The sequence below is a fragment of the Muscardinus avellanarius genome, assembly GCF_963383645.1.
Source record: "Muscardinus avellanarius genome assembly, chromosome: 18".
In the NCBI taxonomy this organism is placed as follows: Eukaryota; Metazoa; Chordata; class Mammalia; order Rodentia; family Gliridae; genus Muscardinus; species Muscardinus avellanarius.
The window spans coordinates 52,254,185-52,315,132 of NC_137804.1; the positions used below are offsets into that span (position 1 = coordinate 52,254,185).

The following is a 60,948-nucleotide window of genomic DNA, read 5'->3' on the forward strand; positions in this document are numbered from 1 at the left end:
CCCCATCAACCGCACGGCGCTGATTGGAACATCATCAAAGCCCCGCCCCATATACCGGCACGGCGCTGATTGGAACGTCACCCATGAAAGTCCCGCCTCCGACTCCTCCACCGCCACAGCCCTGACTTGGACGAGTCCTCGGCCACAGCCACGACCCCGAGACCGCACCCGCCACAACCCCGCCTCCAACGTGTCGAACGCCAGAGCCGCCTCTGATTGGTCCCCGCAAGCCCCGCCCACACAGCAGGTGCCACCCCCGTCTCTGACAGCAGCCACCACATCATCCAGCAGAGTCGCCCCAGGTCGTCTCCACAGCCTCGGCGCCCGCACATCACCCGCCAAGGTTCTCCTTAAAAGCCGTCCGAGCCCAGGTGCCACCCCGTGCCTCAGCCCGCCCTGACACGTCATCCACGGCAGCCCGACCCTGCGTCTTCAGCACAGCCCGCCTCCTCCATGCCGACCGCCACAGCCCGCCCAGAGCCTCCCTGACACGTCCTCAGCCACGGCCCCGCCTCTCTACATCTTCAGACAAGCCCTGCCTTGCACGTCATCAGCCAGGGCCAGGTCTCTAAAGTGTCATCAACCACAGCCCGACCTCATACGTCATCCACCGCGCCCCGCTGACACTTCCTCACCACAGCCCGCCTCTGTGCATCATCTGCCAGCGACCCACACTGCACGTCATCGGCCACAGCCGACCTCATACGTCATCAACCACAGCCCCGACTGCATTCATCTACCACAGACACCCCCTACAATGTCATCCGCCATAGCTCCGCCTCCTACGTCATCCGCCACAGCCCCGATTGCATTCATCTACCACAGACACCCCTTACAATGTCATCCACCATAGCTCCGCCTCCTACGTCATCGACCACAGCCCCGCCTCTCTACGTCATCCACCTCCGCCGGCCCTGACTCTTCCTGCACCACAGCCGCCTCCAAAGCCTCATCCCCCAGGCTCCACCGCGGATACCTCACCTGCTGCATCCTCGCTCCCCACACGTCGTCCGCCTCAGCTGCTCCTGGGAGTCATCCTCCGTCAGCCGCCACAGCTCCGCTTCTCAGCGTCATCCCCAGACGTTACCCCTCCACACTCCAGACAGACCACACGCTTCCTTCCCTGAATCCCTTTGTCCTCTCCGGACTGCATCGTGCCGTAAGGAACTTCATTAAATGCAGTGCTGTAGGACCCAGTAGATATTTCCCTTCTCTCCTTCTTTGATTCACAATTGGAAGTAAAGCGCTTCAGAAAAAGTTCCCTTGTACTACTTCCCATAGTACTTTGCGGTACACAGAAGAACCACCAAAACGTATTGCTGATGAACGATTGAGAACTCATAGGACAAACGTTCTTGCTTTCCTATTTAACTTCTGCTCCCAGATGACTCTTCCTTGAAACAACCTCTATGTCCTCAGACCTGGCCCCTCACCTGGGTCGGCTTGCGAAGGGTCATATTATTATTATTATTATTATTATTATTATTATTATTATTATTATTATTATTGCATAATAAGGGGGTTTATTCCTTGATCCCAGCCCACACAGAGGCCTGAGCATCTCTAAGACAGCTGGCATGAGGGGCTGCAGCACCAAGGCCTGCCCCTTTCTGAGCTGTCTTCTCTTCCTCCTGCCCCATTGCAGGTCTTGGGGCTCTACCTGCAGGTGCTGATGACCTGGTGGTCACCTTCAGCAGACTGCACTACTGTGCCTTCAAGGCCCTCTACAACATCATAAACGTGGCCCTGAGTACTGTGCTGCCCCACTTCAATGTCCTCTTTGACAGAGTGAGTAAGGTAACCACTCCCAGCTGCACACAGCCTGGCATACCCACTCACACTATCTTCTGGCTGCTTGGGACATCCAGCCCAGATTCAAGTTGAGCAGAGAAGCCTGTGGTTGTGAAGAACACATGTGCCAAGACCGCCTGCTGCCTCGGCATCTATGTGTTGAGACCCCACTCCACACAGTTAATTGGCAACAAGCCCCGAGAAGGAGGTGTCGTCTCTGGCCAAAGTACTCCCCACTTTTAGATACTCTTCATGACTATTATTCCTTTTAACTCTCTACACGAATTGCTCCAGTGATGTGAGATCAGGACTATGAAACTGAGTCCGTGGAAATAAACTCTCTAATAATTTGTCTAAACGTCCTTGGCTCTGCTCAACAATAATGAGAAACTGGCCAGAATTCAGGTACTGTGATAAGCACCCCAGCTGCAGCAATCACAAATGGCCTCCGACCTTCATCACTATCCATTAACTCCGGCAAAGTAGCTCAGTTCAAAGTAATCGTTTACCCTTGAAATCCTGCCTAGAGACAGAGAAATGCCTTGTGTGTGACCTTAAAGCAATTTAGTTGATATACAACTTAGCTGCCCAATTACAATAGACCCAAAGAAAAAGACTGTTGACTTTTACCTCAGTGTGAGCATTCCTGGAGATAGACTGGCCGCATAGTTAGAAATGAATATGACAAAATAAAGGACAGACGTTCTAAATATATATGTATGAAGGAAAGGAAATACCGTAAGAGTAAGAAAAGCATTTTTGCATGAAGAAGAGCTTATCATAAGAAAGTCCCAACTGAGAAAGAAAGGAATTAGAAAGTTAGAAGCAGGCTGCAGAGAGTTTGTGACAGGAAAGTGGATTATTAAAGATGAGTAGGCTTTTAATAGGCTTGTTGTCTAAAGAAGAGTGCTCAGCAGTTAAGGAAATACATCTGACAATTAGAACTAAGAACCTTGTGGTGTTATTTGTGGTATTTTGTCTGCCAAACTGTGTTGTGAGTATGCTTAAGCTTTCAGATTTAGAAGATAAGATGCCAACACCTGAAGAAACTCTATCACATCCACCTGAATCACCACATCTCCCCACACTTGCTATATGAACTGAGCCCAAAAGATGGAAAATTCCCGAAAAAAAAAAGAAGATTCCCCGAGAAGCTCCCAAGCTTTGACTATGCCTGTTTGTTCTGGGAGACTGCCACCTGGAACTGCTTATCTGCAAGACCTTGGAGAGGAACAGGAGTTGGTCTTTCGAAGGCCAACAGCCAGCTGAAAGACACCCACCCCCCTTTTTCTCTTAACTTTACTGGGGAAGGGTATAAATTTCTTGGGGTTTTCGTAATAAAGCGTCATTGGCTCAAGAAGCCTTTGTCCATTTCAGGTTCTTTTCCAAAGCGTCGTACCTAAAAACTTAAGGAATTCATAGAGGGGAAAGAACCGCTGCAGATAAGATTCTGCAGAACTCCACCTGCCTTTTGCCCCATCTTTCTAAGGATTTGACCGGGAGCGGACAATAACGACCCGACTGAGTTTAGTCTGCGACACACATGCTATGTATTGAGTCTCATAATTGTTTAATGGGTTTATATATATTTTTTCAGTTCACTATTTCACTTTAATTGTTCTTTACAAAAAGAAGCTCTCCCCATACTTTGCTCAGCTTCACTGAAGACGGTGGCCATTAGGATTTGAGCCGTGCTCAGCCTTGGCTGTGCTTTGCGCTCGAGTCCTTGGATTCCATTAGATTGTGGCCACTGTCTCTGTGCTTCTCTAATATTTCTGTCCTCATAGTTGGCTGCTGACCCAGACCCAGGGTGAAAAGTGGGTCTGAGCACATAGACTGCCTTGTGAAGGTATTTGTACCTTGTCTTCGCTTTTGTTTCCAGTATCTATCTTTTCTCTGTAGAACTAAGAAAGTCTAGGGGTGGGGGGTTTCTTCCTAATTAAAAAAGCAAGTTTACACACAGTAAAATTGACTACCTAGCAAATAGTTCGATGACATGTGTGGAATCAAATAAACTTTATCACTGTAATAAAATTATAAGTTTCCACATGAAAATGCACAATGGTATTAGTGACAAGAATATGAAAAAAATATTCCAAATATTTTACAACTATTAAAAAGAACCCAAAATCAAAATAGAAATATCATTAAAATGTTCTCTTTTTGTTATTCAAACTCTATCCACATTAACCCCAATTATTGGCATCAGTACAAAGATTTTTGGATTTTAAAAATAGTTGCAATGACATATGCATACCTATGTTCATAGCAGCACAATTCGCAATAGCCAAAATATGGAACCAACCCAGATCTCCATCAACAGATGAATGTATTGCAAAACTCTGGGAAATACACACAATGGAATTCTACTCAGCCATAAAGAAGAACAAAATAATATCATTTGCAAGAAGGTGGAAAGTCCTGGAGAACATTATGTTTAGTAAGATTAGCCAAGCACAGAAGGAGAAGGTACATATGTCCCCTCTAATATGCCCAAACTAGGGAAAGTAGAGGATACCAGTGGTACTCCAGGTAATGGAGGGGAAATACCAGCAAATCTTGAATGGAAAGATAGGGGAGGAGGAAGACTGACCTTGATTAATGAGGGTCTACGTTGAATATGTGTAAAATTATGAATATGGCATGGTTACCCTGGACAATCATTGGTGGGAGGGGGGAAGGGAAAACAGGGGTGGGGGGAGGGGGCACCAAGTATAGTTTAAATATACCATTTATGTTCAATAAAAATTTAAAAAAATAAATAAAATAAACAGTGAAATGAAAAAAAATAGTTGCAATGAATAAAGGGGTATGGATTGAACCCAGCCTTCTGACCAGGAAGCACAACAGCGACTGAACACCTAGAGGAACAGACTGCGCTATTGCCCTTTCAGAGGCCCTTGCTGAGTGCTTGGCTTGTCTTGAGTGGAAACCCAGAGGAAGAGAGCAGGAACCAGAATTCACGACAATGCAGGCAGTAGAATCAAAGACCACTGAGAATATCATAATACAATTCACCCAGAAAGAGTGGGCCTTTCTAGACACAACACAGAAACAGCTGTACAGAGAGGTGATGAGGGGAAATATCAACCATACTTGTAATATTGAAACCTGAAGACACACTCAGAGAAGGAAAAGCCTCTGTAATCTGGGTGGAAGACTCCAAAGTCATTCTTACTCCGCTGTGGACATGCATCAATACACAGGGAGAGCCATATTCATGTGTGATTTTTGGAACTCACTGAAGCAATGTTTGTGCATAGCTGCTATAACATAACTCACCATGTGACATAATCAGTTTAGAGGCCTTCAACCACAACTCTAAGGTGTAATCACAGTAGAGAACTTGGGGGAAAAAGAACTGGTAAGAAGAGCCAGGTTACAGGGAGGGTTCTGAATGAACCCTCTGTGATTTCCTACTTCCTAACTTCCTGAATCATATTTCAAATTACTTCTTGAAAAACTAAGGACTCCTTCATAAAGAGTCACCAAAAACATGTAATTCCAGAGAATTAATTAGGAGTTAAGTATTCTTTTAGCTCTGCATATATTGTTATAGTATAAAGATGATCAATATCATGCTAATGTGTTAGCTCGGTGGTAGAGCACTTGCCTAGCATGTGGGAGGCTCTGGTTTCAAACCCTGGTACCACCAGAAAAACCACAGAAAAGAAAAACAAAATCCAGACCTCCCCCCAAAAAAGAAAGGTGGTCCTGTATTGTTCATTGGAACTGAGCACAAATAAATAAATATGGAGGAATGGAGCCAAGATGTCAGGAACCAAAGGCCTATGTGCAACCAACTTAGACTCATGGGTGGATGGACCAGGGAATAAATATGAAGAACAAACCTTCTCATGACTTCGAGGAATTAAAGGCCATAGACGGTGAATTAACTAAGTCAAGAGAAACAAGACAAAAAACGGGTACTTTCTTCATTGGCTAATGTCTGTGCATAGAGGCTTCAAACGTATCTTGAGCCCTGTGTTCACCAACAAAACTGGCTTCCCTCTGGGGACTTCTCCCCTGTGTGGGAGCTTTAGTTCTGCTTCCCTTGAGTGGATCAAATGGATTTTGGGGAGAAGCAGTGTGCACATCCCAGGGTACCCGCAGGCAGTGCCAGCATGCCCTCCTGGACTCCAGAGTCTGTTAAGACTCCTAGGGATGACCTGTCTCTCTATTTGCTTGCACTTTTACAATAAAATTTCTACTTTTCAGTTTTAAAAAAAGATAGAGGAGTATGTTTGATAAAGTAACAGTAAAACTAACATTGGATAGAACTGGCAACATGTGAAATTAAATATTAAAATTGCATTAAGTTGTTTACACTGTTCTTTTTATAAAACATTAGAAACAGTATTGCACATCATAACAAAGAATAGAGTTTAGTCATGCTTCCAAAGCTGTGTTATATTCAACTTTTTTAGTATGTTAGAGGAGGGGCTCTGTACAGTCAGATGCACCACGGATAAAATATCTAGTGTTTTCCTTAAACAAATACATAAAGTGTTTCCTTCCATACAAAAGGTGTAGATTTTAAAGTATTTTGTTCTCCATAGTCATATTTTGGATAGTAATATGAACACTTAGGAAACATAAGGGAAGGAGTTTGAAAGTAAAAAAAATAACAGTCTACAAGGTGATAGCCCAGCATGAAGGGCTAGTGTCCACCGGTCCAGGGAGGGCTGGTGTCCACAGGATCAGGGTCCATGGGGACTGGCACGATGGTGCAGGTGAGGAGTCCAGTGTGGGATCAATTATGACTTTATAGTGAGGGCATGATAAAGCTCTCTGCAGTTGCTTCCTTGTGCTTAAAATGCAAGCAAAAAAAATATATATATATGGTGGAATGTGGAGGTGGAGGAGACTGTGGAGGAAGGCAAGGGTATGGGAATATTAGGAGAGTTGTTAGTGGAAGGGACTAGAGGAGGGGTGTGGGCGGAAAGGTGAGGAGATCAATACACATGGGGGTTGAGGGTTCACTAGTGCAGGGGACCAGCTTGAAGGGTGAGGTTGGAAGACAGGCATGGGAGGAGGTAGAGGGATGGGCAGGATCTGGGGTGCAGCTGCATTGCCTGCCAAGGCAGGGGTGGGAACAATCATGGAAATGTGCAGAGAGCCAGGGGCGGAGGCGGGGAGTCTGCACTGTGGGCCACAGGTGAGGCTGTCGGTGTAGCATAGACTGCTGTGTGACAAGATCAACGCTGGCACTATCTCTCCTTCTCTGGCATCTGGGAGCTAAGATATTGACCTATTGCCAAGGAAGGAAGCTTTGAAAATGGAAGCCCATTACCTCCACCCCACAGTAAGTACAAGTGAAATACCTCAAGCATGCCTTGTGTCCTTTTACAGGGCCTGTATCTGATGGAGGTCAGTGGGGGCAAGATGAAGGTTGGCTCTGTGCCTTCCTCCATGACACTTAGGAGCAAATATATGAATTCTATTGCTAAGCAGGCAAGCTTAGGCTGTGAGAGCCTGTCACCTCTTCCTCACAGTAAGTACAAGGGAAGCACCTTATGCATGTCAAGTTTCCTTTTGCAGGGCTTGTGCCTGGTGTCAGAAGGGAGAGGACAGCTTGCTATGGGACAGATGGAGGCCTTGGGCCCACTCCTTTAGACCAAGTGCACCCTGTGCAGCTGCCCTTGGTTACATCACTGGAACGTGGGGTGTGAGCAGACAGAGTGCAACACAGTCCTTCATTTCCTCAGTATTTCTCCAATTTCATACTTAAGACCTTGGACCCTATGAAAAATCAAATTTCTGGATCCTCCTTCTGGCATCTTCTCCACCTCTGTGTCAGGGACCTCCACTGTCATGGAGGTGTGAGGACCTATGGAGGCATTTGTCCATATTTTCAGGTTCTTGGTTTGTCTCATCAAGAGGGGGCTTGAGACCAAGAGAGGGCTCAAGACCACGGGGCTGAGGTGGGGTCACGGGGTCCTGCAGCCATGGCTCACATTGTCTTCGTCTCCAAGAGAGCCACAATGGAAACAGCGCCGTCCACAGCAGGTTGGGTGCATGAACTGTGGCCTCTCTAGTCCTGTAATCAAATAAAATATAGAAATAAATTTAGAATTTTGCCGGGCGTGGTGGCGCACGCTTGTAATCCCCACACTTGGGAGGCGGAGACAGGAGGATCCCGCAGGTTCGAAGCCAGCCGCGCTGGCTTAGGAGACCCTGTTTCCAAATAAAAAAGTATAAAAATAGGTCTGGGAGTGTAGCCCGGAGGTAGAAGGGCTTCCAGGAACCCCGGTACCACCAAAAAAAAAAAAAAGAAAGAAAGAAATTTAGAATTTAAATATGCTGTTTCAAAGTTTTGTAACATACACACAGAAACAACACACATACAACACACACACACACACACACACACACACTCTGAAAGCCCCATGAGACAGTGGTCCCCATTACAGAGGTAGAGAAGATGCCACATGGAAATCAAAGAGTTGTGATTTTCCATAGGATAAAAAATAGTAGGAATAAAATCAGAGAAAATATTCAGGAAAGAAAGGAGTGATGAGCTCCATCACCCTGTCTGCATCACATTCTTTTTTTTTTTTTTTTTTTTTTTTTTTTTTTTGGTGGTGGTACTGAGGTTCCTGGAAGCCCTTCTACCTCCGGGCTACACTCCCAGACCTATTTTTATACTTTTTTTAATTTGGAAACAGGGTCTCTTAAGCCAGCGCGGCTGGCTTTGAACCTGCACGACCCTCCTGTCTCCGCCTCCCAAGCGCGGGGATTACAAGCGTGCGCCACCACACCCGGCCGCGTCACATCCTGATGATATCACAAGGGGACAGGTGCACAAGGAGAATCTGCAACATGTGCGATGAAACGTTAAATTTGTATTAAATTGTTTACATTGTTCTTTTTATGAAACTTGAGAGATGGGATTGCACATCACAACACAGAATACAGGTTAGTCAGACTTCCAAAATGTGTTATATTCAACTGTTTTAGTATGTTTGAGAAGGGGCTCTGTGCAGTCATATGCAACAGTGATAAAATATCTAGTGTTTTCCTTAAACAAAACCATAAACACGGCCCAGCAAGGGACACTGGGCATGTGTCAGTTGTCACCCTGACACCTACTGTGGGGTGGAGGTGATGGGCCCCCACCTGCTAAGTGTCCCTGCTTGCTAACAGATGACTATCGTGGATCCCAGGAGTCAGGGGAGGAGGCAGGTCGCGCCTTCCTCTACAGCAGGCTGTCCTCCATCCAGTTACCAGACCCAGGGCCCACAAACGTAAGCAAGACATGCCCGAGGTGTTCCCATTCTGTGTACAGTGGGGTCGAGGTGAAGAGCCCCCACCATCTGCCACTGCCACAGCCCAGAATTCGAACGTCATCCATCAGAGCCCCACCCCTGACAATCAACCGCCACAGCCCTGAATTAAAACGTCATCCATCAGAGCCACGCCCCCAACACGTCATCAGCCACAGCCCTGATGGAACCTCCTCATCATCAAAGCCCCGCCCCCAACAATCAACTACAACAGCCCCGATTCAGATGTCATCTGCCACAGCCCCGCCCTGACACATCCACCATCAGAACCCTGATACAAAAGTCACCCAGCAAAGCCACGCCCCTGACACGTCATCATCCTCCTCAGCCCCGCCCAACACGTCAACCGCCACAGCCTTGATTGAATGTCATCCATCCATCAAAGCCACGCCCCCGACACGTCATCCGCCACAGCCCCGCCGGACACATCACCTGTCACAGTTGCGTGCCAATATTCATGGCAGCATTATTCACAAAAGCCAAAAGGTGGAAACAGGGTGAGTGTCCAGTCACAGATGACTAAACAATACGTGCGACTATGGACGTAGAAGGGATTCTACTCAGCCAGGGAAAGGAATGGGGTTGTGGTACAAGCCTAATAAATATAAACCTTGAAACATTATGCTATGCAAAAAAGCCTCACAGAATAAAATACTATATGATTCCGTTTCTATAAAAGATTTAAGAGGCAATTCATAAATATATCGTGTGGGAGTGTTTTCTAGATATTTTTTCCTCTGACTAAATAATTACAGAATTCCATAAAACATTTAAAGAACTAATTTCTTTTTTTTTGTATTTACTATTTTATTGATATTTTATAGTATACAAATTCTATTGGTAAAAAGATTATTTTTTTAGGATGTCTTTATTTTTTATTTTTTTATTTTTTTATTTTTTTAATTAATTTATTTTTTAAATTGGTGCATTGTAGTCATATATCAATCACATTGGAGTACAAGACTTGAGAGGACATACAAGCACACATCATCCAATTAGCCCTCCTCCAGCCCCCATCCCATTCCCTCCCCCTCCCTCCATCCCACACTTCTTTGGTGATTTACTTTGATACATTTGTTTATGTACCTCCTGCGTTTTAAAGAGGCTCCGTCCTCCAGTATTACATACCCTCTGATTGGTCACATTAGTTGCTTCACTATAGGGCCCTTTCTATAGCTCAACCTCTTCCTGTTGCCCTTTTCCTCCTAGTTATTGCTGATAAAGAGAAGCGTCTGATTTATATTTTCTGCGATATTTCTCTGTGCATGCTGCGTTGCAAGTACCAATCCCACTCTTGATGGTCCCAGTAGTGGCCTGGCTACTCAGTGGACTGATCCAGACCTCGCTGGCTCAAGCAGCGGCCTTGCCTCATGGGAGGACCCAGTTCTGGTCTCGCTGGCCCCTGAACCAGTCTAACCCCTAAGCTGGCTTTGGTCCCAGCCTTGGAGGCCGCAGGAGTGAACTTGCCTCACGCCAGCCTCCGATGCTGGCCATTGGCCCCTGCACCGGTCTAACCCCTTGGCAGGATTCCAATCCCGGCCTCGGAGGCCCCAGCACCGGCCTAGCCTCATGGCAGGCTCCAATGCCGGCCTCGTTGGCCCCAGCACCAGCCTAACCCCTCGGCAGGCTCCGATCCCAGCCTCGGAGGCCCCAGCACTGGTCATGCCTCAAGGCAGGCTCCGATGCCGGCCTCGCTCGCCCCAGCACCGGCCTAACCCCTCGGCAGGCTCTTATCCTGGCCTCAGAGGCCCCAGTACTGGCCTTGCCTCAAGTCAGGCTCCGATGCCGGCCTCGCTGGCCCCAGCACCGGCCTAACCCCTTGGCAGGCTCCGATCCCGGCCTCGGAGGCCCCAGCACTGGTCATGCATCAAGGCAGGCTCCGATGCCGGCCTCGCTGGCCCCAGCACCGGCCTAACCCCTCAGCAGGCTCTTATCCTGGCCTCGGAGGCCCCAGTACCGGCCTTGCCTCACGGCAGGCTCCGATACCGGCCTCGCTGGCCCCAGCACCAGCCTAACCCCTCGGCAGGCTCTTGTCCTGGCCTCGGAGGCCCCAGTACCGGCCTTGCCTCACGGCAGGCTCCGATGCCGGCCTCGCTGGCCCCAGCACCGGCCTAACCCCTCAGCAGGCTCTTGTCCTGGCCTCGGAGGCCCCAGTACCAGCCTTGCCTCACGGCAGGCTCCGATGCCGGCCTCGCTGGCCCCAGCACCGGCCTAACCCCTCGGCAGGCTCCGATCCCGGCCTCGGAGGCCCCAGCACTGGTCATGCCTCAAGGCAGGCTCCGATGCCGACCTCGCTGGCCCCAGCAACGGCCTAACCCCTTAGCAGGCTCTTATCCTGGCCTCGAGGCCCCAGTACTGGCCTTGCCTCAAGGCAGGCTCCGATGCCGGCCTCACTGGCCCCAGCACCGGCCCAACCCCTCGGCAGGCTCTTATCCTGGCCTCGGAGGCCCCAGTACCGGCCTTGCCTCAAGGAAGGCTCCGATGCCGGCCTCACTGGCCCCAGCACTGGCCTAACCCCTTGGCAGGCTCCGATCCCGGCCTCGGAGGCCCCAGCACTGGTCATGCCTCAAGGCAGGCTCCGATGCCGGCCTCGCTGGCCCCAGCACTGGCCTAACCCCTCAGCAGGCTCTTATCCTGGCCTCGAGGCCCCAGTACTGGCGTTGCCTCAAGGCAGGCTCCGATGCCGGCCTCACTGGCCCCAGCACCGGCCTAACCCCTCGGCAGGCTCCGATCCCGGCCTCGGAGGCCCCAGCACTGGTCATGCCTCAAGGCAGGCTCCGATGCCGGCCTCGCTGGCCCCAGCACCGGCCTAACCCCTCGGCAGGCTCTTATCCTGGCCTTGGAGGCCCCAGTACCGGCCTTGCCTCACGGCAGGCTCCGATGCCGGCCTCGCTGGCCCCAGCACCGGCCTAACCCCTCGGCAGGCTCCGATCCCGGCCTCGGAGGCTCCAGCACTGGTCATGCCTCAAGGCAGGCTCCGATGCCGGCCTCACTGGCCCCAGCACCGGCCTAACCCCTCGGCAGGCTCCGATCCCGGCCTCGGAGGCCCCAGCACTGGTCATGCCTCAAGGCAGGCTCCGATGCCGGCCTCGCTGGCCCCAGCACCGGCCTAACCCCTCGGCAGGCTCTTATCCTGGCCTTGGAGGCCCCAGTACCGGCCTTGCCTCACGGCAGGCTCCGATGCCGGCCTCGTTGGCCCCAGCACCGGCCTAACCCCTCAGCAGGCTCTTATCCTGGCCTCGAGGCCCCAGTACCAGCCTAACCCCTCAGCAAGTTCCGGACCCAACCTCGGAGGCCCTAGCACAAGCCTTGCATCATGGCAGGCTCCAATGCCGGCCTCGCTGGCCCCAGCATCGGTCTAACCCCTCTGCAGGTTCCAATCCCGGCCACGGAGGCCTCAGTAGTGGCCTTGCCTCACAGCAAGCTCCGATGTCGGCCACTGGCCCCGGCGCCCGCCTAACCCCTCAGCAGGTTCCGATCACTGTCTCTGTGGTTATTATTTCAAAGGTTCCAGTTGTAATGTATCAGATCTCTGCCTCCCCCGAATATTGGCCACTGGCATTGCCACTGCCTCCACCGTTTCAAATCCTTCCCAGGCTCTTTTTCCACTCTGAATGTTGTCCAGTGTTCCTAAGCATGCATGATGGTAGCATTCGACATTTGGTGTAATTTCTCCAAAAAAATAAAGTTGGTAAGATCCGGTTTCTGCTTCTCCTGAATACAAGTCTCCACCACCATCGCGGAGAACTCTTTCAACACCGCATTTCTCCTTGGTCTCCGCTAAACTCTCTCCTTATATGTGATGTCTGAGATTCTTAACAATATAGAGAAATAGCAGTCCTCTTTCACGGCGAATTTTTCCATAAGTTCCAGTGCATTTAGATAAGTTTTGTCTGCATCTCCAGTGTCCTGGCATCCATAACGGCTTTCTTACCTCCTCTCCGATATTTTTCTTTATCTTTTTCTGTTCTGGGCCCAGTTTCTCCAGGGGTCTGGCGTGCTACTCGCAGCTCGGCACGGGGCCCAGAGTCCCGCGACCCGGGCCCCAGCTGGCGTGCCCCTCCCGCGACCCCCGCCCAGAACCCAGCATCTTACTGGGCCTGGTTTCTCCAAGGGTCTGGCGTGCTACGCGCAGTTTGGCCGGGGCCCAGAGTCCTGCGACCCGGGCCCCATCTGGCGTGCCCCGCCCGCGACCCCCGCCCAGAACCCAGCGTCTTACTGGGCCTGGTTTCTCCAGGGGTCTGGCGTGCTACTCGCAGTTGGGCCTGGGGCCCAGAGTCCCGCGACCCGGGCCCCATCTGGCGTGCCCCTCCCGCGACCCCCGCCCAGAACCCAGCGTCTTACTGGGTCCGGTTTCTCCAGGGGTCTGGCGTGCTACTCGCAGTTTGGCCGGGGCCCAGAGTCCCGCGACCTGGGCCCCATCTGGCGTGCCCCGCCCGCGACCCCCGCCCAGAACCCAGCGTCTTACTGGGCCTGGTTTCTCCAGGGGTCTGGCGGGGAGGAGAACTAATTTCATCTCAAGCTATCCTTAAAAAATTGAAATGAGCCAGGCGTGGTGGCGCACGCTTGTCATCCCCGCGCTTGGGAGGCGGAGACAGGAGGATCGCGCAGGTTGGAAGCCAGCCGCGCTGGCTTAAAAGACCCTGTTTCCAAATAAATAAAAACGTATAAAAATAGGTCTGGGAGTGTAGCCCGGAGGTAGAAGGGCTTCCAGGAACCCCAGTACCCCCAAAAAAATTGAAATGAAAGGAAACTGGACAAATTCCAATTTTTTTTCGTGTGTGGTACTGGGGTTCCTGGAAACCCTTTTACTTCTGGGCTACACTCCCAGATCTATTTTTTTTATATTTGTATTTGGAAACAGGATCTCTTAAGCCAGGGCGGCTGGCTTCGAACCTGCGCCATCCTCCTATCTCTGCCTCCCAAGCGCAGGGATTACAAGCCTGCTCCACCACGCCAGGCCAAATTCTTTTTTTTTTTTTGAGTGAACTTTAACCTAATACAAAAACCAGAAAAAGATAACAGCAACAAAAAAAAACTATAAATCCACAGCCCCGTTGAACATAGATATAAAAATTCTCAGTGAGGTACCAACATACTAAATTCAACAAACACCATAAAAAACATATACCACAGGCAAGAATGTTTCACAATATGCTAATCAATAAATATGATACAACACATAAACAGAATGAAGGGCAAAAGCCATAGGGTCATCTCAATAGATGCAGAAAAAGCATTCGATAAAAGTATTTCTTCATGATAAAACTCACAACAAATTAGGTACGGAAGTAACACACCTCAAAAAACTAAAGGCCATATGTGAAAAAACCCACAGCCAAAATGATAAGAACGGGTGAGATCTTAAAGTGTTATCTCGAACAGCAGGAATAAAACAAGAATGTCCAGTTTCACCACTCACCACTTATTTAATAAGTACTGGAAATTTTCCCAAGAGCAATAGGCAAGATAAATAAGAGAATCCAAACAATAAAAGAAGTTACATTATCCATGTTTGTACTTCAATTGCCAACCAGAGTGATGCAAATTCTGCATCGAAAAACTGTCAGGACTAAAAAAAGAAACCCAGTAAAGTTGCAGGATACAAAATCCACATACAAATAAGAAGCTGGCCAGAGGTGGTACCCTCAATCCAGAAGTCTGACTGGAGGGGTGTGCCTACCAGCCACGGGTAGGGGTTTATAAAAAAAAAAAAAAAAACAACAGCTGGCTCATCTGTTATGCCAAAGCAAGTGACAATGTTACAGAATCAAGAATCTGTGGATAAAGCTGGTGGTGGCACATGCTTGTATTGTAATCCCAGCTACTTAGTGAGGCCCTCTGCAACTTCGTGAGACCCTGTTTCAAAATAAAGAATAAAAAATGGAGCTCAGAGGTCGAATGCCCCTGGGTTCCAACTCACGGAAGGAAGGAAGGAAGGAAGAAAGGAAGGAAGGAAGGAAGGAAGGAAGGAAGGAAGGAAGGAAGGAAGGAAGGAGAAAGAATGAGGGAGGGAGGGAGGGAAGGAAATTTGTGGATAGCCTCATGTTTAAAGCTAGTTACAAAACTGCAGGGAGAGGGGAGAATGGGTACTGAACACCATGGCTGTTAGGTACAAAATGAGATACTTCTATTTCTTTTCAACTCCAGCATGGCAGGACAGAGAGAGAGAGATGAATAAACAGTCCCCAAGGCTGTGACCAAGGCCCCTCTGGTCATGTCCTACCTCTAACCTGGCCACATTGTTTACAGGTGGGGTTTTACAGGATTTTGAAATCTAAATCATAACATGTAGGCCATGTTTTATGTGCTGTTTTATGTTAGGGTAGGAAAATGGCTCATTTTGCAATTTGCTACTGTTCCAATGTTTGAACCCTTCCTTCTTTCTCAACACAGGAGGAAATGGGTCTCCCTCAATGCCGCCTGATTCATGTGAGTAGCAAACTTGGAGTCGGAAAAGCTGGAAGAGCTTGTGAATAAGCTGGTGTCTTCATGGCTTAGCGGAGACAGTGAGCTCATCCCTGTGCTTCTGAATACCTGTCGCAGATACAGCATCATCCAGCGGGTGCTGAATCTGATGTTCAAAAGGTAAGCCCCACCTCCCAGACCAGAGCGTGTTCCCTATTCCTGGCTGGTTGTAGGAAGTCCCGATGCTCTGACCACAGTGAATCCTGTGGAAACTGGGGTGCTCAACGCACACCCCTCATTGATTAATGTTATGAGGGTGCAAGATGAGTTCACCGTGGCTCCAAAGACAAGGAAGGCAGTTCCTTTATGTGCACCTGGTCTCCAGGTTGGAAGGCATGGATTGCATAGGCTCCCCTCGTCTGCTCCACTAGCAGCCACCATGGTCCGGATTTCCATTGTGACTTTATGCAGAGCCTGTAATGAAACTAAGCAAATCTTTTTGACACCCGTCAGGCCAAAGGAATGGGGATGAAGAAAGCCAATCGAGATACTTCCAGTCAAAGTGATATAGCTGATACTTGAGGTGTCCATGGCTGTCTAAGGGGCTTCAGCAGATGTTTATCTGGGATATTATCTGGAGCATCATCTGGAGCTGGACAGCTTTAAGTCTGTGAGAAACAAAATTCACAATACAGTTTACCAGACATGGCCCAAAAAGTAGGAGCCATGCCACCTATAAGGAACCACATAGATTTTTAGGCAGCTGTGATGAACTGGGATAGCTAAACTGACTAGTGTTTTTTCTAATCATCCATGTATACACTTTTAACATTTGGGAAGCACAAATATAGCACATTTACACGGGAGTTAACTTTCACTTTAGAAGTGAAATTTAGAAAACCATAGAAAACAGAGACAGTAGAAAACACAGGACAATATCTTAATAGAACCCCACTGCAAACCTTTTGAATAATCTTTAACTATAACCATCTTTATTACATACATTCTTTAACATGCTCAAACCTTCTGCAACTTGCTTTTAGCCTTCTGAGATTATCCTATTTCTTCCTTTTCCCAAATGGGACAATCTTAGGATAAACCCTTTTTTTTTCTATGCAAAACTTTTATTTTCCTTTCCTTTTTCACCAAAAATTTCTATACTCAGAAACCTTTGTTACCTCTCTCTCTTATCCCTACATACCTGTTTTTTCCTGCCATAATTTTCTGATGAATAAGCAGATTTGAGCTACACGTGAAGGCCTTTCCACACATGTTGCACACTTAGGGATGACGTGAAGGCCTTTCCACACATGTTGCACACTTAGGGATGACCTGCACTGTGAATCCTCTGGTGGACCATGAGGCAGGAGAGCTGGCTGAAGGCTTTGCCGCACTCGCTGCAGTCATAAGGCCTCTCTGTGGTGCACGGTGAGATGAGAAGCAGCTGAAGGCCCTTCTCACACTCACTGCACTTAAAGGTTTTTTCCTAAGGAATGGATTTTTTTTTTTTGATGTACAGTCAGGTTTGAACTCTGAGTGAAGGCTTTCCCACACTTTACACAAGCATAAGGTTTTTATTTTTAGCCTTAGAAAACAGTCAATTAAACAACATAAGAGTAGACTGATGCAAAGTATACTGGCCAAGAAAATAAAATGTTTATCCCATTAACCAATCATTTTTGCAAAGGGGGACATCCACCAAGGTAATTTAGATGAACTGGAGGTGAATACTAGTGCACAAATTTAAACTTATCCTGATCCAGTGTACTTGTTTTTTTTTTTAATAATACTTTTAGATCTTTTGAAGGTCCATAGGAATAGTGTTTACAGGGCTTGTCAGCCTCTGAAGGCTTACTCCTGAATTTAGGGCCTTATTTATGCAAAGTCTCCAAAAGAGACAGGTTCAATTTTAGACATATGAATCCAGGAATTGTGTCCCTATAGTTAAGAAGCTGCAGGAACGCTAGGAACTTGGAAAGGACTTTTCCACTTTGGGAGAAGCTGATCTAGGGGAGAATCACATTTTTAAGTTTTTAGTAAGACAATCACTTGGTTGTACTTTTGCCACATAAATTAATGGGGAGTATACTTAACCAGGTCCCCAAAGTGTTTGGAGGAGGTAGCTTCTTTCTATTATTATTATTATTATTATTATTATTATTATTATTGTTATTATTATTTTCATTATTATTATTACCTCCTTAAGGCTCACTACTGCATGGCCTGATTTCTGAGTTTCTAAATGTGCTGAGAAAAATAACTCATCATTGGTGACCTTGAAACCGTAACAGGAAAGGCAGCAGCTCAGGGTCTGTGGAGTGGTCTCTATGAGGAAGAGGCCCAGGCAGTTGAACTGCAGGAAGTGACCTCACTTCCTTGAAGCTGGACCAAACAGAACTTGTAACCCTGGTAACCAGGCACCCAGATGCAACCAGCTCAACGGCCAGCAGACACTGGACAGACATGTTTAGCTCTTGCCTCCCAACTTATCAAGACTCAGGCCTCAGGAAAACAAGGAGTTGGGGCTTTGACCAGCTCTGGAGATGCTGGGTCAGACCCCAGCCTTTAAGCATGTGGAGATTTTCCTGGAGGACCGCAAATGTGACATGGATCTGTCTAGGACAGGTTCAGCAAAGCCCATCCCACTCTGTGCCTCTCAGAGGGAGTCCCAGGTATCCTCAGTGTGTGTGTGTGTGTGTGTGTGTATCTAGTTTCAGACAACTTTTTTCACCATGAAAACATTACCTGAAAAGTCCAACTTAAAGAAACATTTACATTTCATGGTTTCAGAAATATTTGAGTTCTAGAGTTCAGTCCAGGGTCGGCCAAAGGTGACAATGCTCAGGTTGTGGGGGAGAAGAAACATTAATTATCAGCTCCAGCATGGCAGAAGCAGAGAGAGAGAGAGAGAGAGAGAGAGAGAGAGAGAGAGAGAGAGAGAGAGAGAGAGAGAGAGAGAGGCAGTCATGGAGCCATGAGCAGAGACTGTCCCAAAGGCTATGACCAAGGGTCCTCTGGTAATATTCCGCTTCTGAACCAAGTCATATTGTTTACAGATGTGGTTTGGGGAACTCTAAAATCTAAATCACAACACGTAGGCCAATCTTTCTGTGCTGCTTTCATGTTAAGGTAGGACAACGGCTCATTTTGCAGTTTGCTACAGTTCCAATGTTTGAACCCTCCCTCCTTCCTCAAGACAGGAGGAAAATGGATCTCCATCGATGCCCCCTGATCGCTGCAGGGCTGGCAAACCCTGGCTCATCCACATTGGACTGCTGCTGGCAGGCTGAGGTCTGGGACTCCTCCTGCTGCAGGAGAAAGACACAGCGCCATGGGTGGGATCATGGGCATCCAGGGAGCAGAGAAGAGAAAGGGGCTCAGAGCTGGTCCCCGTGAGAATCCTTCCCCAGCACAGCCCATCCTGGGCATGCTTGCCCACCTGTCCTCCACCTGGTCACAGAGAGGTGGGGACTCTGCACTAGAGCAGGCTGTGCACTAGAGCAGGCTGGTATCCGCAGACAAACAGGAACACTCGTGTCCCACAGGATATGAGGCTTCAGGGTGGCAGCAGCAGCCACAGCTTTAGGGTCACTCTCTGAATGCTGGTCAGAGAGTCAAGGCTCCTGGGGTTGACATTGCAGTGGGGAGGGCCCAGGAGACAGACAGGAGACAGCAGAGGGTCAGCTTCCCTGGGCAGGAGGAGGCTGGTCATGCTTTTGATCTGAGGTTCCTCTAAAGGAGACATTTGCAGCCCTGCCTGGTAACCCAGCTGCCACTGCAGAGGGATGGGGATGGCTCCAGAGCACAGACCCACAGGAGTGCTGTGGAGGCTGTGTTAAGGAGAGGCCAAGTCTCTGACTGCTGTCCATCTGCCCACAGAGCCATCTACCACATCCAGGGGACCTGGCTGGACCAGCACGTGGAGAACTTCCATCAGCCTCCTGACTTCCACTGCCTCAGGCTGCTGGAGGTTTATGTCTAGTTCAGCATGCCTGGCTCAGGACTAGAGTATCATGCCAATTGCTCCTGGACCAGCTGTCAGGGTTGGAAAGTGTGGAGTCCAGTGAGGCTGAGCCTGAGGGTGGGTACCTGTGTCACCTGAGGAAGGGGCGGTGTGAGGCCATGATTTAAAACCTCCACGTGGGTCATGGGGTTGGATACAAAGACAACACTGAGACCCACAGGCAGTGCCCCTCAGGCCCTTAATTCACATTGTTGTGGGCTCAAGAGCCAGAGCTGCCATTAGCTGAGCTGGTCAGGGGGCCGGGTGGCCTCTCTTCTTTCATCTTCTGCCCAGGACTGCCATTTGCTCCCAAGAACCCTTGTTCCTTCTGAATCCCAGCAACACCACTAAAAACCTGTATACAGGGCAAGTGCTTAACCTCAAGGACTTCATTTCCCTGGGTGCTGGGCATGGACCATCCCTGCTTTCCCCACAGAGCAACTGTGTCCCTTCAATCCAGGGCCACAGTGGCCTTGAACTTTAGTCCACAGCCTAGATGCTCCTCCCTGACCCTCTACTTGGGTTGGACTGGACCCTGCTGTCCATCACCCCTGAGAGCAAGTCCTGTCTCCTGGGTCCATGCATGTCTCTCATCAAGAGGAGGCACAGACCCCGGGGCTGAGGTGGGTTAGTGGTAGCTGCAGCCATGTCTCACAGAGGCCTCATCTACAGGAGAGCACAGCCCTTAGGACCTTTTCCTTCTCTGCTGTTCTTTCTGCTCTGCAGAGGAATTCCGTTCACCAACAAGAGAAAGCCAAGGGAAAACCTGGGTGTGCCACCAGGGCAGGCCTCTCCACTCGGGGAGACAGGAGCTCCACACCCAGAGGGCAGGCCACAGGTGCCCATGGTCCCCAGTCAACACATCTGCCTAAGATCCCAGTTTCCTCATCTCCCACATACTATAGGAGCCACTGGGGAGGGTATCATGGTTTATATGGCAAACATGAATTGACTTGTACACTTGAAATCAAAACCACTCCAAATTGAGCTTCTCTGCAGAAATGGGCATGAGTACTTGTTTCTTCAGCAGGAAGGACCTTACCTTGTCCTGGCAGTTTGAAGTCTTTTTCTAAAAATAAATGCTTTTCTTTCTACCCCTGCCCCACCCTCTTGTCATCTTCTGCTGCCCTTCCTCAGGGACACCTGGTGGATACTGCAGAAGCTGTGCAACATTTCTTTATTGAGAATCTCACTGACCAGAGAGCTGCTCCCAAGGTCAGGGGTTGTGGGACAGTGAGGGAGAGGGTAGGGTGTTGTTATTAGTTCCTCACTGGATGATCCCATGTTGCATTCCTGTATCCTCTGGATGGAGAGAGAAGGTTCTGTTTAGCCTCCTGACAGGTGGGGGAAATTTGGGAAGCAAGAGGTCCTCGTAATGGGATGTAGTTTGGGAAGCTGGCTTATTGGTGTTGGGCATATGAGCAGCAATTTTAGAGGTCTCTTGCTTCAGGCTGGTGTGGAGCCCCATCCAGACAGTGTTTGGATGGCAGAGGGTGTGTACAATGTGATTTTACTTATGAAATACGACATACATTTCTTAGAGTGAGTGTAAAAAGTCAGAGTTAGCTGATTAAAACAAAGTTCATGATACATTTACTGTGTAGGGGGGAAGCCAGAACAGGAAGGCTGGGTGTAAATTCTGAGTGCACAGTGCTTTAACAGAGTGTATCCCTGTCTCTTACCTAAGAAGTCTGTACCTAACAAATAAGAAAGACCTAAAACTCTTAGTAGTTGTCTGAAAGAGATATCAGTGTAGGTCTGCTATTTTAAAATATTCAGCTGTCAAAGCAATCCTTAAAGTTGCTCAAAGATGAAATGGAATCAGGGACAAAATGGAACTCAGAAGTGGCTAGATACAAGAGGAAAACAGGGAGGTATCTTTCCATAATGATTTCTTTTTTATTGCAGTGCTGGGGCTCAAATGCATGTCCACAGGGCTCTATTACCAATCCACATCCCCACAGAGGGGAAATATCTTGAATCAGCAGCTCTCCCTGTAAGAGCCACACTGGAAACAGCAGCCATCCACGGCAGGCTGGACACATGAACCGTGGCATCTTCACCAAACAGAATTCTACACGGCCGTGAGAGTGAATGACGGAAGAGCTGTTCATGGCATTCACAGACACCTCTCCAAAGACACACTGAAAAAACGTAGCCAAAAACCAGGGAACACACTGAGCGAGTCCATTAGTGTCAAGTTCAGTTCACTGCAGAGTTGACAGACGTGGCAAGGTCTGCACACTGGTGTGGGGATGGGGGACAGGGCCAGGGCCTGGAACAAGGATGTGGCCATGAGAGTTTCCTGGATGGTCCCCTGGAGGCTCAGCCCCTGAGAACTCTGTACTCCCCACTACTGTGTGCTTTCCCTGTGTTATATCCAAAAGGCATGAAAGTAATGTAAATAAGTACTAGCATAAGTAACATAAGTGTTATAAGAATTTTCTTAGGTCTCAATGTGTTTTTTAGTTTGGGGTTCTATTATGTATTGATATAATGGTTCTTTCTCTAGCCTTGTAATCAAATAAAATTTAGAAACAAATATATAAAAATGTGCAGTTTGAATTTTTTCCATCACACACACACACACACACACACACACACACACACACACACACACACAGACTCACACCAGTTTTGAATGTTTGGGGTTGAGGAATCTCATCCTCCAATGGCTGGGGGTGCATTAAAATAATTGTCCTTCTGAGGTAGATTGTTTTCAATTGTAAGCAATTTGGCAAAATAAGAAGATCCTAGCAATCATAGTGGAAGGTGAGGAATGGAAATAGGATATTGAAATATACAGAATACCAAAATAAAATCTACTAAAACAGGCCAATAAAAAAAGAAAAAAAGGGAATAGGGGAAGATGATGACCGAGTAAAACAGCTTCTATGAGTACTGCTGACACTCGATCTCCATAGCATCAAAAATAATGCCTTACAGAGACAGGAAATACTATCAATAGAGAAATAAAAGCTCTAAATACAAGTGACAGAAAAAAAGAAGACTAGAACAACAAGAGAATCAGGAAAAAAACCAGCCCATTGCAGCAGCGGCCACCGCAGACACACCAGTTTGCCTCACAGAACCAGACTCCAGGGAGAAAAAGCAAAGGAGCTGAAGTGACCAGTAGCAGTGCAATCAGATGTAATCCAGCAGTTCTTTCAGCGAAAAGATGAGCTAAGATTTTCACTGGCCAAGCCCATCATAGTCTCCGGAGATTCAGAGCAGAGCTCAAACTCAGACTGAGATATGCCAGCCTCATGGCCAAGGGTGTGGCAGCGATGCCATATTGCCAGCAGCAGCGGCGAGTTCATCATGCCCACAAAAGTTCAAGCAAAAGCTCCAGCCCAGTGTCCCTACAATCATAAGTGAAATTGCAGCCCGTACAAGAGAAATCCCAGCGTTGCACCCTCAGGGACTCAACCAGCTTTGATAAAACTCCCTTATTCTGAGAACTAACTGTTCAACGCAGTGCAGGAGTAGGAATGGCAGAAATTAATCCACCCTAGTTGCAGTTCCCTGAAGGAAAGCCCCAGCACAGCGTCCTCAAAGTCTGGTGCAGCTGCGACTAACTCCCTGGGTCTGAGACTTCGCGATACAATTCAGGGAAGGAGCGGTGGCAGTGGAGATTACCACATCCCCCCAGAGACCCAGAGCACAATAAGTGAAGTCATGGTGAACTGGATAAGAACCCAGAGAAGGTGGGAGTGGGATCTGCTGTTGATCATATCAGAAGCTCAGACAGACTCAGACTCAGATTAGTGGAAAGGATGGGGGCAATCTTATGCTTAATTCTAAACACAATGAGTAGGATTGCTGGGAATACCACAGACATCCCAATTGTGGTGAACAGGGAGAAGTCAGACTACCCCAGCCCTAGCTGTGTAGAACTGAGACTCCTACATTGAGTTTGGTCTCAGAGGCATACACTACCAACAGAGGCAAAGAGAGACCTAGACTCCAAATCTGTGTAAAGTGTGAAGGGAGACCTTCACTCAATATTAAATCCAACCCTATTGATATTGACTATCTGCATAGACTTAGAAGACTCAGAGAACCAGATTCACAGAGGGAAAGGTGCCAGTAGCATTCAGTATCTACACAGAGAGAGACTGCTGAATTTACTTGCAGAGTCACATCAGTTCATTGTTGAGATTGGGGGTTTTTTTGTTCCTTTTTGTGTGCATACCTAATTGCTTTTTTGTTTTTGTTTTTGTTTTCTTTTTTGGAGGGGGGTTGCGGGTTTTTTGTGGTTGTCTTCTGTTTTTAGGATTTTTTATTTGTTTTGTTTGTTTGTTGTTGTTTTTTTCAACCTCATACCAAATCCTCTCCCAAGCTTCTTTCCTTGTACAAATCTACTCTTTCCTCTCTATCCCTCTTCTATCTTTTATCTTCTTTTTTATTGCTCCCTAGTCCTGTATTAAATCCAATTCATATAACTATATCATACATTAGTTACTAGAATTCTACTACATTGGTACTATCTCTGTAGTATATATTACCTTAATTCATATACTCATACTATTTGACCCTATCTGAGACCTTACACTCTTCTTCCATTTACACTTCCCTCCTCACTCAACCTTCACTGCTGAAAACAACTTGCCCTTGAATATACCAGCTAACACCTAAAGACTGAGAGAAATCTACCAAAAGGAACAAGATCAGAGAAAAGGTTTTCCATGCCACATAATAGCCAAAATGACCAATGTAGAAGCCAATAAGAGAATCTTAAAGGCAACAAAAATAAAATAAAAGGAGCATGTAGAGAGAAACCAATTATAATCACTCCAAATTTCCCAAACTAAATCATGAAAGCCAGAAGGGCCTGGAGTAACATATTTCAAACTCTGAAAAAAAAACAACTTGCAGCCAAAAATTTCCAGCAAGACTATCAATAAAAATATTTCATGAAAAAACTGAATGAATTTATATCTTCAAAACCAGCACTAGAGAAAATACTCAAAGAGATTAACTACAAAGAAGAAACAAGCAATACAAGTCAGAAACAGAGAAACAAGAATTTCCAACCAGCAGACAACTATGAAGAGAAGAACAAACAGTATTTCAAACAGAAGTAAAACAGAAGTAAAACATGTTAGGAATTAAAAATCATCTGTCAATAATAACACTGAGGAGAAAAGCAGCATTTATGAGTCCTGCTAACACTTGATCTCTTGCCACAAAATCAGCACATTACATAGACAGAAAACACTATCAGCAGAGAAATGAAAACTGTAAATACAAGGGACAGGGGAAAAGATGACTAGAAGAACGACCAGAGATCAGCAAAGAAACCAGGTTGGATTGTGGTGGCAGATACTATGCCGGCATCATCTTGCCTCACAGCACCAAGCTCCAGAGAGGAAAAAGTAAACAAGGAGCTGAAGTGAGCAGATGTGGATCATTCGGGTGTAATTCAGCAGTTCTTTCAGCGCAAAGACCATCTAAAACTTCCAGCAGCCAAGCTCATCATGCCCTCCACGGATTCAGAGCAGAACTCAAAACAAGAAAAGATATACGCCAGCTTCACAGACGAGGGCATACCAGTGGCGCCATACTGCCAGCAGCAGTGGTGAGTTCACCACATCTGTGACAGCTCCAGATCAGTGTGCAAAATGACTGTAAATAAAATTTTGGCCCCTACAGGAGAAATCCCAGCACAGCACCCCCAGGGACTGCACAGCTTTGAGAAACTCCCTGGGTCTGAGATTTTGCAGTCCAACCCAGTGAAGGAGTAGTGGTGGCAGAGATACCACACCCAGGTTGCAGCTCCCCGTGGGAAAACACCCAGACGCTTCTCTCCAAAGTCGCGTGCGACCTCGACTAACTCCCTGGGTCTGAGACTTTGTGATTCAACTCAATAAAGGAATAGTGGCGGCTGAGATTACCACAAACTCCAAAGATCCAGAGCACCATAAGTGAAGTCCTGGTGACTCAGAGAAGAACCCAGAGAAGGCACAAACTTCTGAAATCATGGCAAGGAGGAAAAAGAATGGAGCAATGAGCTCCTACCCGCCCCCCACAATATTAGAACCTGATAACACAGAAATGCAGAGATATCTAGAAGATCAAATCAGGAATGTAACTGTTGAAATAATCCAGGACTTTCTAAAAGAATTTAGAAAGAGTCTGAATGAAATAAAGGATGCAATCATTGAAGTGAAGGCATCAATTCAAACTATAAACAATCAATTAGACCACATGGAGAATAGAACCTGGCTCCTAGAAGATGATCACTCCAAAAATGAACACATAGTTTATAACTTAGAAAAAACAATTTGACAGCAAGAATTGGACATTGAAGAAATATGGGCCCATTTTGAGATAGCTAACCTAAGAATTATTGTAATAGAGGAGAGAACAGAAGGTAAAACCAAAGGGATCAACAATCTCTTCAAAGAAGTAATAGAAACTTTTCCAAACATAGAGCAAGAGGTCGATACACAGGTTCAGGAAACATACAGAACTCCCTTTAGACAAGATCTGAGAAAAGGTTCCCCGCGTCACATAATAGTCAAAAAGACCAATGTAGAAGCCAAGGAGAGAAACTTAAAGGCAACAAAAACAAAAGGCCAAGTGACATTCAGAGGAAAACCAATTAGAATCACTCCAGACTTCCCAAACCAAGTCAGGAAAGCCAGAACGGCCTGGAGTAACATATTCCAAACTCTGAAAGAGAACAACTTCTAGCCAAAAATTTCCTACCCAGCAAAACTGTCTTTCAAATTAGATGGGGAAATAAGCTTCTATGACAAAAAGAACCTGAAGGAATTTATGTCTTCAAAACCAGCACTAGAGAAAATACTCAGAGATTAACTACAAAGAAGAAATAAGTAATACACACCAGAACCAGAGCAACAAGAACTTCCATCCAAGAATACAACTAAGCAAAAAATAACAAACAGTATCTCAAACCCTCCGATAGAGGACTAACATCTAGAATATATAAAGAACTCAAAAAAACTCAACACTAAAAAACAAATAATACAATCAACAAATAGGCAAGCGAACTAAATAGACACTTCATGAAAGAAGAAATTCAAATGGCCAGTAAATGCATAAAAAATGCTCAACATCATTGGCAATCAGAGAGATGCAAATCAAAACTACCCTGAGATTTCACCTTACCCCAACTAGAATGGCAATCATTCAAAACACAAACAACAACAAATGCTGGCGAGGATGTGGAGAAGTGGGAACTCTAAAACATTGTTGGTGGGATTGAAAATTAGTGCAACCACTTTGGAAAACAGTATGGAGAGTTCTCAAAAGAACGGGAACAAATCTACCATTCGATCCAGCAATACCACTTCTGGGTATCCACCCAAAAGGAAGTAAACCAAACTACCAAACCAATGCATGTGTATCTATGTTCATAGCTGCGCAATTCACCATAGGCAAACTATGGAACCAGCCAAGATGTCCATCAACAGATGAGTGGATTACAAAACTGTGGGATATGTACACAATAGAATTTTACTCAGCTTTAAAAAACACTCAATTACATCATTTTCAGGGAAATGGATTAATCTTGAGGACATTATGCTAAGCAAGATTAGTCAGTCACAAAAAGTAAAGAATTGGATTCTTTCCCTAATATGTGAGAACTAAGGTGAAAGGGGTCATAGGAGGAACTCTGGGTGAAAAATGAGATCCTATAGAGGAGCAAATAAGGCAACCTAACTGTGGGGATGAGAGGAAGGGAGAAGGAAACTCTTTAAAGAACATGATGTACTAATTCATATTGTAGTCAACCACTAGGCCAAGCATGAGGGGGAGGGATGGGGAGGAAGTGAGGTGGGGACTAAGTGGGGGGATGTCTGGGTGATGTGTGCATTTATGTCTACACAAGTATTTTGCTCCATCATGATGTATAAATACAATGCAACAATAAAAACTTTTTTAAAAAGAAAATGGATGGGAGTAGAGAATGTTATACTAAGATGCTAGTGAGATAAGCTGGTCTCAGAAAATCAAGGGTCATATGTTTTCTTTCAAACACCATGGAGTAATGGAGGCTAAGACAGAAAGATGGCAGGTTAGAGGCCAACCTCAGAAATCTAGGGACACTCTCAGCAACTTAGTAAGACCCCATTTCAAAATAAAATTAGAAGGGGCTGGTATGTATCTCAGAAAGAAATCCAATTCAATGTGCTGAGTTCATAAAATATCTCTCTAACACTAACTTTGGTGATTCTTAATTGGACTAACAACCCAATTTAAAATCAAGAACAAGAATATCACCTCCAAGTCCCCTACTATGAAAAAATGTATTGACATATGGTGCTGAGATTGAAGGTGGTGCTTGTAAAATTCTAAGCAGGGAGTCACATCCTGTCTGTGTTTCTGCCGGTGAGTAATGATCCATGAGAATGTACTAGAATCTTTGTAAAATGTGAGAAACAAAAATAATAGTTCACCAAACATGGAGAATTATTAAGAAAAAATATGCATCTTTACAATGTGATGGTGTGGGTATTTGTCTCCCAGCACCCCTGTGTTATAGTCTTGGGCTTTGACAGTACTGGGAAGTGTTGGTACTTCAAGGTGGATGGGCATATTGGAAGAGTTTTAGTTCACTAGGGACCTTGCCTTGAGGATATATTAGGGCAAAAGGTCCTGGCCTCTCTGCTTTTGCACACTTTAGTTGCCATGATGGAAATAGGTTTCTACTACCATGTTATTTCTTTAAAATCATGTTGCTGTTACAATATAAAAAGCAGCAGACCATGTGGCCATGCCATGAAACCTCTAGAACCACAATCCAAACCCATGCAAAGTATTTGTAACAGTGAGAGAAAGCTGACTGACACAACATGACAGCTAACGCTGAGAAAGTCATTATTCATACCCAATTATATGGGAAATATCTTCATACTGAAACTGAATCAGACATTCTTACATCATCCATCAAATAAAGATACCTTTTTAACTTGAATCAGCAGAAGAATTCATTAGGGAGGCTCCCTGTGTCCTGTGAGTGAGGTGTGTGGATAGACAGGAGCAGATACGATAGTGCCAACGTGACCTCGGGGATCGAGGACTCAGCCTTCTAATCCCCCCACTTCCCACAGCTGGTCCTTAAGGACTTGCACTTTGGGAGTGGGAGTGTTTTTCAATGGCTGCTCTAATGAGGAGCTCTGGGTCTTGAGCCTCCAGGGTTGCAGAGGCTCCAGGAGCCAGCTGGGGACTCACTTAACCACCTGGCATCACCCAGGAAGCCACACTGAGCCTCCTCCCAGTGAGCATCTCAGCCAGGACCACCCTGGCTCATGTGTTTGCCTGAGCTTCCCGAGACCCACTATCCATCCTCAGTACAGTGTGGTGTGAGCCACGTTGCCTTTGACATCAATCAGGTGAGTAATGTCCCTGAGTGGCAAATGGCTTGGAAGGGTGGTTCATGTACGTGAGTGATTCCATATTTGCTTCATTTTAACTCTGATACATGTCGGCATATGCCCATGCCAAATGAGCATAGGTCTTATTGTTGTTTCCTTCTTTCTTTTCTACAGGAACATCATTCCCAGGAGCAGTATTAGCACATTAAACTCTTCCCTGATCTTTCCATTTATAACTAAAGGGCTGTGCTCTTTCTTTCCACTTATCTTTTCTTGTTTTTGTTTTGTTTTTGTTTGCTTGCTTGCTTGTTTTTGTGGTGCTGGATATTGAATCCAGGGGTATTCTATTTCTGAACTATCCTCCCAACTCTTTTTTTAAATTTTAAACAAGGTCTTACTAAATTGCAGAGGGTCTCACTAAGTTGCTCAGGCTGGTCTGAACCTGAAGTCCCCCTGTATCAGCCTCCTAAGTACTGAGATTACAAGTGTGCCATCATGCCTAGCTAACTTAGCTCTTAAAGTCATGTCTTGCCAGGCGTGGGGGCGCACACTTGTAATCCCGCACTTGGGAAGCTGAGACAGGAGGATAGCACAGGTTTGAAACCAGCCTCAGCTACTTAGCAACTTGGTGAGACCCTGTTTCCAAATAAAGTATAAATAGGTCTGGGAGTATAACCCCTGGGTTCCACCCCCAGTACCACCAAAAAAATAAAAAATTTAAAAATTGTTTAAAATTAAAGCCATGTCTTACCTGTGTTCATCTCTCAGCACATAGCATAATGTGTGGAAGAGAATTGGCATTCTGTAAATTTGATGTCAACTGACAGGAGAGGAAAAGATGAATAAATGGAGATGTGTGCTGGGAGAAATAGGCCGAGGAAAATCTCTGAATATTCTCTTCTCTTTGAAGTACTCATGAGATAGTCTTGTTTTAAACTGTTTTTCAAGATTCGTTATCCCCAATAGCCATCTAGAGGATGGGCTGAAGCACGGACAGCTGGTTTTCACCCCTGGGATGCATCAGCTGTGAGCTGGGATTGAGGGCCAAGCCTTTCTATCATCATTCCATACACTGTATGATCTTCTCCATCACATTCACCAGCAACATGGAGCCCAAAAACCAGACAGCTGTTTCTGAATTCTCCCTCCTGGGACTGACAGATGACCCAGCACTGCAGCCACTCATCTTCAGCCTGTTTCTATCCGTGTACCTGGTCACCATCCTGGGAAACCTCCTCATTATCCTGGCCATCAGCTCCGACTCCCACCTCCACACCCCCATGTACTTCTTCCTCTGCAACCTGTCCTTGAATGACATCTGTTTGAGCACATCCACCATCCCCAAGATGCTGGTGAACATCCAGACGCAGGACCAGAGCATCTCCTACGCAGGCTGCCTCTCCCAGGCCTGCTTTGTCGTAATTTTTGTAGTCTTGGAAAATTTTCTCCTAGCAATAATGGCCTATGACCGCTACGTGGCCATCTGCTACCCCCTGCGGTACACAGTGCTTATGAATTCCTGCCTCTGTGTCCTGCTGGTTCTGGTCTCTCTGTGCATAAGCATTTCAGACGCCCTGCTGCACACTCTGATGTTGCTGCGGCTGTCCTTCTGCACACGCCTGGATGTCCCCCACTTCTTCTGTGAGCTTGCTCAGGTTCTCAGGCTCGCCTGCTCTGACACCCTCCTCGATAACGTCCTGATCTATGTAGCATCTTGTATTTTTCTTGGTGTTCCCCTCTCTGGAATCATCTTCTCTTACACTCACATCGTGTCCTCTGTCCTGAGAATGTCATCCTCAGAAGGAAAGCAGAAAGCCTTTTCCACCTGCGGGTCCCACCTAACTGTTGTCACCTTGTTCTATGGGACAGGTTTGGGGGTGTACATCAGCTCGGCGGTGACTGACTCGCCCAGGAAGATTGCGGTGGCCTCCGTGATGTACTCTGTGGTCCCTCCAATGCTGAACCCCTTCATTTACAGCCTGAGGAACAAGGACATGAAGGGCGCATTGGGGAAGCTTATCAGTAGGATGATTTCCCTCCTATGATGTGTCATTTGCTTTCTGTTTTGGGGATTGAACCCAGAGGTATTCTACCTCCAAGATACACCCTGCCTGTTTTTATTTTGTGAGGGTTTTTTTTTACAATGGTTTACACTTCTTTTTATTTATTCCTTGCAACTGCCCACCTTGCAGGTTTTTCGTGGATGAAATATGGAACTGAGCATATTCTTTCTGTTTTTCACAAAATTATGATATAAACTTACTCAACTTTCTATCTTATTGCTAATAAACCTTACAGGCACACAGTTTGTAAAATAAGCCCTTTGAGGACTGAATGTGTAGATTATGCTGCAAGGTATGAGAAATAAGCTAATAATGAGATAGATGGTTAGAAACAATAATATATTAAGGTTTTATTTAACTCTTTCAGGACTGACCTTATCTACTTCTATTAATTTGTCCGTGTGTTGTGATACATGTTTGCAAGTATTGAGTATTGTGTTGGTCCAGATGTAGGTTTATATGCTCATTTCTAGCTTATTTTGTGTTTTGAAACAGGGTCCTGGCAGGTTGCTGAGAGTCTCATTATGTTGCTGAGGCTGGCCTCGAACCTGTGATTATCCTGTCTCAATCTCCTATGTACTGGGATTACAGGTGTGCACCACCACACCCAGTTTCTCATTTGGTTTTTACTCTCCTTTCCAGATTAAGACAAAGTGCAGGATTCCCAATGAGCCAGAATACTGATCACTTCTGCTTCCAAAATGGTAAAAAACCCAACACAGCCAGAGGCATTTCAACTCCCTCTCACACTTCAGATTGTTTCTGTCTAGCTCTGCAATAGAAGTAGAGCTGAAGTAAGGGGTTCTCGTCATAGCACATTTTGTTGGGGTCCAGTCTTAAAAAAAAAAAAAAAAAAGCGAGATGGGAGAGGTGGACAAGCTGGGGAAAGACTTAAGCAACACTGGGGCCAAGTGCAGAATAAAGCTCCCTGTGGTTGCATGACTGTGACAATGTGATAGCTAAGATGCTTCCACCTGCTCTGCAGTCTTATCTCTGGTTCTCATACAGGTCCATGCTATTTGACAAATAATTCAGTCTCTAGCTTCTGTATCGTTGCTCTGAGTCGGGTGTGGTGGTCACACACCTATAATCTCAGTATTTGGGAGGTTGAGAAAGGAGGACCACAGGTTCAATGCCATCCTTACCAACTTAGCAAGATACTGTTTCCAAATAAAAATTTAAAAGAGCAGGGGGGCCAGGCGTGGTGGCGCACGCTTGTAATCCCCATGCTTGGGAGGCGGAGACAGGAGGATTGCGCAGGTTCGAAGCCAGCCGTGCTGGCTTAAGAGACCCTGTTTCCAAATAAAAATATAAAATAGATCTGGGAGTGCAGCCCAGAGGTAGAAGGGCTTCCATGAACCCCAGTACCACCAAAAATAAATAAATAAAAGGGCAGGAGGGTGTAGCTTGGAGGTAGAACCCCCCTCCCGGGTTCAATCCCTAGTATCATATGCATGCATATAGATGATAGATAGATAGATAGATAGATAGATAGATAGATAGATAGATAGATAATAGATAGATGTACACACACACACACACACACACACACACACACACACACACTTTCTTTGGCTTCATCAGGATCTGCTGAGTTCTATGGAACCCCTAAAAGTTTTATGGACATGTCTCAGAAGGAGAGTTGAGGAAGGTGGTCAGGAGAGGAAGGCTTGCCCAGGTCCAGGTCATCTGTAGAGACTTCTCAGCCTGAGCACGTTTGGGGCAATATGAGCTGCGTCTCACAGGTGAACCTACCAAGAGCAACTGAGCAGACTGTTCACACCTAAGCACTCTGAGCCCATTATGAGGTCAAGTTATCAAGTACCCTGATCATTTACATAACTACAAAATTCAAACAATCATGTTACCCTGCTGTTTGGCTGGTTGTGTGATATCAAGACCCTGTTCATAAAGCTGTTGACACTTCTTTTTTTATTTTTTTTATTGGTGCATTATATTCATACAACATATTGGGGTAAAAAACTTGTGTGTACAAACATGTACTCATCGCTGATTTAACCCTTACCCAATTCCCACCCCATTCCCTCCCCGTCCCTCCCTCCCTTGCTTGGGTTAGTGATTGACTTCGATATGTTTAAGTACATTGTGTGTTTTAGAGATTTTCCTCTTTCCGCCCTCCTTTTTCCTCCTTTAGATTGTCTTGTTTGCTCCGCTATATGGATTTTACTCAGCCATAAAAAAAAACTCAATTACATCATTTTTAGGGAAATGGATGGAACTGGAGGACATTATGCTAAGTGAGATTAGTCAGTCACAAAAAATAAGAAATCAGATGCTTTCCCTAATATGTGAGAGTTAGGGAGAAATGGGTCATAGGAGGAACTCTTGAAAGACACTTCTCATAGAACAGGAAATACAACCTCTACATGAAGACAGCAAAGAGGATTATCATCCATTACAAGGACTTCATGTGTGGCTCCAGGTACAGAACATCACTGTGCCCTATACCACATGGTCTCTTCCAAGGCGTGGTCTCTTCCAAGGACCGGTTCTTTTTTTTTTTTTTCTTTTTTTTTCTTTTTTTTTTTTTTTTTTTGCTGTTGGTGCTTTTTGCAATTAAACCCAGGGGAGCCTGCCTCTGAGCTACACCCCAGCCTTTTCATTTATTTTCATTTTGAAACAGAATCTTTGCTAAGTTGCTGAGGTTGTTCTCCTGATTCAGCCTCTCAAGTACTGGGATGACAGTCATGCCCAGCCTCCTGTATTCTTATATGTAAAGCAGAAGTAGAGACAGAAACTTGATAAAGTCAGCTGATTTTTATTTTGTCTTTGTGATGTTGGCATGGAACCCAGAGCCTCATGGGAGCAGGCAAGTCCTCCACCACTGAGCTACATCTCAGCCCAGAGCCACTTAGATATGAGACTTACCATCTTACTGTGCACTTAGATATGAGACTCAATGTACAAGGTACCACATCACTGTTGGCACCTCTAAACATGCCAACATTTTTGTCATTGATGCAGCTCTGAGACCACAAGTTCTTTCTGTATTACTTGTCACTTGCTAATGACAGTCCATTTGTTGTTGGTGTAGCAGGTCTTGTTCATCTTCAGTTCTATTAGTACATGATACATGGCAACAATAAAGGCAATATTCTTTCTGATATTGATGAAATTAGTGTGCTTTTATTGCAAATAAATGTGATTGAATATTCTGTACAACATATCTGGCAGACACGTAAGACAGTTTTATTCTTAGGGTGAAAGGATTAACTATAACAGTATAAATTCCTGCCCTCGTGCAGTGCCAAGGAGTTGTCTTGTGGAAGAACTAATTTATGTGCACAGTGAGGATTCCAGTTTGTGAATCAGCACAAAATATTTTCATTAACATGGAAAAACCACATCCCACCCCTTTTATTTTGTTTGGTTTTGAAACCGGGTCTCACTAAGTTGTTAATGGCCTCATTAAATTTCAAAGGGTCTCACGAAGTTGCTGAGGCTGAGGCTGTGCACCTACTATCCTCCTGTCTCATCCTCAAAAGTACTGGGGTTTTGAGCATGCACCACCACACCTGTTTTATAATTCTCTTTTTTGAGGTACAGTGTCTTTTCACGTATTTTATGAGCCACTTACATGAAACACTTATCCGTGTTTCAGGTATCTCCATTGAAGTCTTTGCCTTTTTGCGAAGTGCAAATGTTCTTTATTTAGTGGGAAAGGCAATCCCTTTTTAGTTATATGGATTACTACTTCATTTATGTGGCTCACTTTGCATCATTCTTACAATGGATGGAAGCAAGTGCTCAGGTTACCAATGCTTCATTATTTCAGTATTTTCCTTTAAAGTTCTACTCTCAATAATTCTTGATAATGATATCTGTACCTCAAGGCAAGTTGAGTTTTTTATGTGGATCATATTGAAAAGGCACACATTCCAACTGTGCTTGGAGTCCACCCCCACCCCACACTTCCCCCTCATCCTCTCCCAACAATGAGTGTCCAAGTTAACCATGCTACATTCATACTTTTACACATATTCTAATATAGCTCCTCCATTAATTAACCTTAGCCTTCTTCATCTTCTACTCTTCCATTTCAGCCCTGCTGAGGTTTCCCCTACATTATCTAGAGTCCCTCTGGTATTAATACTCTCTAGTTTGGGAATATTAGAGAAAACATATGTCCCCTCTCTGTGCTGGGCTGATCTCACTTAACATAATGTTCTCCAGGTCTTTCCATCTTCTTGCGAATGACATGATTTTGTTCTTCTTTATTGCTGAGTAGAATTCCACTGTGTGTATTTCCCATAATTTTTCAATCCATGCATCTGTTTATGGATACCTAGGTTGGGTCCATATTTTGGCTATTACAAATTGTGCTGCTATGAGCATGGGTATGCATATGTTACTGTAGCTCTCTGATTTCAACTCCTTTGGAAAGATACCCAGGAGTGGTATAGCCAGATCATATGGTGGATCCATTTCAAGTTTTCTAAGGAATCTCCACACTGATCTCCATGAACTAGTTTGCACTCCCAGCAACAGTGTAAAAGAGTTCCTCTTTCCCCACTTCCTCACCAGCATTTGTTGTTATTTGACTTCTTTATGCTTGCCACTCTGATTGGGGTTAGATGGAATCTCAGTATAGCTTTGATTTATATCTCCCTAATGGCTAATGATGTTGAACAACTTTTCATGTATCTATTGGCCATTTGAATCTCTTCTTTTGTGAAGTGTCTATTCAGTTCAGTTGCCCATCTCTTGATTGGGTTGTTTTGTTAGTAGAGAGTCTTTTGAGCTCTTTGTATATTCGGTATATTAGCTCTCTATCTGAGTGGTGGCTGGTAAAGATCTTCTCCCATTCTGTAGGCTTCCTCTTTAGGTTCTTGATGGTTTCCTTTTAGGAGAAGAAACTTTTTAGTTTGGTGCCATCTCACATATTAATTCTTGCTTTAATTTCCTGCTCTTGGAGGTCTTATTGAGAAAGTTACTGCCTGTGCCTATATGTTGGAATTTTGAGCCTATGTCCTCCTGTAATAACATCAGAGTCTCTGGTCTAACTTCCAAGTCTTTGATCCAACTCAAGTTGACCCCTGTGCACAGTGGGAGGTAAGGATTTAGTTCCATCTTTCTACAAATGAATAGACAGTTCTCCCAGCACCATTTGTTGAAAAGGCTGTCTTTTCTCCAGTGTATGAGTTTGGCCCCTTTGTCAAAGATTAATTGACTATACATGTATGGGTTTGTTTCTGTATCTTATATTCTGTTCCACTGGTCAGTATGCCTGTTGTGCCAATACCATGCTGTTTTTTACTACTATTGCTCTATAGTATAATTTAAAGTTGGGTGTTGTGATGCCTCCTGAGTGATTCTTATTGCTGAGCATTATTTTGGCTATTCTGGGTCTTTTTTTCCTCCATATAAAATTCATGACTGATTTTTCTAGGTCTATGAAGAATGTTGTAGGTATTTTGATAGGAATTTCATTGAATCTGTTGATCACTTTTGGCAGAATGGACATTTTGATTATATTTATTCTGCCTATCCATGATCATGAGAGATCTTTTCATCTTCCAAGGTCTTCTTCAATTTCTTTCTTTAATGTTTAGAGTTTTCTGTGTAGAGGTCTTTTATATCTTTGGTTATTAGTTATTCCTAGGTGTTTTATTGGTTTTGAGGTTATAGTGAATGGAAATTTTTTTTATTTCTTTCATTGTGGATTCATTGTTGGCATATAGAAAAGCAACTGATTTCTTTAGATATATTTTGTATCCTGCAACTTTGCTGAATTGGTTAGTCAGCTCTAGTAGTCTTTTGGTTGAGTTCTAGAGAAAGGATCATGTCATCCACAAATAAGGATAGTTTTAATTCCTCTCTTCTTACTTGAATTCTTTGATTTTCTTCTCTTGTCTTATTGCTGTGGCAAGAGTCTCAAGGACTATATTGAAAAGGAGTGGTGATAGTGGGCATCTTTGTCTTGTTCCTGCTATTAGAGGAAATTCTTGCAGTTTTTCCACATTCAGTATGATGTTGGCCTTTGGTTTATTGTATATTGCCTTAATGGTGTTGAAATACGTTCCTTCTATTCCAAATTTCTGCAGTGTTTTTAACATGAATGGGTGTTAGATTTTGTCAAATGATTTTTCAGCATCTATTGATATGATCATGTGGTTTTTGTTCTTAGTTCTATTTATGTAGTGAATAACATGTATTGATTTGCATATGTTGAACCAGCCTTGCTTTTCTGGGATGAAACCGACTTGGTTGTGGTGCTCAATTCTCTTGATATGGTTTTGAATGTGTATAGCTAGTATTTTGTTTAGAATTTTTGCATATGTTTTCAACAAGGATATTGGTCTGTAATTTTCCTTTCTTGAGGCATCTTTATTTGGTTTGTGGATTAATGTGATACTGGCCTTGTAAAAGGAATTTGGGAGAATTCTATCTCTTTCAATTTCCCAGAACAAGTTGTGAAGTATTGTGATTAGTTCTTCACTGAAGGTTTTGTAGAATTCAGCTGGAAACCCATCAGGGCCTGGGCTTTTCTTTGATGGCAGAATTTTTATTGCTGTTTCTTTTCTTTGCTTGCTATTGGTTGCTTTAGGCTTGCTATGTCCTCTTGGTTCAGCTTAGGTAGGTTATATGTGCTTAGAAATCTATCGATTTCTTCCTTGTTTTCCAGTCTATTGGAGTATAAATTTTCACGATAGTTTCTGATAATCCTTTGAATTTCCCTTCTCTCTGTGGTTATATCTCCTTTTTCATTTTTGATTTTAATAATTTGAGTTGATTCTCTCTTTCTTTTGATTAGGTTGTCCAGGGGTTTGTCAATCCTATTAATCTTTTCAATGAACCAGCTTTTTGTTTTGTTGGTTATTTGAATTGTTTTTTGTTCTCTATTTCATTTATTTTTGCTCTGATTTTAATAATTTCCTGCCTTCTGCTGGCTTTGGGATTATACTGTTTCAGTCTTTCTAGGTCCTTGAGTTGTGTCATTAGGTTGTTTACTGTTCATTTTATGTGGGCACTCAATGCTATAAACTTTCCTCTTAACACTGCCTTCAAAGTGTCCCATAGATTTGGTAAGTTATTTCTCCATATTCATTTATTTCAAGAAATTTCTTTATTTCTCCCTTAATTTCTGATTTTACTCACTTGTCATTCAATAGTGTTTCATTCAATCTCCATGTATTTAAATGGTTTATTTTGGGTTTCTGTTGTTGGTTTCTATTTTCATTCCATTATGGTCTGAAAAGATGTAGGGATTTATATTACATTTTTTTGAATTTGCTGCTGCATGCTTTATGACCCAGGATGTGATCTATTTTGGAGAAGGTTCCATGAACTGCTGAGAAGAATGTTTATTCTGTTGTTCCTGGTTGAAATATTCTGTATATGTCTATTAGGTCCATTTGGTTTATAGTTTTCTTTAGTTCTGAAGAGTCTTTACTCATCTTTTGCCTTGCAGATTGATCCAGTGGTGTGCGAGGTGTGTTGAAGTCTCCCAATATTATTGTATTTGGGTCTATTTGAGACCTGATGTCCAGAAAGGTTTGTTTTGCAAATGTGGCTGCACCCACATTTGATTTGGGGTATAAACATTTACTATCATTATGTCTTCTTAGTTAATTGTTCCTTTTAATAAAATAAAGGGCCCTGCTTTGTCTCTTTTGATGTATTTTAGCTTAAAATCTGTTTTGTTGGATATCAATGTTGCTAGCCCTGCCTGTTTTTGGTCTCCATTAGCATGATATATCTTTTTCCATCTTTTCACTTTCAGTCTGTGACTGTCTTTGGCTGTAAGGTGAGTTTCTTGCAAACAGTATATATTTGGGTTATGTTTTTTAATCCATATTGTCAGTCTTTGTCTTTTGATTGGTGAATTAAGTCCTTTGACATTCAGTGTCATTATTGAAATATGATTTCTGTTTCCTGTCATTTTGTATTCTATCTTCTGTTTGGTATAATGTTATTTCTTCTTTACTTAGATACCCTGCTGATCATCTCTTCTCTGGTTCTGAAATTTGTTTCCTTTTTTTATGGTTTATTTCTTTAAGTATTTTCTCTAGTGTTGGCTTTGTATTTATTAATGTTTTGAGATTCTGCTTATCTTGAAACACTTTTTTCTGTCAATTTTGAATAATAACTTTGCTGGATATAGCAATTTTGGTTGGAAGTTGTTTTCTTCCAGGCTCTGAATCACATCTTACCAGTCTCTCCTGGCATTCATGATTTGAGTTGTATAGTCTGAGGTGATTTTTATTGTTTTGCCCCTATATGTCACCCATTCTTTTGTTCTCCCTGCTTTTAAGATTCTTTCCTTGGCCTCTATGTTGGTCATTTTGATTATTACATGGTGTGGGGAGGTCCTTCTTTGATCTTGTCTTAATGGTGTTCTGTATGTCTCCCAAAAATGTAAGTCCCAGTCTCTTTTCATGTTTGGAAAATTCTCTGAGCTTATTCTCTGAAGAGATTGCGAATACCCTTGGTCTGTACCTCTATCCCTTCTTCAATGCCTTTTATCTGTAAATTAGGACTTTTCATGTTGTCCCATAGTTGTTAGATGTTTAGGTTTTTTTTGTTTTGTTTTGTTTTGTTTTGTTTTTGCTGTAAGGACTTTTATGTGCTGTTGACTGTGCTTTCAGTTTTGAATGAACTGTCTTCTAACAGTGATATTCTGTTTTCCATTTCATCTAATCTTCCAGAATTTCTTTCTTTTGCTGTCTTCATTCCATTTATTGACTCTTTCATTTCATTCCAGACCTCTTTCTGATTCTTTCTTAGTGTCTCCATTTCCTCTTTTATTTCCTGTACACTTGCTTTGAGGTCTTTCATCATAATGAAAATCAGGATTCAGAATTCTCCTTCTTGCTTTTCTGGTAGGTCAGTATTCATGATTTCCATTATTTCTTCACAGTTGCTAGTTCTCATATTTTCAGGATTCTCGGGCTTGTTTTGCTGATGTTTTGGAATCTTATCTTTTGTGGATATTATGTCTGATCCAATCTTAGTAGTAGGAATTTAGAAGTGTCAGCAGGTAAGCAGAAGAGTCTTTGTTCTCCACAGCAAAAGCTGGGCTGGTCTCAGTTCTCACCATTCACCATGATCCGTAGGTCTGTAATGACCCCAGAGATTCTACTAGTTAAGCATAGGTCTAATGTTAAGCATAGGTCTCCCCCCACATTTTCCACTGATCAGAGCCTGAGTCTGTCTGAGCCTCTGCTATGTCCAACAGCAGACTCTACTCCCACCTCTCTGAGTTGTAATGCAAAGTCTCAGATCCAGGGAGTTTATCGGGGCTGCAGGATACCCTGGGGGTGCCAGGCCAGGTGATCTCCCACGGAACCATGATTTCATTTATAGTGTTATTGACAGCCGCTCTGGATATCTGAAGAGTGTGGTACTCTCAGCCACCACTACTCCTTCACTGGGTTGAACGACAAAATCTCAGACCCAGGGAGTTTATCGCAGCTGCACAAGTCCCTGAGGGCGCAGCAATGGGAGTTCTTCTGTGAGGACCGCAGTTTCACTTATGATTTTGGTGCACACTGGTCTGAATCTTTGGCAGATGTAATGAGCTTGACTGCCACTAGTAAGATGGTGCTGCTGTGGCGCCCTCAGCCACAAGGGGTGCAGGTTTCTTTCTGGTTTGAGCTCCACTCTGGATCCCTAGAGGGCTTTGTAAGCTCAGCTGCTGGAATTTGTAGCTGGTATTTGCAAAGGAAGAACTGATGACTTACAACCCATGGGTCTGCAGCTGCTCACTTCAGGTCCTTGTTTTCCTTTTCCAAACCTGCGAGGCAAGATTGTGCTGGTGTAGCACCTACCGCCACAAGTACAAGTTGAGTTTTAAAGACATGACACCACCTGAAATTTGCTTTTGCCTTTAAGTTGAGACAGAGACCTGCATTCCTTTTGACCTGATTTAGTAGTAACTTAACTCTTCACTAAAGATGTTTTGCACTCTCTAGTCAGACAGTAGGGCTCCTGTCTTTCTCCCTGTGCCAATGACTTCTGTCTTCATTACTTGAGCACAACCTCCCCATAGAACTAAGTTGGTTGTGGTAACAATTCCTGCCTCTTTTTGCCATTGTTACATCCAAAATGGTACCTTTGGCACCATTTGACAGCATCTCTGTTGATCTGCAATTTCCTGCAATGATATTGACAACAGAAACTCATAACTTGTATATGTAGCCTGTAGTGTTTAGAGAATATGTACACTGAAGCTAAAACCATACAATAGGAAGTGGGGTAGGAAAATAAAAAATAAAACAACAAAGTGTAATTATATCCAATACTTTGACCCTATTGATTAAAGAAAATATTTAAGAAACAGTTAATAGTTGAGCATGGTGACACACACCTGAAATCTCAGTACTTGGGACTATGATAGAAGTATTGCAGGAAAATTAGCAGGCCTTTGGCAACTTAGTGGAACCCTGTTTCAAAATTAAAAAATAAATAAAATAGGGCTTAGGGTGTAGTTCAGAGGTAGAATGCCCTGAGTTCAATCCCTAGTACTCTTCCTGTTACACAGAAGAAATAGTTAAGTGTTATAATAAGAAAATATTTAAACATTTACTGAACCATATGTATACTGAGTTTATTGGGAGGGTTATGTGGTATTATATTATCTGCATAACACATAATATATTTATTATTATTATCAGGACAGGTATAACTTATTTAAGATAGGTCTCCTTAAAACAAGATTTTTTAAATTTATTTTTTATTGGTGCAATATATTCATACATCACAGTGGTATAAAGAAAATAATTTTGTAGACATACATGTACATATCGCCCAGTTAGCCCCTACCCGATCCCCACCCCATTCCCTCCCCATCCTTCCTTCCCATGCTTGGCTTAGTGGTTGACATCTAGTATTATAGCAATTTATCCAATATTAACATTGATAATCTCACATAACAGTTTCATTTGTCTGATACCAAGATTTTGATGACTTAAAGATAACATTTCAATATTTCTTTTTGCTTTCTTTCTTACCAGAGAATATTTTTTCTTTTTTTAGGTGAAATTATCATACATATATTTATTTATTTTTCAGAAAAAAATCTATCCTGATATGGAATATGAACTCTAGGTACCCAAAACAATCTCGAATAACAAAGCTAGAAGATGTATATTTTCTGATTTCAAACCATATAAAGCTACAATAATTGAAACATTGTAGTATGTTCTAAAGGCAGATATATAAACCATTTGAGTTAAGTAAAAGCCTAGAGATAAATTCTTCCATACATTATCAAGTTATTTTTGACAAGGTTTCCATGAACTTTTGGTGGAGGAAATACTAATCTTTTAACTAAATATTGTTGAAAAATAATAATTACATGAAAAAGAATAAAATTGGACCCTTACCTAATACCATATACAAATATTAACTCAAAATAGATAAAAGACCTAAATATAAATCTTAAGACTATAAAATTTTAGAAGAAAATATGGGTCATAAAACCTCACAACATTGAAATTGGCAGTGATTTCGTGGATATGATTTCAATGGCACAGGCAACAAAAGGGTAAATAAACTCCCTAAAAAATAAAAAATATATTGTATATCCAAAGACAATGTAAACAGAGTTAAAAGTTACTGATAGAATGGGATAAAATATTTCCAAATGCTATATCTGAAGTTATATTAATATTCCAACTAGAAATCCTAAAAATTAACAACAATAAAGGCAAACAATACCATTTAGAGATAGGTAAAAGACTAACATAAATAATGAATCTCCACAGATAACCAATCTTAGTTGTCTGTTAGATGGAAAATCTTGTTTCTCTGGTTCTGGTGTGTGTTACCTATTTCTTTTTTGTAGTTAATCTCTTTGAGTATTTTCTCTAGCGCTGGTTTTGAAGACATAAATTCCTTCAGTTTCTGTTTGTCATGAAAGCTTCTTATTTTTCCATCTAATTTGATAGAAAGTTTTGCTGGGTAGGAAATTTGGGGCTGGAAGTTGTTTTCTTTCAGAGTTTGGAATATGTTACTCTAAGCCCTTCTGGCTCTCATGACTTGGTTTGGGAAGTCTGGAGTGATTCTAATTGGTTTGCCTCTGAATGTCACGTGGCCCTTTGTTTTTGCTGCCTTTAAGATTCTCTGCTTGGCTTCCACATTGGTCATTTTGACAATTATGTGGCGTGGGGATCCTCTTCTCCGATCCTGTCTAAAGGGAGTTCTATAAGTTTCCTGGATCTGTGTATCGACCTCTTGCTCTATGTTTGGAAAATTTTCTGTTATTACTTCCTTGAAGAGATTGTTGATCCCTTTGGTTTCACCTTCTTTTCCCTCCTCTATTCCAATTATTCTTAGGTTAGCTCTCTTAAAATGAGCCCATATTTCTTCAATGTCAGATTCCTGCTGTCGGATATTTTTTTCTAAATTAGAAACTATGCGTTCATTTTTGGAATGATCATCTTCTATGAGCGAGATTCTGTTCTCTATGTGGTCTAATTGGTTGTTTGTGCTTTGAATTGAGGCCTTTACTTCATTAATTGCATCCTTTATCTCTTTTTGGCTCTCTCTGAATTCTTTTCGAAGCACCTCTATTATTTCTACAGTTATTTTCCTGATTTGATCTTCTAGAAATCTCTGATTTTCTGTTTTATCGGGTTCTGATGTTGTGGGGTTGTGGGCATTTATTGTTCCAGTGTTATTCCTCTTTCCCATGATTTTGGAACTTTGTGCCTTCTCTGGGTTCTTCCCTTGGGTCACTACGACTTCACTTAAGGTGCTCTGGATCTTGAGTCTGTAGTATCTCAGACCCCACTACTCCTTTACTGGGTTGTATCACAGAGTCTCTGACCCAGGGAGTCAATAGAGGCTGCTTTAGACTGTGGGGGGTGCCAGGTTGCACGTTCTCCTATAGTGTGATATCTCTGCCACCGCCCCTCCCCCACTGGGTCAAGTCCCAGGGAGTACAGTACTGGGATTTCTTCTCTGTGGCCCGCAATTTGACTCACTGTTGTTGAGTACGCAGATGTAGCTGTACTGGTCAGTGAATTCGCTGCTGCTGCCGCCGGTGGCAATATGGCACCGCTGCCACGCCCTCGGCCGTGAGGCTGGTGTATTTCTTCTTGGTTTTGAGTTCCACTCTGAGTCCCTGCAGCGTGTGCTGAGCTCAGCCACTGGGAGCTTTAGATGCTCCCTGCGCCGAATAATCCTGCCTGGCTGTTCCGCAGCGGCTCACCTCGGCTTGCTGTAGCCATCCGGTGAACTCGCCGCTGCCGCCGGCAGTTAAGTGCTGCTGCCGCGTCCTCGGGCGTGAGGCCGGTGTATCTCCTCTGTGCCTTGAGCTCTGTTCTCAGTCCGCTTTCTCTCTGGAGCCTCGTGATTTTTTTGTTTCTCTGGTGATGGTGTTTTCTGGCTATGAAAGGCGTTGATTTTGTGGTAATGGAGATTGGTTGTTAGCGGGGCTTAGCCCCGCTTTTCTCGGTTGCCATCTTCCCGGAAGTCCCCAAAACAAGATTTTTTCCTGCACACATAGATTAGATCTTCATCACATCATTTCCTCCTATAAGAGGGAAAAGACACTTAAAGATACTCAAAATAGGGTGTATCACATCCAGTACCTGGAACAGGTTTATCCACATGTGACAGCAGCTGAGTTGGGTGTGAAAGAAAAAGGGGCAGGGGAGAGGGAGAGGGGGAAGGAGAGGAACAGGCTTATCACAATGCGGGATCAGCCAACACCAAGGTCAGAAAGTTGCAGAACTTGTCAAAATCTTATGGAAAACACATAGGGAACATATTAAGGTTCACATTCACATACCTATTACATTTCTGGGTGCTTGCGATTTTATATCTTAGCTCTTTTTATAATTGTATCATGTGTGTGTGTGTGTGTGTGTGTGTGTGTGTGTGATCTTTATTTTTGCACCTTTGGCTCCATTAGGCTTCCTGACAGGATGACATGGATGGCCATATGTCAGTTGGAAGGCTGGTGTTCACTAGGAATGTTCAATGTGGCGTGTTTGCGAGGTGCACACAGAAGCAACAGTGGCAATTAGATAGTGCACACCTGGCCCAGTGTCAGGAGACCCTCCATCCTGAACACCTCCTGTCTACACATTGGGTCCTTCAGGATGATACTCTTGGGATCAGAACTAAAGTGATTTTCTATATAATAAGGCGCTTTGGATATTCAGCCCCGAGGGAGACAGAGACTACAGGAGTCAGGGCAGGAAGACCTCACTCAAAAGCCCTGGAAAAGCAGCAAGCCTCAGGTTGGTCTTCTCCCAAAGACTCTGGGACTCCTAGCTCAGTGGGCCTGCCTCCTCATCCCGGGAACAAAGTCTGTCTCCAACTTCCAGGTGAGATGTTCAGCAGCCTTTATTGAAATTATTTCTTAGTCTGGGGATTGAATCCAGAGGCATTCTATCTTCAAGCTATACCCCAGCCCTTATTATATTGTTAGGAAACAGTGTCTTGCTAGGTTGCTGGCAGTTTTGCTTAGTTGCTGGGGCTGGCCTTGAACCTGTGACCCTCCTTCCTCAGCCACTCAAGTACTGGAATTACAAGCATGTGCTGCCACATTGGCTCCTCAGCATCCTTCTCAGTGAATCCAGTCAGATAATTCAATGTCCCTTATGGATTTGGACATGAGTGTGGGTGTTTTGCTATGGTCCTCTCCAAGGGAAGCGGAGTGCGTGCAGAGGTGATGAGCAACGTCTCTCCACAGCATCTCTGCCTCTCTCTACCTCCTCCACCTTCCGCACATGCTCTCCAGTGCTCACAGGGCCCTTGCTATGTCCTGCTGGCACCTGCTTTTGGAAAAGCAGCAGGAAGAAGGACCATTATCCTCCCAAACAGAAAGCTGCCCCTTCTCAAACATGATGGCTTTTTCAAAACACTTTGGCTTTTTGTTTTGTTTTTGGCACTAGGTTGGAACCAGGGGCATTCTACCTCTGAGCTACACTCCCTGCACTGTTTTATCTTTTATTTGGAAACAGGGTTTTGTCAAATTGTTTAGGATCTCTTCAACTTTCTGAAGAGATTGCCAGTCTCAAACTTGCAATCCTCCTGTCTCAGCCTCTCAAAGACTGTGATCACAGGCATGTGCCACCATGCCTAGATCCCTTGCTTCCCTCTGAGTGAAGAAAAGTGTCATGTGCTATTACTCATGGAAGACACATGCGTGCGCGCGCGCGTGCACACACACACACACACACACACACACACACACACACACACACACGATTAGAGATATCAGTCAAAGAGCCCCGCCTGCTCAGAACTGTGCTGGCTGTGTTTGCTCTATTTATTTATCATCCTTAATGTAACTCCCTGAGACTTTTAGCCCCCTCCCTAGTCATTATTGCACAAATAAAAATTATGCATGTACTTAACATGCACACTCTCTTGGCTGGGGAAGTGGAGGTTGTGAAACGGTCACCAGGCAGGTTCCCGAGGCTCAGGAACACATTCCCAGGCAGTTTCCATGATACAAATAAGGACACCCAGGCTTCTCGTCCCACTGGAGATTGGTCCCTCTCCCAAGGACACTGAGGCAGGCTGCATGCCCTTCAGCATGAGGGTCTGAGGGACACCCTCTGACTGTGACTGACAGAGGCCCTTCTCTCTTCCCAGGAGGAAAACGCGGCTCTCAACAGGCTCTCCTGTTAGGGTGCCTAGAAAACCCAGTCTTTGTGATCTTGTAAGTCTCTGTCTTCCAAAGAGCGAGAAATTGGATTTTCCAACTGAAATTATAGGCATGCACCGCCACACCTGGCTTAAGGTACTGTTTTGTTGTTGCTGCTGTTGTTGTGATACTGGGGATGGAACCCAGGGGCATTCTACCTCCAAGCTACACCACCAGTCCTATTTTTATTCTTTTGTTTTTAAATAGGGTCTCACTAACTTATGGAGGGCCTCACTAAGTACCTGAGGCTGTCCACGAACCACAATCCTCCAGTCTCTACCTCTCATATGTTGGAATTACAAGTGTGGGCCACCATGCACACTGCTTCTTAAAAAATAATTTACAAGCCGGGCATGGTGGCGCACGCTTGTAATCCCCGCACTTGAAAGGCGGAAACAGGAGGATCGCACAGGTTCGAAGACCTGCTGGCTTATGAGACCCTGTTTCCAAATAAAAAAGTATAAAAATAGGTCTGAGAGTGTAGCCCGGAGGTAGAAAGGTTTCCAGGAACCCCAGTACCACCAAAAATAAATAAATAATAAATAATTTACAAATATCAAATTCCTCTCTGGTGTATGCCAAAACACACTTGGTGGGTCCTCACTCCCAGAGCTTGTCAACTGTCTATCCAGAGGATTATCGAGAATTTTCCTTTCTACCACTCCAGGTGATATGGTTATGCTTCCTCCAGAAACCACTCATTTCATTCTCACCCATTTTTTCCTTATGATTCACCAGCATTATGGAAATCATGAACCAAACAGCTGTTTCCAAATTCCTTCTCCTGGGACTGACAGACGACCCAGCGCTGCAGCCACTCATCTTCAACCTGTTCCTGTCCATGTACCTGGTCACCGTCCTGGGAAACCTGCTCATCGTCCTGGCCGTCAGCTCCGACTCCCACCTGCACACCCCCATGTACTTCTTCCTCTGCAACCTGTCCTTGAATGACGTCTGCTTGAGCACATCCACCATCCCCAAGATGCTGGTGAACATCCAGACGCGGGACCAGAGCATCTCCTACGCAGGCTGCCTCTCCCAGCTGTGTTTTGTCCTGATTTTCTGTGGTTTAGAGAACTGTCTCCTTGCAGTGATGGCCTATGACCGCTATGTGGCCATCTGTCACCCGCTGAGGTACACGGTCATCATGAACCCCAGCCTCTGCATCCTTCTGGTCCTGCTGTCACTGCTCCTTAGCATCGTGCATGCCCTGCTGCACACCCTGATGGCACTGCACCTGTCCTTCTGCACACACCTGGAGATCCCCCACTTCTTCTGTGAGCTCGCGCAAGTCCTCAGGCTCGCCTGCTCTGACACCCTCGTCAGTCACATCCTGATATTTTCAATGAGTAACATGTTCTTTGGTGTTCCCCTCTTAGGGATTATTTTCTCTTATACTAAAATTGTCTCCTCTATTTTGAGGATGCCCTCTGTAGAGGGGAGGTATAAAGCTTTTTCTACCTGTGGGTCTCACCTGTCAGTTGTGACCTTATTCTATGGGACAGGTTTTGGGGTGCACTTAAGTTCTGCCATCACTGACTCCTCAGCTAAGAATGTTGTGGCCTCGATGATGTACATTGTGGTCCCGCAAATGCTGAACCCCTTTATCTACAGTTTGAGGAACAAGGAGATGAAGGAGGCCCTAAGACGTCTCATCACTGGGATGCCTTCTTTCCTGTGACTTCCCCTTCCCTGCATTCAGCAACTTTTTCTATGAGCTAAAATGACAGGCATCCTGGTGAGCTGCTGGACCCTCCCATCACAAGATTCTTCCAAAAATGATTCAAGAATACAATGACCAGCCGGGCGTGGCAGCCCACGCTTGTAATCCCAGCATTCAGGAGGCTGAGACCGGAGGATCGTGATTCGCGGACAGCCTCAGCTACTTATTGAGGCCCTCCGCAACTCAGTGAGACCCGGTTTCAAAATAAAGAATTAAAAATTGGTCAGGGGGTGTAGCTTGGAGGTCAAATGCCCCTGGGTTCCATCCCCAGACCCTTAAAAAAACAGAATACAATGACCAGTGCATCTCTGGCTTCAATCTGACTTTGTATTTTGCCCAGCTCTGTGATTTTTGACAACTGATTTCTATCTCTGCGTTCTGTTTTAATTCTCTGCTATCACAGAACCAGAGCCTGAGATGGGGACTCTGTTTAATGAATTTTTAAGGATCTGGGAGAAACAGTTGCACACTACTGTTATCCCAGTACTCGGGAGGCTGAGATGGGAGGACCACATGCTTAAGGCCAACCTTGGTAACTTTGCAAGACTCACAACAACCTAGGGAGACCCCCGCTTCAAAATAAATAATGAAAAGCCTGAGATGCCATGTAGAAATAAAATATCTCTGAGTTCAACACCCGCTATAAAAATAGATAAATGAAACTAAATAAGGATCTGGCCTGGAAGAAGAAAATTTGTAAAAAGAAAATGGGATAGAGGAAGGTTGGAACAAAGCCAATGTCCTACTTACAAGCTAGATTCACCCTATTCACGTTTAGAATCAGGAAGATTTCATTCCACTGGTCAACTTACTGTGGGGCTAATGTGCCTGACCTTTCATACTCAACTAAGAAAAGGCAGCCGGGCATGGTGTCCCATACGTGTAATCCCAACATTGGGGAGGCTGAGACAGGAAGACTTCAGTCCACGGACAGCGTTAGCTACTTAGTGAGGCCCTTTACAACTCAGTGAGACCCTGTTTCAAAATAAAGAATAAAAAATAGGACTAGAGGTGTAGTTCAGAGGTAGAATACCCCTGGGTTCCACCCCCAGTATCACACGCAAAATAAAAAATAAAAAACAATGAGGCTGGGGATGGTGATGTATCTTTGTAATCCCAGTACTTGGAGGCTGAGACAGGAGGATCTCAGGCTTAAGCATAGCTTCAGCAACTTAGAGAGACTTTCAGAAACCTATGGAGATTTTGTTTTCAAGCAAAAATTAAAAAGAAAGGGTGGTGGCTGTAGCTTGGAGGTAGAATGTCTCTGAGTTCAATCCCTAGCAGCACACCACACACACACACACACACACACACACACACACACACACACACACACAGGCATTTCCTGGAAAATGGTATCCTTATGAGATCATTTTTTATTATTTATAAAATTCAGTTTCATTATTTATAAAATTCACATAATTATAACATGCGAGATGGTTTAATGATACTCATGTGTGAGATGATGTTGACCTGGTTTTATGATGTTGAGACATCCTTAGTAACCTCACTGTCAAAGAAAAAGAAAACCTACCTCTAATATGCTGAGAAAATAAAGGGAATTCTGCTCATTACGAGGACTTGGGGAGGTGAGATCGTGTTGTCTCAGAGATGAGCTTGTGCCTCTTCTAACACATCTTCCTCTCAGGCTGCCGTGTGTGTGTGTGTGTGTGTGTGTGTGTGTGTGTGTGTGTGTGGCACCTGGACAGCATGCCTAAGGGAAGCTGAGCACCCCTCCTGTGGGTGCTCAACAGGCACTTCCTTGAGTCACAGAGATGTCTTATTGACATGTTGAATGGTGGTCATCAAATCATGCTTCCACATTCTAATGACCCGCGTTGCAGAATATGACCTTCCAGCCAGACACGGTGGAACACGTTTGTAATGCTAGTACTTGGGAGGTTGAGACAGGAGGATTGCAAATTTGAGGACAGCCTGACAATGTAGCAAAACTCTCAGCAACCTGGTGGAAGCCTGTTTCAAACTAAAAAATAAGAAGGGTGGGTATATGGCTCAGATAGAAATATCCTGGGTTCAATCCCCAATACCAACACACACACACACACACACACACACACACACACACTATATATATATATATATATATACATATATATATTTTTTTTTCTATCATAACAGGTAAATGGCCTAAAGTGGTATTTGCACAGGAAAAGTTCATCCACGAATCTTTGGATTGGCCCCAAATGCCATTTTGTATAGTCTTTGGGGGGGGGCACAGTGAGGACTGAACCCTGAGGAGTTCTACCTCTGAGCTAGACTCCCAGTACTATTTTACTTTTTGTTCTGAAACAGAGTCTTGCTAAATTACTGCAGCTGGCCTAGAATCTGAGGTCCTCCTGTCTCAGCCTCCCAGCTACTGGGATTAGAGGTGTGTACCACCACACTCAGCTTAAATTCATGTATTCTAATAAATACAGAGAGGAACTGGGTGAATGTGATGGGTTTTTAATTTTTTTTTTGGTGGGGGGGGCAGGTCTGAGGATGGAACCCAGGGGCATTTGACCTCCAAGCTACACCCCTGCCCTATTTATTTTTATTCTCTTTTTTTTGCGGGTTTGGGTATGAAACCCAGTGGCATTTGACCTCTGAGCTACACCCCCTGCCCTATTTTTTATTCTTTATTTTTGAAACCGGGTCTCACTAAGTTGCAGAGGGCCTCACTAAGTAGCTGAGGCTGTCCGCGAACCGTGATCCTCCCGTCTCAGCCTCCGGAATGCTGGGATTACAAGCGTGCGCCACCACGCCCGGCCTATTTTTATTCTTTATTTTGAAACACGGTTTCACTAAGTCGCAGAGGGCCTCACTAAGTAGCCGAGGCTGTCCACGAACTGCGATCCTCCAGTCTCAGCCTCCCAAATGCGGGGATGACAGGCGCGCCCGGCTGAGTGTGATGCGTTTTTGATTGTCAGTATTGTAGCATCTATCCACGCTCTGTGACTTCTTAGAAACCTAACACATCGCCACCCACATTTTTGTAAGCCTGTACAACCCGTTCCATCAATTTGCTCCATTTTGGTTTATGATAAGATTTAAAATCAAAAGCAATAGATAAAATACTGTATTATTATTATTATTATTATTATTATTATTATTATTATTATTATGTGATGCTGCTGAGACTTTAACCCAGAGTCATTCTATCTTACAAGCTCTTTTGTAAAAAATTTTTTATTGGTGCATACTCCATTAAGTCAGACATCTTAATGGGGCACGAGATGGTGGAGACAGACATGCACACATCACCCAATTAGCCCCTACCCAACCCGCCCCATTCCCTCCTCCTCCCTCCTTCTCCTGTTTGGCCTAGTGATTGGCTTTGATGTGTTTGTTAATGTACATCATGAGCATTAGAGGATTTCCCTCCTCCCCCGTCCCATCCCCTCAGTTAGGTCGCCTTATTTGCTCATTTATAGGACCTCCTTCATTGTCTAGATTTCCGAAGGTCTTTTTCATTTTGAAACAGGGTCTTGATAAATTGCTGAGGGACTCACAAAGTTGGCGAGTCTGGCCTCAAACTTGAGATCCTCCTGTCTCCACCTCCCAAGCACTGGGATGTCAGGCATGCACCATCACGCCGGCGACATCGTTGCTCTTCTGGCTGCAGAGTTACCTTAGTACTCATTTAATTTTGTCAATCTCTCTTTCTGCAGTGTCTGCTCATAGTTCATCGTCTTTCTGATAGCTGTGCAATCCAAGATGTCGCCCTACCACTGCACAGCTGGCTGGGTCTTCTCCGCCTGTCTACTGGCGGAAGTGGAGGGTGTAGAAGAAGGGCTGGCTGTGCGGTGGAGCATCCCATGACCAGTTCAGAGACCTGAGGGCTCTGCCAGATGCAAGTCGGGTTCCTCAGCCATCTACCATTCTAAGCCTTCATAGCACAGACGCCAGGTCATCAAGTTTGGGTTCCCTGCTGAGCCGTGCTTACTGAACAAACAGGCATCACAGCTCCATCTGATCTAATGGCCATTGAGATGCTCAGGTGACCTGTGCAGTGTCCTTTCTGGTTTGCGCTGTGCCATCTATCTTATCTTCTCCATCCTGCGGTCCACTGGCTGTGACATCTTCATTCCAGGATTCCGCTCAGGCCACAGTAAGGGAGGTCTTGCTTTTTTTTCTTCAGTTTTTTTTAATGTTGCATGTCATATACTTTCTATCATTTCACTTTTTTTAGTTAAAAAACATGTTGTGACCTATCAGGTTGAAGTAGTTATTTGAATTTCAAGCAATAATCATGAAGTATGACTCATCAAAATCACAGGCGTGGGGGCTGGGAGTGTGGCTGACTGTGGGGCGCTCACTGAGCATGTGCAGGGCTCCAGCCTACTGTAGGAATTAGTGTTCCTGACATTAGTAAATGCAGAGGTATACTCACTTCTATAAGAATATTTTTAAGCCTACTATAGTAATTAGTTTTTCTGACAGTAATTATAGAGATTTCTTTGTCTTTTTTTTTTTGTGTGTGTGTGTGTGTGTGGTAGGGATGGAACCCAGGGGCCTTCTACTTCTGGGCTACACTCCCAGACCTATTTTATATTTTATTTGGAAACAGGGTCTCTTAAGCCCTCTGAGGCTGGCTCCAAGCCTGCGCGATCCTCCTGTCTCAGCCTCCCAAGCGCAGGGATTACAAGCGTGCGCCACCATGCCAGGCTTCTTTGTCATTTTAAAAGAACAATAGAATTAATCAAAGAAGGTTTGAATGTTTTAGCTCCATTCAATCAGAGAGAACAGAATTTTGCCCATCAGGCTTCAGGGGCTGGTTTCAGCCCTCCTGAATTCTTCCCTTCAGATCTCTTGGTCCTTACGGACATGTACTCCTGGGAGTGGAAGAGCTGGTGTAATGAGGAGCTGTGGAGACTGAGCCTCCAGGACCTCAGAGGCGACAGCAGTCATCAGGGGCCACTTAATTTCACAGCCTGCGCAGCCAGGAAGTGGCACCAGAGCCTCCTCCAGAGAAGACCCTTCTTAACTGGAGACTGTACCTTGATACGCTGAGTCTGCCTGCACACCCCAAGAAGTGCAGATGAAGACTTTTCACCTGCAACATCCAGGTAAGATGTTGGGCATCATTCCCCGTGAGGCACACCAGGTAACACAAAGCCCTGTAGTGAAGGTTTTGGAGAAGGAGCAAGACTGCCCTTCCCTGCTGTCCCCTGAATGCCACCTTGGGCACGTTCTCATCTAAGTCCCATGCCTCCGGCCCCACATTCTCACCTTGGCCGGAACAGGTTCCTTCTGAGCAGAAAGTGATCCCTTTTCCAGCATCAATGGAGTCACACAGTATTCTAGAATTTATATAGATTCCCCCAGGGATGTTGGGGAAGAGATTCTGTGAGTGTGTTAGGTGGTAGGGCTGCCACATGCCAGAAGGCATCACAACAGACAGCGACTCTCCCACAGTTTTGGAGTCTAGAGGAGCGGAAACCATGTCATCCACACGGGTGATTTTCCAGCATGATCTCAAATGTTGTTGCTGCTGTCTGTGCATTTTATTACCTTTTGGGGAGTTGTTTCATTTTTATTGATACTAGATATTGAATTAAGGAGCATTCTTCCTCTAAACTACATTTGTAGCCTTTTTTTTTTACATTGAAACAGGATCTCGCCAAGTTGGTAGAATTGGCATCAAACCTGTGATCTTCCTGTCTCAGCCTCCCAAGTACTGAGTTGACAGGTGTGTGCCACCATAATCAGACACTTTATTATCTTTTCACTTAGATTTTGTGCAGGTTTTTGAACAACATTGTCGGGGCCCACTCGGCTGGACCGAGATGGCACCCAGGCTTGTTGCCAGCGTGGATTCAAGATGGCGCCTAGGCTTGCAGCCAAGTCATGAGACTCACAAGATGGACATCTCCTTGAGCATGCGCAGTGTGCCATGCCACGTGCCTGCAGAATGATAAGTGACGCCTACCACCAGCCTGCCTATGAGAAAGTCAGAAGTGTGCATGCCCTAGCTGTGGAAGCTTGGGGTTGGTAGGGAATAGAAGGAGGGATTATGATGCTGATATATATTGTGTATGCATTGTCAGACATATTAGAGAGAGAAGGAGGAGAATAAGAAGAGACATATTAAGAGACATGTTAAGGATCCATTAAAGAAGAATTCATATTTCAGCTGAAAAGGTGTCTGTGTCGTTCTCTAAGCCCCTGCAGGTCGGAGTCTTGGGGGACGATACAACATGGAACCCAGAAACCAAACAGCTGTTTCCAAATTCCTTCTCCTGGGACTGACAGACGACCCAGCACTGCAGCCGCTCATCTTCAGCCTGTTCCTGTCCATGTACCTGGTCACCGTCCTGGGAAACCTGCTCATCGTCCTGGCCGTCAGCTCCGACTCCCACCTGCACACCCCCATGTACTTCTTCCTCTGCAACCTGTCCTTGAATGACGTCTGCTTGAGCACAACCACCATCCCCAAGATGCTGGTGAACATCCAGACGCGGGACCAGAGCATCTCCTACGCAGGCTGCCTCTCCCAGGTGTTCTTAACCATCCTTTTTGGATACTTGGAAAATTTCCTCCTTGCGGCGATGGCTTATGACCGTTATGTGGCCATCTGCCACCCCCTAAGGTACACGGTCATCATGAACCCACGCCTCTGTGCCCTGCTGGTCTTGGACTCTCTGCTCATCAGCACTGTGGTTGCCCTGCTGCACGCGCTGATGCTGCTGAGACTGTCCTTCTGTGCACGCCTGGGGGTCCCCCACTTCTTCTGTGAACTTGCTCAGGTCCTCAGGCTCGCTTGCTCTGACACCCTCCTTGATAACGTCCTGATCTATGTTGTAGTTGGGGTGTTTGGAAGCGTTCCTCTCTCCGGAATCATCTTCTCTTATGTTCACATTGTGTCCTCTGTCTTGAGAATGCCGTCATCAGAAGGAAAGCAAAAAGCCTTTTCCACCTGCGGGTCTCACCTGTCTGTCGTCACCTTGTTCTACGGGACAGGTTTTGGGGTGTACGTCAGCTCTGCGGTGACCGGCTCACCCAGGAAGTCTGCAGTGGCTTCGGTGATGTACTCTGTGGTCCCTCAAATGTTGAACCCCTTCATCTACAGCCTGAGGAACAGGGACATGAAGGGTGCGTTGGGGAATCTCATCAGTAGGATTGGTGGGGCTCCTTCTCTTCTCTGACAACCTATTAGCCTTGGACTTGGGTGTGGAGAGTGTCTAAAGGTAACAAGATTCCTGGAGAGCCTCAGAGAATGCCTGATCCTCCTGACACCACCAGAAATAAAAGGGTCTCATATCTTTCTCTTTGTTTGGACTCCCCTCTCCCCATTTCCTTTTGTCCTGCTCTGGGATGTTTAAGGCATGATTTCAACTTTCCAAATGCTATTTTGTTTCCTTGATTTGTCATAAGCAGAGCCCAAGAGAGGAGTTCTAATTTGAGCAAATTTGGAGTGGTACCTTCTTGGAAAAGGGCAAATTTGGAAGAAAGTGGATTTGGGAGGGGAATGGGCCAGGAAAATATTTAAGCCCAGATGTGGTCATATGTAGAGTATACCTTCTATACTCTGGTCATGTGGTTGTGAAACTGTAACAGCTAAGACTATTGCCACTTGCACTCTTTCTTTCTTTCTTTTTTCTTTCTTTCTTTCTTTCTTGGTACTGGGGACTGAACCCATGGGTGTTCTATCTCTGAGCTACATCCTGAACCTTATTTATTTATTTATTTATTTATTTATTTATTTATTTTTGGTACTGGGGATTGAACCTAGAGGCATTCTACCTCCAAGTTATGCCTCCAGCCAGATTTTTATTTCTTTATTTGGAAACAGAGTCTCACTAACAAGAGCCTCACATAACAAGAGCCTTGCTACGTTGCCAAGGCTGGCTTTAAACCCATGATCCTCCTGTCTAATCATCCACAATCAGCCTCCCAAGTACTGGGATGACACGTGTGCGTCACCACACCCAGCTCCTATTTTATTTTAGAAACAAGGTCTCACTAAGTTGCTGAGGCTGACCTCAAATATACCTGCTATCTCAGTCTCCCAATTACTTGGATTACAGGTGTATGCCACTGCTCCTGGATACTCTGCTTTGTGTACAGTTCTGTGATGTTTGATAGTATTTTTTTTTTTGCAGTACTAGGGATGAAACCCAGGGGCATTCTACCTCTAAGCTATTTCCCCACCCCATTTTTCATTCTTTATTTTGAAACAGGATCTCACTAAGTTACAGAGGTTCTCACTAAGTAGCTGAGGCTTTCCTCAAACAGTGATCCTCCCATCTCAGCCTCCCAAGTACTGGGATTACAAGTGTGCGCCACCACGCCTGGCATTTGATAATAACTTCAGTGTGAACCATCCACACTGCTTCTTTGGCTCCAGCAAGTAGAGTTCAAGATGAGGGTCTATTTTTTGTGATATTTTATGAGCAAGTCCCAGAGGAAAGAGAGTTCTGGAAGGTGCATAAGTAGAGAAATGGACAATCAAGGTCCTGTCTGGACATCACCTTCAGCCTGATACTGTAGTTAGGGCCAGGTGTGCTGCAGCTTACTGGTAGACCTACTGTGCAGCCAAGGAATAGAACTCTCACACCCAATTAAGAAATTACTGAGATTGTTCCCTGAAAATATGTATCCAAGGAGGTCACATTACCACCCACCCTTCTTAGTTTTGTCATTTACAAAGTTTAAAAAATTAAATCATCTCAGCAGTTGAGATGGCTTTGTGAAGCCAGGACTTTGTGAAGTTGCTGTCAGTTCTGAAAGAAGAAATCTTTACATTTTCAGTTGACACTGTGTACATGTATGAAATTATCAGTCTTGAGATTCTGTGTGGGGAGGGAGTGGGGAAGGTCACCAAGTCCCTATCATGATAGCATGCACCAGTAAAAGATTATCAGTTAAAAGTAGCACTGTTTTGCCTTCATGTTCTTGTATTTCCAATGCTATCAAACAATGGCTTAATATTATCCAATAACCCACCTTATAAATAAAAAAGAAAAGGAAACCCTTGCTTACACCAAGATAAAAAGAAGATGAGTGTTCAGGACAGGATTTCAGAAGTAAGAATGTGTACTTTTGGACATGAGTGCTCCATCATGTCCCTTGATTTCTGCTCCTGCAACATGCCATCTGTGAGTTCTTTTTTGGTAGATGGTCAACTGTGTGTGTGTGTGTGAGAGAGAGAGAGAGAGAGAGAGAGAGAGAGAGAGAGAGAGAGAGAGAGAGAGAGAAAAGAGAGGAGACTGGGGGTTGAAGCCAGGAGCATTCTACCTCCAAGCTACACCTCCAGACCTTTTATATCTTTGGGGGTTTTGTTTTGTTTTTGTTTTGTGGTACTGGGGTTCCTGGAAACCCTTCTACCTCTGGGCTACACTCCCAGACCTATTTTTATACTTTTTTTAATTTGGAAAGAGGGTCTCTTAAGCCAGCTCTGGCTTCAAACCTGCGGGTTCCTCCTGTCTCCGCCTCCCAAGCACGGGGATTACAAACATGGGCCACCACACCCGGCTATATCTTTTGTTTTGAAACAGGGCTGCTGAGGATTTCACTGAGTTGCTGAAGCTGTCCTCAAACTTGTGATCCTCCTGTCTCAGCCTCCCCAGAAGGTGTCCTCATGCCTAGAGGGAGCATATATTATTAGGATGCTATGGTGTGGGTGTTTGTCTCCCAAAACTCCTGTGTATAGTCTTGGTCATCAGGCTTTGGCAGTACTGGGGGGTGTTGGTACTTCAAGAGGGATGGGTATGTTGAGAGGATTTGGTTCACTGGGGACTTTGCCTTGAGAAAGTATTGGCACAAAAGGCCATCACCTTTCTGCTCTTTCACACCCAGATTGTCATGATGGAAGCAGGCTTCCACTACCATGCTGTCCCTGTAGGATCATGCTGCTGTCACAGTCCCAAAACATTAGGTCATGTGACCATTCCATTAAACCTCTGGAGCCATGAGCCAACCATACCAGATATTTGTAACAGTGAGAGAAAGACAACTGATGCAATATGATAGCTGACACTTAGAAAGGCATTGTTGAGCCGGGCGTGGTGGCGCATGCTTGTAATCCCCGCGTTTGGGAGGCGGAGACAGGAGGATCATGCAGGTTCGAAGCCAGCCGCACATACTGGCTTAGGAGACCCTGTTTCCAAATAAAAATATAAAATAGGTCTGGGAGTGTAGCCCGGAGGTAGAAGGGCTTCCAGGAACCCCAGTACTGCCACAAAAAAAAGAAGAAGAAAAAAGAAAGGCATTGTTGATACCCAGTTATATGGTAAATATCTTCATACCAAAACTTGAATCAGGCATCCTGACAGCATCCACCAGATAGAGACAGCTTTGTAACGTTAAACAGCACAGGAATCCATTAGGGAGGTTCCATGTGTCATGTGAGAGAGATGTGTGAATAGACAGGAGCAGACAATGGAGCCATCCGATGGTGCCAACATGGTCTCGAGGATCGGGGACCCCACACTTCTCATAGCTAGTCCTTAAGGAGCTGCACTCTTGGGGTGAGAGTGTTTTTCAATGCCTTCTCTAATGAGGATCTCTGGGTCTTGAGTCTCTGGGGAGGCAAAGACTATAGGAGTCATCCTGGAGACACACTCAACCACCTGGCACCACCCAGGAGCCCACGCTGAGCCTCCTCTGAAGTGGTCCTCGCTGGTCAGGACTCAGCTGTCTCAATTGGCCTCTCTGTGTTTCCTGAGGACTCATTTCCATCTTCATATCCAGGAGGGATACTAAGCAGTAGTCCTCTTGAGGGCAGTCAGGTTTCCCAGCCCCTTAGTGAGTGCTTTGGAAGTGTGACTTATGGGCGCAATTCACTTAACACCTTATTCTCTAGAATCACTTTATGTTCACATCATGTCCTTTATCTTGAGAGTTCCATCAGCAAGAGGAAAGCAGAAAGCCTTTTCCACCTGCAGTTCCCACTGTCTGTTTTCTCCTTGTTCTACGGTCATGTTTGGGGCTGCACATCAGCTCTGAGGTGACGAACTCAGCCAGAAAGTCTGCGGTGGCTTCAGTGATGTATTCTGTGGTCCCTCTGATGCTAAACCCCTTCATCTACAGCCTGAAGAGCAGGAACGTGAAGGAAGATTGCTGAAGGAAGCGATCTTGCTTGATGAAAAGTTGCATGAAGAAAGCCTAGGAAAGGTTGCTGTAGGATCACTTCCCTTCTGTGATATGTCATGTGCTTTTGACTTTTTGTATTTTCAGATTAAGACAGTGACAGAACTCCCAGTGCCTGTTACTTTTGTCATTATATTCTTTGAAAGTGACAAGAAGTTGCAACGGCCTGGTGCATCCGAGCCTTGCTTGAGCCTTGCCATGACTGTGTCCATCGCTGTCCATCCCATCCTCTCAATACTCCAACCTTGACACTGCTGGTGTCTGTCTCTGCAATGTGGAGATGCCTTCTTTACTCCTGCTTCACAGCAGCAGAGCCAGAAATAGAAGTTCTAGCTGTAGAAAATTTTGGTTTGGTGCAGTCTTAGAATCAGGCAAGTAGAAACGGGCTAAGAAAAGATTTAAGTGGTGCTGTGATCTGAAGATTCAAGACTTCCCTGATGATAAGGCTCAGAGAATACCACTACTAAGTGAGTTTCTACCTGGACCTCAAAGGTGTCTTTGGGTTTTTCCCAGTCCTGAGATGTTTGACAAATGACTCCATCTCTCACCTCTATATTTCTCGTTTGATTCCATCAAAGAGGGAGTCCTATTTTGTGACACTTTTATAGATGCCTCAGAAGAAAGGGAGTTATGAAAGATGGATGGCAGAGGACATTTTTACAAGTTATGATCACATGTGGAGACAATCTGCAGCCTGTTCCACAGGTTTTTTTTTAATTTTTTTAATTGGTGCACTGTATTCATACATCATAATGGGATTAAAAAAAAACATTTGTAGATATACATGCACGTATCGCCCAGTCAGCCCCCACCCGATCCCCACCCTGTTCCCTCCCCATCCCTCCTTCCCATGCTTGGCTTAGTGATTGACATCTAGTATTATAGCAATTTATCCAAAATTAACAATGATAATCTCACATAACAGTTTCATTTGTCTGATACCAAGCTTTTGATGACTTAAAGATAATATTTCAATATTTCTTTTTGCTTTCTTTCTTACCAGAGAATATTTTTTCTTTTTTTTTTAGGTCATACATTTATATTTTATCATACATTTATTTATTTATTTTTCAGAAAAAATCTATTCTAATATGGAATATGGATTCTAGATACCCAAAACGATCTCGAAAAAGAACAAAGCTAGAAGATGTATATTTTCTGATTTCAAACCTTACAAAGCTACAATAATTGAAACAGTGTAGTACTGTTATAAAAGCAGATATGTAAACCATTGGACTTAAATAAAAGCCTAGAGATAAATTCTTCCATATATTGTCAAGTTATTTTTGACAAGGTTTCCACGAACATTTGGTGGGGGAAATAATAATCTTTTAACTAAATATTGTTGAAAAATAATATTACATGAAAAAGAATAAAATTGGACCCTTACCTAACACCATATACAAACATTAACTCAAAATAGATAAAAGGCCTAAATATAAATATTTTTTTTCAAGTTGGCTAATTTATCAAGCTCTACTTATTACCATACACTGTCACTTTGGGACATCTATGAAGTTAAGGTGTTAAGACATAAATAGGAACTTTGTGCACAATGAACACAAGTACATACCAAAAACACACACAGAAACTTATGGTAAGAAT

At 44.6% G+C, this 60,948-nt stretch overlaps 3 protein-coding genes across 3 annotated transcripts; all 3 read left to right on the forward strand.

The window, feature by feature from the left end:
• Positions 1–29,938: 29,938 nt before the first annotated feature.
• Positions 29,939–30,880, forward strand: LOC308276423 (olfactory receptor 7G2-like; the record flags this gene model as incomplete). The annotated part of the gene is made up of 1 exon (XM_080715161.1): positions 29,939–30,880. The coding sequence occupies exon 1, from the start codon at positions 29,942–29,944 to the stop codon at positions 30,878–30,880; it is 939 nt and encodes a 312-aa protein (XP_080571287.1). The 5' UTR covers positions 29,939–29,941.
• Positions 30,881–47,268: 16,388 nt separating this feature from the next.
• Positions 47,269–48,207, forward strand: LOC308276420 (olfactory receptor 7G2-like; the record flags this gene model as incomplete). Its single annotated transcript, XM_080715158.1, has 1 exon — positions 47,269–48,207. The coding sequence occupies one exon, from the start codon at positions 47,269–47,271 to the stop codon at positions 48,205–48,207; it is 939 nt and encodes a 312-aa protein (XP_080571284.1).
• Positions 48,208–54,449: 6,242 nt separating this feature from the next.
• Positions 54,450–55,397, forward strand: LOC308276419 (olfactory receptor 7G2-like; the record flags this gene model as incomplete). Its single annotated transcript, XM_080715157.1, has 1 exon — positions 54,450–55,397. The coding sequence occupies one exon, from the start codon at positions 54,450–54,452 to the stop codon at positions 55,395–55,397; it is 948 nt and encodes a 315-aa protein (XP_080571283.1).
• Between the last annotated feature and the right edge of the window lie 5,551 nt (positions 55,398–60,948).